This window comes from Oncorhynchus nerka, linkage group LG15 (assembly GCF_034236695.1).
Source record: "Oncorhynchus nerka isolate Pitt River linkage group LG15, Oner_Uvic_2.0, whole genome shotgun sequence".
Lineage (NCBI taxonomy): Eukaryota > Metazoa > Chordata > Actinopteri > Salmoniformes > Salmonidae > Oncorhynchus > Oncorhynchus nerka.
In genome coordinates this window covers 89,588,254-89,641,218 of record NC_088410.1, presented here as the reverse complement: position 1 = coordinate 89,641,218, position 52,965 = coordinate 89,588,254, and the positions used below count along the sequence as shown (strand labels likewise).

At 41.5% G+C, this 52,965-nt stretch overlaps 1 protein-coding gene across 1 annotated transcript; it reads left to right on the top strand.

Annotated features, from left to right (window-relative positions):
- Nucleotides 1-7,184: 7,184 nt before the first annotated feature.
- On the top strand, nucleotides 7,185-49,785 carry LOC115143495 (immunoglobulin-like and fibronectin type III domain-containing protein 1). The gene is made up of 32 exons (XM_029683968.2): nucleotides 7,185-7,331; nucleotides 9,497-9,580; nucleotides 12,424-12,518; nucleotides 13,939-15,818; nucleotides 16,625-16,747; nucleotides 16,907-17,046; nucleotides 17,253-17,352; nucleotides 17,468-17,494; nucleotides 17,601-17,649; nucleotides 17,867-18,056; nucleotides 18,167-18,280; nucleotides 18,379-18,541; nucleotides 18,674-18,946; nucleotides 19,049-19,513; nucleotides 26,895-27,013; nucleotides 27,275-27,416; nucleotides 29,503-29,630; nucleotides 29,913-30,054; nucleotides 33,376-33,494; nucleotides 35,949-36,090; nucleotides 36,594-36,712; nucleotides 36,995-37,136; nucleotides 37,244-37,537; nucleotides 37,712-38,014; nucleotides 44,845-45,021; nucleotides 45,190-45,318; nucleotides 45,518-45,826; nucleotides 45,972-46,054; nucleotides 46,193-46,385; nucleotides 46,560-46,856; nucleotides 47,015-47,341; nucleotides 47,655-49,785. The coding sequence occupies exons 4-32, from the start codon at nucleotides 15,776-15,778 to the stop codon at nucleotides 47,657-47,659; spliced, it is 4,857 nt and encodes a 1,618-aa protein (XP_029539828.2). The 5' UTR covers nucleotides 7,185-7,331; nucleotides 9,497-9,580; nucleotides 12,424-12,518; nucleotides 13,939-15,775; the 3' UTR covers nucleotides 47,660-49,785.
- Nucleotides 49,786-52,965: the final 3,180 nt, after the last annotated feature.

The following is a 52,965-nucleotide window of genomic DNA, read 5'->3' as shown; positions in this document are numbered from 1 at the left end:
GACTCACTCATAACCAATATCATGAATCACACATGGCTACAGTTACAGGTCACAACATATTTGTCATAACAAATTAGCCATTGTTTCGCACTAAAGTTATATGATCAGATTCCATCAAGTTCAGGACTTGCCCACTATGTTTTTGAGACTTCAATTTAATCTGTGTTTACGTTCAATGCAAGAGTTGTGTTTGCAATCACAAATTGTGCTTTGATGCTATGCACTTTGACGAATCCACCTCACCAGGTATGTGAACCTTCCATATAGTCAGTAGGGTCTAATGTCCAATGGCATTATTGAAAATGTTGTCAAGTTGGCAATGTTGTCAAGAACAATAAAAAAATGTATTCCACCCCATTTCCCTCTCCTAATATATTCTATTTGTATAGACAACCCCCTGAAGTTCAACCTCATTTTTCAAATTATATTTAATGATGTAGCTACAGTATATGAATCACATCTGGTGACCTTGACTTCCCGGATACACCTGCAACTAGTTCTCCACCTCATAAGATCAACTCAATACATCCTACAGTAATAACATATTCATTTAGGAAGGGTCATACTATTTGTATAATGATGTATGAACAAACAGCTGTTTTTGTTTCGTCCCTAGGCAAGGTGCTATGGTGGTAGACCGTTGCTGTGTTCACTGTGTCATGACATTGGCCTGGGGGGTAGGTTTACGACAGTCATAAATACCTATTTTTCCTCTCTCTACCCTACTGAGATTACATTTGCAAAACCCTTGGATAACATAGAGATTCTGGTAATCCGAACAATTGAACATATGAATGAATGAATATGATGTCAGTTCGGTTGTCATTCGAGACATTCTCATCAATGATAAGATGACATAAACTCTACAGTGGAAAGTCTACACATCAGAGTTATCGGATTCACATGGAATTCTTGTTCACTATTTGTGATGGGATGAAATGTGATTTTAGCTTCTAAAATGTGAGATGTGGGTTTTCATAAGATAGGGCTGCTCACTTAGTGGCCCGCCCACGTGAAGAGACAGAGGTTGTAAACTATGAAACACACCCCTTTTCTCCCTTCCTATATAAAGCCTTGAAGACAACATAACTTCCTGTTCCGGGAATGTAGGATGACAGTCCTATGTCAGAATGGTTCAGATAATAACTACAGAACGAAGCCAACATCAGCGTGAGCTTTGGTTGCGAATGGTATGAACTTTGAACTCTAATTCACTACAGAAGTGATATCTCCTAGCCGTTGAGTTAGCAACCGCAGCTGCAAACGCAGGTTAGGAAGGAACAGATAGAGTATCCCGTCTCTCACACAACGACGTTACCACAACTTATCCAATTGACCACCAGAGACATTCTTCAAAGGACAGAGGACTCGGTTTGTCAACACGTTCTTCCATCTACCACCAACCTACTGAAGCGCAGCTCAGAGTAAATATTTTTAGCATTTTGCTTTTCCAAATGGGCGGTAATTTAGAATGCATAAGATACTGTATTTACGATAGCACAGCTTCTCCCTGTGTCCCTCAGTCTTCCCGCTCTTTCACACAAACCCAGCCCTTTTCCTTTGTGTAACAAGCTGTCATATCTGTTCCGCCCGCTAGGGACGTTTTCCTTTATGACGGAATTTGTAATCAAGTTATGATTAATTGTGTGTATGTTTAATTCTGTGTGATTAGTTAGGTATTTAGTAAATACATAATTAAACCCAATTTTGTATTGCTGATTCAAATTGTTAGCCAAGAGTATACTCTGTAATCTAAGAATCTACCATAGTTCGATGATCCAGAAAGGATTTGAACATTTATGGAACTAGGTCGCACGTCTGGGTTAAGTCAACATAATTGGAGCCCCCTGAGAGGAATCTAAAATAGAATGAGGCTTTCATTTGGATTCAGCCTGTATAAAATTGAAAAACAGATTACATAATATACCAAGTATTGAACACATTTAAATATTCCCCGCCTCCGTGTTGTTCTCTGACATTGTCAGTGGGTAACGTAAGCGAATACATTTCTGTGTGAGGGCCGAGAAAGCTAATTATAGAAATCTGAGAAATAGAGCGTTTGGCCAAACGCAGGGCTATTTCTGCCTGGCGCGTTTCAGACCCGGGTAGGCTCGGTCATTATTAATTTCTCGAGCGAGGACAAAGAGCCAGCCGATTAAAATTCAGGAGATATCAGCTTGACCAGCGATATATATCTCTGTCTCTCTCACGAGTAGACCAAGGCGCATTTCGTTGTTGCCGCGTGTTCAGGTTAAAACATTGTAAAAAAATGCCACAAAGGGTTTGAACATAATACATTATAAGTAAAACCTTTCCCTTGCCAAGGGAATCCTATGTGCTGCATTTTCAGGCACAAAGGAGGGTTTAGCTTGCATGCTAAAGCTAACAAGGGAAGTATGTCCCGGCCCATGTAGTTCCGTTTGATTTCAGCGTGTGAAACCACTGACATGTGCCCAGGATATTCGTTCATGAAGAACTATTCAGGTCACACTCAAGTCATTACTTATGATATCCAGACAGATATCAATGTCTTATCCAATTGAACTAATAAGTGTAAATCTGGCAATTTACATTCTAAAATAGATATTTTAAATAATATCCGAATTGATGAGTTTTGTAAATAAAAAAAAATTAAAAATAAACTAGATGAAGGAACTTCTCAGGTTAATTAAAGTTTAATTCCCAAATAGCCTATACAGGTCTGATTTATCATTAAATTGATCAATCAGTAACATTTGGTTTTTGCAAAACCATTCAGTAATCCAGTACTGACAGAAGCCCCACCCCAGCGGGAATCCCACGTGGTTTCGGCCTTAGGGAGAAGTGCACCAGTGTTGAATGTTTCCAACATTTGATTTACTGTTTACACTTATGATATCCAATCAATGGAGATTGTATGGATTATCGTCTCATTCAATTTAATAAGTTAAATTGTTGAACATACCTAAATGTTCTTCCAATCAAATGAGACACTTTTAAACTTCTCATATTAACCTAGACGAAGCAAATTCTCAGGTTAATTCAAGTTTAATACCTAGATAGCCTACCCAGGTAGGATTAATCATTGGCATTGATTAATTAATTCAATTTGCTTTTGCAAATTCATTCACGTCCAACATCCACATTACTGGTACGGTACTGATGGTTCGTCAACATCTATAAATATATTAAACTTGTCTTTGCAGCTTCCAATGAATTCCAAACCCAAACTTTGAAAAAAAATAGGAACATTTTTCTAATAATGTGCAAGCTATCACAGGAGGTGGTCACCACTCCTCCTCTAATTAGTGAACCTCCACCCATAAAATGATTGGTCTCTGACCTCAGCAGCGATACCAACCCTAATTATGCCATTAGCGAAAAAACAGCCGAAATTGCGAACGCTCTCCAAAATCAACCATCAAACACAGGCTTTGTGACGGTTCTCCCCACTTTTGCACTGATGTATCGCCATAAAAATGTGGCATCAGTCCAATACCACAGTGCACAGCTGAAGCACGTGCCAGACATGGCTAACATGAGGAGACAGGTGGAGAGAACTGAGCAACTATTGACAAAAGCAGGAAATGAAAACATTATGCTAGTCGAGGAACTGCGTTTGAAATCTGAACAATTAAAAGTAATTGCAAATCCTTATGACAATGAACGAGCACAAACTCTTCAACAAAATCATTATCTCCAGGAACAACTTGATTTTGCCAAAACTAAATATGAGGTAGTCCACTCCAAACTAGATACATCTGTTCAGTTATCTACAAACAGGAGCGTGCAATTCAAAATTCTGCAGACCAAAGAAAATCAATTGATGAACACAATGACTAAGTTGGATGACAAATCAGCAGTACTCATTGAAGTCGCTGACCAAATGAATGATGAGAGAACTCGGGTGATGAAGAAGGAAATCTTGATTTCTAAGCAAACGGAAGAAATCTCCTCACTGAATCTCTCCCTCCGTACTCAAGACCTCTATCTGCAAACCATAACAGATAGGTTTTTAGACCGAAAGGAGCAAGTGCGACACTCACGTGTCCAGAATCAGTACTCTAAGTGCTCGCGTGGACTATGCAATGCAGCAGAATACCATCCTTAGGTACCATCTGGAGGAAATCCAGCGTGACAGCGTGACTACCCATCCAAGCAACCGGGGGCCTGCACTCAAATGGAGTGAAGACGATAGGTTTCAGACATTGCCTCCATTAAGTGTCCCGTAGTCTTCTCCTCTTGGCCATTCAGCACTGAGTAATATGGCGGCTTTTGGCCAACAAAGCCAAAGCTTGGCTTCTCCTCTTGGCCTTTCGGCCCCACTTTACCCACAGGAAGAAGCCAACCCTCTCCACCCACTTGACGCGGAATACCTTGACAAACTCGACAAGATTTTCCCCACCTTTGACCCCGTTCCAGGTCAGCCAAACGATACTGAGACGTTCCTAGCTGACATAGAGGACGCGTTGGATGGCTACCCGAACGCTACGGGTTCTGACAGGGTTTGCCTGTTGAAGCGAACGTCGAATAGACACGTGACAAGGTTCATTCATCTACAACAGCAACATGTGCTAAATGACTACACTAAACTTGCCACAGCTTTGAAATTAGAATTCAGTGGTTCTGCGACTCGCAAACACAATAGCTCACTGGCTAACACGGTCAAACAAGCTCGGAATGAACACCCACAAGCTTACTACCATAGGCTTCGTTCAGCTTACTTTGGCCTACTATCGCTCGTCCACCCTGTGTATGTTACCAGCCTCGAAACTGTAACCCTGCTACTTGGAGCAGACTTGATGGATCGGTTACTCCCATTCATGGATTGGAAAACCACCAGGTATGGTCACAGGCCACAGTGCCTTCTCCACCGACCACACTGTCCTCCCCTAACGCTAGCTGCAACGCAGTCATTCACGAGGGGCATCTGTCAAATGCACCCCTTGGGAAAAAGACGTTTAGAAACCTCTTGGTGCAGAATCCGATCCAAGGAAATATTACGATATCTCGACACGTTCCATCAGCCAATCTGATTGACCATTCTGTTATGATTTCGAGCCAGCTGTCTCTGTGAATGAGCAACTTCCCTCCTCCTTGCAGTCGTGCAATACGGTAGTTGAGATGAACTTCTCTTGCCCTTCGGACACTTCCGTAAACACGGCGGCAGTCTCAGCAAGAAAAACATTGATGCGCAGAGTATACTCTGCTTCCGTTGACACACATTCTGCTTTGTGGGGGACTGTCAACCCTTACAATGACACTAATGGCGTCAGTCCAGCAACTGACCCGATGACTTCCACTGGTGAAATACTTTGCAATATCACAGACCGATATCCTCGTCTCAGTTCGCAGATACTGAAGAGGTTGCCACATGCAGACGCGGTGGTGACTGACATGCCTCGACAGCCACTGAGGGTGTTGAAGCACAAACACCAGGAGATTTGGTTGAAAGGTTACAGCCACTCTCATAATAAAGCGGCCACTGACAACTCGTACATAGGGTCCGAACCTTTCGTTTGCGCCTCAGATACCAATACCACATGCTGGTGGGGGGATCCTGAGACACAAAGGGGGGGAATAGTAGCCCAGACCCATGATGAGCCTTATTGGGGCCGGTGGGGGGGTTGAGACTACGGACAACATCGTACGAGGCCACCAGATCATAAATCAAATCTAGTTGTAAACTCCCCTTTGAGAACAGTGAGGAGCAGACAGGGCCCTAGACGTGGAATATCTTAGAACACATCTAAGATAGTACTGAGGTGTACCACACTGGTCGTAAAGGAAGTCCAGTGGACTTATCCACCTCCAAAACAAATGGCAACAATAATCATTCCTTGCCATGTGTAGTAGTCACTACAAGACAACTAGTAAAATGCTCTAATCATGTATTCCTGTAGGATATTTCAGAATAAATCAGTAGGACAACTGGACCCCTTGAGTACCAGTACCAAGACAACTGTCAGTCCAGCAACACTCAGTAAGAGGATTTAGTAACCTCACGAGTTAAATTGCTATTGATAATAGCAACATATGAGTCACTCAGAGTGCAGCACAGGGGAAGGGAATCTCCATTGCACTCTTCCAATGGTTAGCACACATGCCACTAATAAATAGAACCCTCTGTTCAGGAGAAAAGTAATTAGAAGTCCTGAACCACGATCATACCACGTACAACTGATCTAATACTTAGAGTACTTCCGTCATGATGTTAGCTCCTCCATAGATAACATGGCTATGAAGTATACTTCTTCATACCTACCTCCACTACAATAGTGGAAGACAGTGACTGGCAGGAAAAGCACTACAGACTCCCTCAACACCAATTCTGACTGACCTTGAAAATTACCTGACTACGTCAGACTCATTCTGAACAAGTTGTAATCTGCCAGGATACTTGGTTTCCTTCCCTTTACATGTGCGCTTGTGTAAGCATAAACGCACGTGCACAAGAACATCCAATTAGGATTTATGCTAGGATCACTTAAGGGTGATCATAATACCAGCCTTAGTAAAGTCGAACATTTATTTTGAGGCCTTTAACTCTACATCTACAGCACTCACCAGTTTTCTTCTCAGAGAAGTCCATAGGTCATCCCTGTAGACTGCCCAAAACTAGTGCCTTACAGCTGTAGACTTATCATATAGTTATCAACTTAGGATAGTACCCTAAGCAACACCCCGCAAATTAGGAAAGCCCTAGATATGACATTAGACAATGCCATGATAGGGTCATTTTGCCAAGACCATGGACATAGATAGAATACAGTCCAATTAGACGATTAAGGGGGCATAACTATATTCTGGTGTTCCGAACAATTGAACATATGCGGGGGTACTTAATGAATATGATGTCAGTTCGGTTGTCATCTGAGACATTCTCATCAATGATAAGATGACATAAACTCTACAGTGGAAAGTCTACACATCAGAGTTATCGGATTCACATGGAATTGTTGTTCAACTTAAATGTTTGAATATGAAATCATTTGTGATGGGATGAAACGTGATTTTAGCTTCTAAAATGTGAGATGTGGGTTTTCATAAGATGTCAGAATGGTTCAGATAATAACTACAGAACGAACCAACATCAGCGTGAGCTTTGGTTGCGAATGGTATGAACTTTGAACTCCTATTCACTACAGAAGTGATATTTCCTTGCCGTTCAGTTAGCAACCACAGCTGCAAACGCAGGTTAGGAAGGAACAGACAGAGTATCCCATCTATCACACAACGACGTTACTACAACTTTTCCAATTGACCATCAGAGACATTCTCCAAAGGACAGATGACTCGGCTTGGCAACACGGTCTTCCATCTACCACCAACCTACTGAAGCGCAGCTCAGAGTAAATATTTATTGCATTTTCCTTATCCAAATGGGCGGTAATTTAGAATGCATAAGATAATATATTTACGATAGCACAGCTTCTCCCTGTGTCCCTCAGTCTTCCCACACACAAACCCAGCCGTTTTCCTTTGTGTAACAAGCTGTCATATCTGCTTCAGATGAGACTGAATTGAGGTGACGATTGATATTGACTGCTATTGATGTAAAATATTAAATGTAAATATGTAAATGTAAATATATTAGTTTATTCTGAAGATAACAGCTCTATAAATATTATTTTGTGGTGCCCGACTCTCTAGTTAATTACATTTACATGATTAGCTCAATCAGGTAATAGTAATTACGGAGAAATTATTTTATAGAATAGCATGTCATATCACTTAATCCGGCATAGCCAAAGACACGACAACTGCCAGGTCACAGGTGTTTTATATTGTCTATGGGTGTGTGGCGGTTGACTGTCGCCCTGTTGACTCTCATCGGTTGACAGTCTCCTGTCATGCCTCTTTTCCCTGCTGTTAGGTCACAGCATGTCCTTTCATGAGGCCAGTCTGGCCATTGACGCTATTAAGCTGTCTGAGCATGTCAAGCCTGGTGAAACCTGTCAATTTGAAACCAATCCCCTCAGAGCCATGAACACATGCCACCTTGCCAAGACACGGTTGTCTTTTTATTAGGTCAAGATCAGGATCAGTATGAGACATTGAACTTGATCTAAACCCACTCACTGGATATTGACATTGGTATTTTTGTTGTTGCTAAGTGGGAGAACCATATGCTACTTCATATTTAGACTAACTAGAATCACATGCTTTTTCCCTTCCAAATAAAAAGTCTCACATTCACATTTACAAGCCAATAAACTACATAGTTGAGCGATCGTGTTTCTTGAGACCTTGTGAAACAGAAAGTCCAAAGCCTTTAGGTAAATTATTAGCCCGTCACCTATAGCAGATCATTACATAACCATTGTGGAGCGATAAATCCTCAGTGGTGGAAAAAGCACAACATTTTCATACTTGACTAAAAGTAAAGATACCTTAATAGAAAATGACTCAAGTAGAGGTGAAAGTCACAATAAAATACTACTTGAGTAAGAGTCTAAAAGTATTTGCTTTTAAATATACTTAAGTATCAAAAGTAAATGTAATTGCTAAAATATACTTAAATACCAAAAGTAAAAGTACACATTATTTCAAATTCCTTATTTAAAGCAAATCAGACGGCACCATTTTCTTGTTATAATTTAATTATGGATAGCCAGTGGCAGACTCCAACATTCAGACATCACTTACAAACGAATGTGTTTAGTGAGTCTGCCAGATCAGAGACAGTAGGGATGAGCATGGGATGTTATCTTCATAAGTGAGTGAAGCATTCAAAATGTAACAAGTGCTTTTGGGTGTCAGGGAAACTATATGGAGTAAAAAGTGCATTATTTTCTTTAGGAATGTAGTAAAGTAAATGTTTTCAAAAATATAAAAAGTGAAGAACAGACCCCCAAAAATACCTACGTTTTTACCTTTATTTAACTAGGCAAGTCAGTTAAGAACAAATGTTCAATGACAGCCTTGGAACAGTGGGTTGACTGCCTTGTTCAGGGGCAGAACAACATATTTTTACCTGGTCAGCTCAGGGATTCAATCTAGAAACCTTTCGATTACTAGTCCAACACTAGGCTACCTGCTGCTATTACAAAACAGTACTTTAAAGTATTTTTAGTTAAGTACTTTACAGACTTAGCAGTGAGGTGATGTGTATTACCTGTCATGAACTGACATGGAATATCCAGATGGAATTTGGCATGCTGTTATTGTTCTGTTGGAATGTCTAAGCTATTACAATGATGTCCGCATCCTGTATACCTGGTATTTGTCGAGTACCATTGTACAGCTTTCAACTTGATCCCACAGTGATTGGGGGATATTTGAAGATGTTCACCCACTTGCAGCATTCTCCAAGTTCTTCTCACATTGCCAATTTGATCCATGATCAAATTCAAGGAGCAGTAGTGGTTACAACTGCAGGGGTTACAACCCTCCACCCGATCCCATCTCGTCAATATAATTATATTTACTAAATGACTAGCCATGTGACTCCAGATGGGTCTACTGTAAGTACATGGAGCGTATCTAAGGGTTCCATTTTATCACCTAACAAAAGGGGGGAGGCTGTGCCGAAATATCGGAGACAGCCAAGACAGAGCTAAAGGAGAGGAGCAGTGCTTAGAGGACTTACCACTGGGAGGTAAGTAATTTCTAGACTGCCGCTCAGACTATTTGATCAGGGATGAACCTGGGAGGGCTTCCCACACACTCACCAGGGAAGAGTTTGTGCCATTCACTTAATCCTGTGGCTTGATATTTATTCAGTGGCTTAACTCTTAACACTAGATTTCAACTGAGAGTTTTACATGAAAGATTGAGTAAACTTAGATCTGGTGCATTTGAAATGGTATAAATGTAAATACCCACTGGGCACAAACTAGTTGAATCACCGTTGTTTCCATGTCATTTCAACCAAAATAAGTATATGTGATGACGTTGAATCAACGTGGAAAACTGATTGGATTTGAAAAAAGTCATCAACATCAGGGAATTTCATATTTTTTTCACCCAACTTTGAACTTAAATCCAACAACATTCTTTGTTGACTCAACCAAATGTAAATCAAAACTAGACGTTGAAGTGACAACGTACCCAGTGTGTATGGTCTCATATTGTGCTTCCCTCTAGATCACAGCTCTCCAAACCTGTTCCTAAAGGGCTACCATCCCTATTCCTAATCTAGCACACCTGATTCTAATAATAACTGGTTGACAAACGGAATCAGGTTAGATACTACTGAGGCTGGAGGAAAAACCTCTCCAGGAACAGTGTTGGAGAGCCCAGCTCTAGATGTTCTACGGGTGTTGTTGACAGATATGATTGAATGAGAATCTTAGCTAACTGGTGTAGCCTCAGGTTTCAGCAATACTGTTCTGGCATGGTCTGCACCATTTGAATATCAATTCATTTAAAATGTAGAATTTAATAATTGAATAATTGGGTGTGAGTGAAGACTATCTTGCTAGACAAAACTTTTAAAATTTCAAGACGAATGTTTATTAATATTTGTTTGTAAATCTCTGAAAGTGTGAAGAATATGTTTTATTTTACCTTTATTTAACTAGGCAAGTCAGTTAAGAACAAATTATTATTTATAATGGTGGCCTACCCAGGGCAAACCCTAACCCAGACGACGCTGTGCAAATTGTGCGCCACCCTATGGGACTCCCAATCAGGACCGGTTGTGATACAGCCTGGAAAGAAAGTGACGTCTCTAGCACTGAGATGCAGTGCCTTAGACCGCTGCGCCAATCGGGAGCCCCAATCAATATTACAACCAATAGAAAACAATGACTTTTTTTTCAGGAATATCAGTATTTCTGATTTTAGATTACCTTTCTTTTTTTGTTTAACTTTAAGATTAAATCATTCCCTGGGCTGAAAAGATTGCTAACAGGTTTAATATCATAACATTGGATATAATTGTAATCACAGTTGACATGATTGTATATTGCATGGATAGGACGTACCAATAATACCGCAACTAGGGAATCAGTGGATTTTTATATCCTTGGAGATTTAAAAATGATGTCCTAGCAGTATGTATGTCTATATAGGTATGTGTATGTATATATGTGTATATGTATGCATATGTGTATGGATATATAGATTTACCCAAAAAATATGGGGGATTGGAAATGATGCAGACAATTATAATGAAAGCAACATTCTTTCCTCAATATTAAGCTGATCCACCCCTTAAAATTATTATTTTTTAAATTATGTCTTAGGATGATTTGGAGTTCCTAGGTGCTGTTAGTACTCATCATTTTGAAAAAATCCAGTTCTACGGAACAACAATGGGAATACAATACATGGAAATAAGTCAATGAAGAGCACTACACTCTTAGAAATAAAGGTGCTATCTAGAACCTAAAAAGGTTATTCGGGTGTCCCCATAGGAGAACTCTTTGAATAACCCTTTTTGGTTGCTGGTTGAACCCTTTTGAGTGCCATGTAGAACTCTTTCCACAGAAGGTTCTACCTGGAATCAAAAATGGTGTTCCTATGGGGATAGCCGAAGAACCCTTTTGGAACCTTTTTTTCTAAGAGTGTATAATGGAAAGCATTACCCACATTTTTTATTGTCTTCAATGAAACATTATTTCTTCATTATTCAAGATTCTATTGCTATGATTGACATTATTACATTCTGATAGACAGTGTGCCTATCGTTTAATGTGGTATGTGACCTATGAGCTTGCTACCCAAGGGACACAAATGGATTGAGTAGGATCCCTTGAAATAGAGAATCCCATAAATGTGTTTACCATTGGTTTAGCATTACTCCTGACGCAATACATATCAACATATCAAATCAATCTTAATATAACTTTATTGGTCATAGTGATCATTTTTGAAGGTCAAATATAATGGGGAACTGGGAGAGCAAAACCACACATTTCCCTAGGCCTTCGGTCCATTCTTCAGATAATGTGTATCCTATTTTGTAAGACTGCTGGACAAGGACTTCACAACCTTAAAATGAAAGACGTAGTAATAGACATTATTTTATCAATTCCCAAAATATTTGAGCCCCAAATATTGCCTCATTACCAAATTTGGTATTAGGGTGATTAAACTATTGGCACAGCCATTAGTCTCTCGCGGTAGTTACACTGAGTCATTCAGTCGTCCGTCGTCATGTGAAGTTTCATATTCCCCATTTATAGTGCCAACATCTCTTGGATGACTGTCAAGGCTGTCTCGAGGCATGGTGATACCTCATGACAACCAGGACAGAACACGATAAGAGGGATTCAGGTCTGGATGTATATGTGAAACTGAATAACCTCGGAGCAAATAGCATTGAGGGACTGTCTAATGTCTTCCTAATATCCTGAGTATGTTCCTGCACTAATCAAATCTCTAATTCATTTATAAATCAGTTTACAAAACATACCACAGTAGTAAGGTGTTATGAAAAATGTATGAATCATTTTCTGAATTACAAAAGTATATCTTTATACAATGTTCTTTCAGACATAAGCAGCTTTCTAACTCTCTGAATTGGCCTTCAACAAGTCCAGATATCAGTATGAAGATACCAGGGGCAACTGCGCCCCCACCAGGGCAGGGTAAGTATCATACATAACACTTGACCTTCTCTAACCTTTCGGCCAAAACATTGGTTACATTTGGTTGATCCAAATCACCCAATATCAAATATGACTTTTAGTTTAAAGGAGTACAGCAACATGGAAATGAAGGTCCTACTGCAGATAGAAATAACTAGAAACACATAAGTAAAAACACATTTCTATATAAGACCATCCTCTATTCATCTTCAAGTTCCCCCTGACTTTGTTCAATCTTTCAAGCTAATATGAGTGGGTTATTGCAGGCTAAGCGCTTTATATGATTGGTTAATGAAAGTGCCACAACCACTGGGAAAGGAATTTAATGTGAATAAAATTATAAATAAATATATTGTACACTCTGGCCAAGCATATGAAACAGACTTCCACCGCTCGTTCCTCTGAAGCATCTTGGTCACATCCATCTCTGCATCTGTCACTCTCAAATCTTTTGAACATTATTTGAAGAACCAAACACATCCTTATATATTTCTGAACCATCTGGTTCCCTGCAAACAAAACTTGTGGACATGTTGGTAGACATGAAACCGAGCACTTTTTCATCTTGTCCAATGGTCCCAAGAACTTCCCTTCAAACAAGCAATATAAAGGTGCAGGAAAAAACATTATAATTTGGAGAAGCACTGTCATCCTTACTTCATTACGTTTCATTTTAGTAGATGCTCTCATCCAGAGCAACTTAGTGAGTGCATACCTTTTTGTGCTGGCCACAGTGGGAATTGATCCCACAACAATATTGCCATGCTCTACCAACTGAGCCACACAGGACAAGGTACTTGAAGGAAAAGATGGTAAGACTATCTCCTAACAATGCAACCCTGATTAGGATGACACAAGAGATCGAATGAAATCTAAATTAAATCAATCATCTCCGTCTCTCCCCTCTGGCAATCAATTTTTTATCTATTGGGACCACTGACTCCAGGCAGAAACATTTTATATGGTAGCACTGAAAGTTACCTCAAGATGCAACGTGATTTGCAGGAACAGTCATTAGTATTGTGCTGTAAAATAAAACATTTTTCTAGGCTTGAACTGGGAAATTGTTTAGGAGATTTTCAGTAATGAATAACTTTTACCCAACCAGCACCCTCTAACACATGTCCTGTATCTGTCTTTTAGCATTTAAAAAAAATGTCTGCTTCAATTAATGCTACAATTAAATTACAATTAGAATTAATTCAAGTAGTGCTACCTGTCCCTATTTTTACATTGTTTGTTATATGTTGTAGCTCTTCTTGTATGTTATACACATTGCGTATCCCACTGTGATATATTTTAGCATATGTCTGTCAGTGGGCCTTCTCTGTCATTGTTAAGCCAAAGCTGTGCCAGTTTGTCAGTATCTTAGTTCTATTGTATGTCTCCATTCATGTGCGTCATGTGCTTTAACTAGCAGAAGATGACTGGGCGCCCCAGGGTCAAGGTAGGAAGATTCACTTTTGGAAACGCACTGCAACCTAAAGATTCATGCCATGTTTACAGTGATCATATTTTAAAGAATCACTCTGATTTTAAAAAATCACTTCAGGATGGGGCAGAAAAAAATCAAGTGTGCTGAAGGAAGTCGGTGCTCCCATTATTGATGATACCCCATCCTCCTGTAAAGATTCATGTGATTTTATGATTATCAATGTAATTGATAATGTAATTGATAATCCTGATTGTTACCGTAAATCCTGTCCTGGGTGGGCTGAACTTTCTGATGTTGCTGTTTTTCAATTGATGATGACACTAATCAGTAAGGCCATTCAAACTTGATTACCGGTTTAGCTGATTTCATGTTCATATTAAGTGATGTGTGGGTGCAAATAAAATAGAAAATAAAAAGTGCACCACCTTGTAAAATTCAACATCGGGCAACTTTGTCAAAGATTCTAGCTTCTTGTTGTCACGGCTAAGGTTTTTAATGGCAGTCACAGTGATTCGGGTGTGAGTCCTAGTGTGGGATACCCCCGTTCACCATTGGTGTCAAAGTGGGATAACATCATTGAAAGCCTGTGCCGGCCGGGTCTGAGGCAAACGTAGCTTTTCATAATCTGATAGGAAGTTGTGTATCTCTTTACTAGAAGCTTGAGAATGTAATTTTTGCTATAATCTTGCAATTTTTCAGTACAACATCTCAACTTTATATTTTAAGAAATGTGAAACGGGACAGCCGTTAAACTGATAATTAAATGTGTATGGCCTAAGACTAAGTGACAAGAAAATATTCATTTCCAGGGCCAAGGTTAATTTGAAAGATTTGAAAAAAAGTATATGATTTGAATTACTAATGATACAAATATTTACTCCACTCGTTTGAACAAAATATTCTTCCTCTATTATTCACTGGGGTTAAGTATTCAATTTGTTCCCATGTGAAGCAAATAAGCAATACATTTCATTCGAATTACATAAATGTTTCTATTTCCTTTTTGCTGTGGAAATGAAATGTTGACCTCTTGTGGACGGTTGACTAAAATGCACCTTGAAAAGCAGCCAACCAATGTAATACAAAGTGTAAGAGTGTACACTTAAAACTGGTGTGAAAGTATACTGACGACACCAAAAATTATAATTGCAATGTCATCCAGAAGCATTCATTGATGGAACAGATGATAAATTATAAATGGACACTAAAGATAATCTTAAAGAAATTAATCAACTCTTATGAAATTTGATTTCAACCATCTCTCCTCTCTGGCAAATCCATGTTTTATCTATTGGGACCAACATTGACTCGAAATAAAAATATGGTAGCAATGTGCTGGGCAGGCAGAGTCATTTGTATTGTGCTGTAAAATAACATATTTTTAGAGGCTTGAACTGGGAAATTGTTTTGGAGATTTTGGTACTATAAAACGGGTGTATTGAAGACTTTTTACCCAACGAGCCTCTACCACATGTCCTGTGTCTGTCTTTTAGCAAATGTCTTTTAGAAATGCCTGCTTCTACAATGTCCCTATTTTTACCTTGTTTGTCATCATTTGTAGGTCTTCTTGTATTTTGTATGTACTGTGTAGCCCACTGAGACATATTTTAGCATATGTCTGCCTTTTCTGTCAGTGTTAACAAACTGGGCACACACTGGTCGAACCAACGTTGTTTCCACGTTATTTCAATAGAATGGAATAGACGTGGAATAGACATAAAGGAATAGACGTTGAATTGACATCTGTGCCCAGAGAGACGACTAAGCAGTGCCAGTTTGTCAGCATTTTGTTCTGTTGTCTGCCTCCATTCATGTGCGGCATATGCTTTTACTAGCAGAAGATGACTGGGCGCCCCAGGGTCAAGGTAGGAAGGTTGACATTGGGAAACTGCTGAAATGCACTTCAACTCAATGCATGCCATGTTTACAGTGATCATATTTCAAAAGAATCACTCTGGTTAAAAAATCACTTCAAGATGGTGGAGAACAAAACTGGTGCACACATAATTAATGCTCCATACATGATCCCACAATCCGCCAAAGATATAAGTTATTTGAAGATTATCCTGATTGTTACTGAAAACCCTGTCCTGGAGGGCTGAACTTTGTTGTGGTTTTTCAAACGATTAAACAAATTAAGGTTAAAGACATCCGAATGTTAATTAGTAAGTGACGATACAATGTTCGTTTCCAGGACCAAGTTTCAAGTAAAATATTTAAAATAAAGGATATTATTTGAATGAGCTACTAATTATCTAAAGATTTACTGACATTTTTTTAAACAAAATATTTTTCCAATATTATTCACTGGGGTTATGTATTATATTTGTTTCCATGTAAAGCAATACATTTATTTAGAATAACTTCAATCTTTCCATTTCACCTTTATTTTTGCTTCGGAAATCAAATATTGACCACTTGTGGAGGAATGACTAAAATGCACCTTCAAATGCAGCCAACCAAAGTAATACAGCCCCATGTATAATATTGATGTGTAAGAGTGTACTTTATTTAAAACTGGTGTGAAAAAATACTGACCTACACAAAACATTCATGATGTTTTGTAATATTTCTCTAATTCAGGAAATGTTTCTTATATGTTGGTTGCTGTTTTGTCTGGTTTCTTCACAACAACTTCGAGCTGAGAGTATTTGTTTTCGGACTTCAACAGTGGCTATTAAAAGAAGATCCAGAGTCCCTGGAGTTATGATAACACAGTTTGTGGAGGAAGTACCAGAGGGCATGTCCACCCCCGACTTCACCCGCAAGCCCATCGCTTTGACGATCCAAGAGGGTAGGGTCTCTTGTTACTGTATAAACTGACGTGCACAAACTTGATTTCTGGGCTGTAAGAAGACTTTGTTTCTAGCACATTAACATTTGGTGACTTTCAGGTATAGAGTTAAGTAGAGCATTAATGTTCATAGTGCAATACACATATCTATGCTTTCAGGTAAATTAGCCTTTTTCAAAAGTATGGTAAGCGGAGTGCCTAAACCAAACATCACCTGGGCCAGGAACAAAGGCCCGCTGGAGGATCCAGTGAAGTATATCAGTAGATATGATGAGACTATGGAAGAATATTTTCTTGAGGTAAGTAGGAGCAGCAAGCTAAAGGCACGCACAACAATTTCAACCCTTTAAATTGTCGTTATCTAATAATTAGTGATTGTGCAAGGATGCCAATGCATTAGAAAGCCTTGCTATTACATTTCTCTCTAAAAGCACTAGACCTATATCTGGTGTGGTATCGACCGAGTGTAGGGTTAAATCTCACTACAATGTTGTCATTTCATCAGATACCTAATGTAAGAGCAGAACAAGCTGACACCTACAAATGTTTTGCCGCCAATGAATATGGAAGAGCAGTTTGCACTGCCACCTTGAATGTTATTGAGGGTGAGAAATGAATTGATTTATGTCATTAGGATGATTCATTGAAATGGCACTGTGTTCACTTGCTAAAACACATTTTCTATTAGCAATACAAAAATATATTGTTTTCTATTTTCAGTTGGATTCAAGAAGAAAGCGACAACAGGTGTGAAAATTATTGCATATCCTAATATTACACAATTCCTTAGCGTATGAAGATTTGAGATCACCTATTTTATCCGGCTAGTTATTTTAACTCTTAATCTTTCTAGGTCCAAAAAGAGCAGCACCAGAGGATTTCAGAAAAATGCTTAAGAGGAAGTAAATTACTGTTCCAAGTACACATATCCGAAACAATTACTTTATGTCCCGTTTTGGGAGTATACATGTACATTTTTGGAAACCATTCATTCATTTCCAGAACATTTTTTGGACTATACTTCAGACAGACATATCAAGGATAGTGTTGTGACAAATAGATAAGGATGGCCAACCACTAGTTTCTCCAGAGTTTTAACTCTTCCTATTCCCATTTAAGGGTTGTACGAACTAAACCACAACTAAAGAAGAAGGATGGAGAGATTGATCCAAAGTTCTGGGAGGTGTTGCTGAGCTCACCTAAGAAGGACTACGAGAAGGTCTGTATGGAGTATGGAGTCAGTGACTTCCGCTGGATGCTGAAGCAGCTGAACTTAAAGAAGAAAGAGAGAGAGGAGGAACAGGCAAAGGTATCAGCGATGATGCAACAAGGCAATCAATTTACAGATTACTATACCTTGTGGGTAATAATTTACCCTCCTGCTTTAGACTATCCTGATCCTCTCTTTCAATTTTATAGGTTGTTGAAAAACTTGAAAATCTTAAACATATTGAGGTGAAAACAGATGGCTCAGCAGAGTTTGAACTAGACATGGAACTGAAGAATCCCAACAGTCAGGTTTTCCTATTCAAGGTACGTCCTCCCTCCCACCATGGTAGTCAGTGATAAGCTAAATGATTCACAAAATATGTTATGAAGTGCATAATGTGTTTGACTTTTCTGCCCAAAAGGATGGGGTAATGGTTCCCTATTCTGACGACGGCAGCGGAAAGCACAACCTAAACAAAATTGGCAAAAAGTATATCTTTAGCATCAATGACCTGATGCCAGACGACGCTGGGTTGTACCAGGTGGACGTTGAGGATGCCAATTGTTTCTCAACTGACTTTAAGAGTAAGAGTGTCTTCTCCTACCTTTCTGTATGACCAACTTAGCAACTGTAACACAGTATATCATTTGATTATTCTTTAGGAATGTTTGAGAGAAATGTTTCCCACCAATATCGTACTGACTTTCCCTCTACAGTTATACCAGTGGAGTTTGTGGTCAAGATTCAGGAGGTGAAGGCTAAGGAGAGAGAGGATGCCATGTTTGAGTGTGTCTTGTCCCACCCCTTCCAAAAGATTGTGTGGACTGGAAAGAAGATCCCTCTCGAACAAGGGGACAAGTTTGACATCACTGTGTCAGAAGACCACCTCATTCACAGCTTAAAAGTGAAAGATTGTGCCCAAGTCGACAAAGGAGTCTACACTGCCATGGCTGGCATTACCTCCTGCAACGCTTGGCTTATTGTGGAAGGTAGGACAACTGTGATACAATATTTTATAAGCAAAAACTAACATAAACATGAAGCCTTATACTTGAACTTAAACCCCTCTTTCCATGTCCCTGTTTACTCAGCCGATAATGACCCAAACATGCGTGGGGGAAAAGCGTCCCGTAAAACCACCACGGCTGGTGGTGGAGGAGAGAACCTGGCTAAGATAGCCGCAGAGCAGTCCGCTAAGCTGCAGAAGGAAAAGGATGACCTGGATGCAGCCAGACGGGCCCAAGCAGAGAAGGATGCTGCGGATGCAGCCAGACGGGCCCAAGCAGAGAAGGATGCTGCGGATGCAGCCAGACGGGCCCAAGAAGAGATGGACCCTGCGGATGCAGCCAGACGGGCCCAAGCAGAGAAGGATGCTGCGGATGCAGCCAGACGGGCCCAAGCAGAGAAGGATGCTGCGGATGCAGCCAGACGGGCCCAAGCAGAGAAGGATGCTGCGGATGCAGCCAGACGGGCCCAAGCAGAGAAGGATGCTGCGGATGCAGCAGGAGCCGGAGCAGGTGCCGGAGAGGGGGATGGAGAAGGACATGGAGGTAAAGGTAAATGGTTCAACAACTTTTTCTATCCCAGTACATTAGGAAACTCAATGTTGCTTACATTTAAGGACATTGTGTAGGCAGCAGTGTTTTGTTGCTCTTGTTGTGTTGCTGCTAATGTAAATGTTGTAAGCTGACTGTCTTGATGACGCTTGTAAAACTTTGTAGTTGCTGCCAAAGATAAATAAGGAGATTAGATGAATGATATGTGCATTGGTTACGATAATCAACTTGGAGAAAGAGTCAAGGCGAATACAGTATACCACGGCTAAGGGCTGTTCTTACGCATGACGCAACGCGGAGTGCCTGGACACAGCTCTTAGCTGTGGTATATTGGCCAAATATCACAAAATCCTGAGGTGCCTTGTTGCTACTATAAACTGGTTACCAACCTAAATACAGCAGTAAAAATAAATGTTTTGTTATACCAATGGTATACCGTCTGATAACATGGATTTTAGCCAATCAGCATTCCGGGCTCGAACCACCTAGTTTATAATCATTTACAGTGGGGAGAACAAGTATTTGATACACTGCCGATTTTGCAGGTTTTCCTACTTACAAAGCATGTAGAGGTCTGTAATTTTTTTATCATAGTTACACTTCAACTGTGAGAGACGGAATCTAAAACAAAAATCCAGAAAATCACATTTGAATGATTTTTAAGTAATTAATTTGCATTTTATTGCAGGGTTCTTTGCAGGCCAGTCTTTCACACAGATCTCAACAAACCATTTTTGTATGGACCTCGCTTTAGGCGCGCGGGCATTGTAATGCTGAAACAGGAAAGGGCCTTCCCCAAGCTGTTGCCACAAAGTTGGAAGCACAAAATTGTCTACCAAACATTACAGTTGGCACTATGCATTGAGGCAGGTAGCATTCTCCTGGCATCTGTCAAACCCAGATTCACCCAGATGGTGACGCGTGATTCATCACTCCAAAGAGTGCGTTTCCACTGAGTCCAGTGGAAGCTTTACACCTTTCCAGCTGACACTTGAAATAGCACATGGTGATTGTAGGCTTGTGTGTGGCTGCTCGGCCATGGAAACCCATTTCATGAAGCTCCTGACGAACAGTTATTGTGCTGACGTTGCTTCCAGAGGCAGTTTGGAACTCGGTAGTAAGTGTTGCAACCAATGACAGACGATTTTTATGCAGTACGCACTTCAGCAGTCAGCGGTCCCGATCTGTGAGCTTGTGTGGCTTACCACTTCGTGGCTGAGCTGTTGTTGCTCCTAGACGTTTCCACTTCACAATAAGAGCACTTACAGTTGACCAGTGCTGCTCTAGCAGGGCAGAAATTTGATGAACTGACTTGTTGGAAATGTGGCATCCTATGACGGTGCCATGGTGAAAGTCACTGAGCTCTTCAGTAAGGCCATTCTACTGCCAATGTTTGTCTACAGAGATTGCATGGTTGTGTGCTCTATTTTATACACCTGTCGGCAAAGGTGTGGCTGAAATAGCCGAATCCACTCATTTGAACGGGTGTCCACATCATTTTGTGTGTATTTATAGTGTATTTATAAAAATGCCAATATACAGATGAGATCATGAGGAAATATGTGATGCATTACCTGTCTAGATTATCCTGACTACGGTAGGATGTAAACTCAACAAAAAAAAGAATCGTACACTCACTGTCAACTGCGTTTATTTTCAGCAAACTTAACATGCAAATATTTGTAAGAACATAACAAGATTCAACAATGGATACATAAACTGAACAAGTTCCACAGACCTGACTATCAGAAATGGAAGAATGTGTCCCTGAACAAAGGGAGGGGGGGGTCAAATCAAAAGTAAAAGTCAGTATCTGGTATGGCCACCAGCTGCATTAGGGGGCAGTATTTGGAGGTTCGGATGACTGACTTTCCCAAAGTAAACCGCCTCTTACTCAAGCCCAGAAGCTAGGATATGCATATAATTGGTAGCATTGGATAGCAAACACTCTGAAGATTCTAAAACTGTTAAAATAAGGTCTGTGAGTATAACAGAAATGATATGGCAGGATAGAACCAGAGGCGAATCCATCCCAAAAATATTTTTTTTTAGGTCACAGGTCATTTCAATGCTAGTGTATGGGATATTCAAAATATTTCCTCCCAGATTGCAGGTCCTATGGCTTCCACTAGATGTCAACAGTCTTTAGAAAGAGTTTCATTCTTGTTGTTTTTAAAAAATGAGCAAGTAGTTGGAGTTTTCAAGGTGTCCCTTATTAGGACTCTTGTGGAGCGCGTGAATGAGGGCATTATTTATCTCCGGTATTGAACATACTACATTCCGTCTTAAATTGTATTGTTTATTTACATATTAGGGTACCTGAGGATTGAGTAGAAATGTTGTTTGATTTGTTTACCGGTAGCTTTTGGGATTCCTTTGAACGAGTGGAACGGTGGATTACGCAATCAAACGCGCCAACTGAACAGATTTTTCTGGAATATAAAGAAGGACTTTATTGCTGGTGGCATTGTCATGCTGGAGGGTCATGTCAGGATGAGCCTGCATGAGGGAGGAGGATGTCGTCCATGTAACGCACAGCATTGAGATTGCCTGCAATGACAACAAGCTCAGTCCGACGATGCTGTGACACACCGCCCCAGACCATGATGGACCCTCCACCTCCAAATTGATCCCGCTCCAGAGTACAGGCCTCGGTGTAACGCTCATTCCTTTAACGATAAACGTGAATCCAGCCATCACCCCTGGTGAGACAAAACCGCGACTCGTCAGTGAAGAGCACTTTTTACCAGTCCTGTCTGGTCCAGCAACGGTGGGTTTGTGCCCACAGGCGACGTTGTTGCCGGTGATGTCTGGTGAGGACCTGTTTTACAACAGGCCTACAAGCCCTCAGTCCAGCCTCTCTCAGCCTATTGCGGACAGTCTGAGCATTGATGGAGGGATTGAGCATTCCTGGTGTAACTCGGGTATTTGTTGTTGCCATCCTGTATCTGTCCCACAGGTGTGATGTTCGGATGTACCGATCTTGTGCAGATGTTGTTACACGTGGTCTGCCACTGTGAGGACGATCAGCTGTCCGTCCTGTCTCCCTGTAGCTCTGTCTTAAGCGTCTCACAGTACGGACATTGCAATTTATTTCCCTGGCCACATCTGCAGTCTTCATGACTCCTTGCAGCATGCCTAAGGCACGTTCACTTAGATGAGCAGGGGCATCTGGGCATCTTTCTTTTGGTGTTTTTCAGAGTCAGTAGAAAGGCCTATTTTAGTGTCCTAAGTTTTCATAACTGTGACCTTAATTGACTACCGTCTGTGAGCTGTTAGTGTCTTAACGACCGTTTCAACAGGTGCATGTTCATAAATTGTTTATGGTTCATTGAACAAGCATGGGAAACAGTGTTTAAACCCTTTACAAAGAAGATCTGTGAAGTTATTTTGATTTTTACAAATTTTCTTTGAAAGACAGGGTCCTGAAATAGGGACGTTTCTTTTTTTTGCTTAGTTTACTTACCTAATGTTACATCCTAAGCTAAGGACCTGGGGACTAAACACCTCCCTCTGCAACTGGATCCTCAACTTCCTGACGGGCCGCCCTCAGGTGGTAAGGTTAGGTAACAACACATCCGCCACACTGATCCTCAACACTACAAATACCTGGGTGTCTGGTTAGACTGTAAACTCTCCTTCCAGACTCACATTAAGCATCTCCAATCCAAAATTAAATCTAGAATCGGCTTCTATATCGCAACAAAGCATCCGTCACTCATGCTGCCAAACATACCCTCGTAAAACTGACCATCCTACCGATCCTCGACTTCAGTGATGTCATCTTTAAAATAGCCTCCAACACTCTACTCAACAAACTGGATGCAGTCTATCACAGTTCCATCCGTTTTGTCACCAAAGCCCCATATACTACCCACCATTGCGACCTGTACGCTCTCGTTGGTTGGCCCTCGCTTCATACTCATCGCCAAACCCACTGGCTACAGATTATCTCACTGGCCACCCCCAAAGCCAATTCCTACTTTGGTCATCTTTCCTTCCAGTTCTCTACTGCCCATGACTGGAATGAATTGCAAAAATCTCTGAAGCTGGAGAATCACGTCTCCCTCACTAGCTTTAAACACCAGCTGTCAGAGAAGTTTACAGATCACTGCACCTGTACATAGCCTATCTGTAAACAGCCAATCTATCTACCTACCTCATCCCCATACTGGTATTTATTTTATTTATTTATTTCGCTCCTTTGCACCCCAGTATCTCTACCTGCACATTCATCTTCTGCCGATCTACCATTCCAGTGTTTAATTGCTATATTGTAATTACCTCGCCACCATGGTCTATTTATTTCCTTAACTTACCTCATTTGCACTCACTGTATATAGACTTTATGTTTTCTTTTTGTCACGGTCTTCCTCCTCTTCATCTGAAGAGGAGAGGCGAGAAGGATCGGAGGACCAAAATGCGGCGTGGTATGTGTTCATCATGAATTTTAATAAAGAAAACACTGAACACTGAAACAAACTATACAAAAACAATCAACGAAATAACGACCGTGAAGCTAATGAGAACTGTGCTGACACAAGCAATCAACATAGACAATCACCCACAAACAAACAGTGAAACCCAGGCTACCTAAGTATGATTCTCAATCAGAGACAACTAATGACACCTGCCTCTGATTGAGAACCATACTAGGCCGAAACATACAAATCCCCAAATCATGGAAAAACAAACATAGACTGCCCACCCCAACCTACGCCCTGACCATACTAAATAAATACAAAACAAAGGAAATAAAGGTCAGAACGTGAAACTTTTGTTCTACTGCATTATTGGCTGTATGTTTTGTTTATTCCATGTGTTGTTGTATGTGTCGAATTGCTACGCTTTATCTTGGCCAGGTGCCAGTTGCAAAAGAGAACTTGTTCTCAACTAGCCTACCTGGTTAAATAAAGGTTAAATAAAAAAACAAAAAAAATAAACACAGGGGCCACTCAGGGGTGGGTGCTCAGCCCCCTCCTCTACTCCCTGTTCACTCATGATTGCATGGCCAGGTACGACTCCAACAGCATCATTACATTTGCCGATGACACAACAGTGGTAGGCCTGATCACCGACAACAACGAGACAGCCTAAAGGGAGGAGGTCAGAGACCTGGTCGTGTGGTGCCAGGACAACAACCTCTCCCTCAACGTGACCAAGACAATGGAGATGATTGTGGACAACAAGAAAAAGAAGACAGAGGACGCCCCTATTCTCATCGACGGGGCTGCAGTGGAGTAGGTTGAGAGCTTCAAGTTCCTTGGTATCCACATTACCAACAAACTAACATTGTCCAAGCACACCATGACAGTCGTGAAGCGGGCACGACAAAACCTATTCCCCATCAGGTGAAAAAAATTAGACATGGGTCCTCAGATCTTCAAAAGGTTCCACAGCTGCACTATTGAGAGCATCCTGACTGGTTTCATCATTGCCTGGTATGGCAAGTGCTCGGCCTCCGACCACAAGCACTACAGAGGGTACCTCGAACGGCCCAGTACATCACTGGGGGAAGTTTCCTGCCATCCAGGACCTCTACACCAGGCGGTTTCAGAGGAAGGCCCAAAGTTGTCAAAGACTCCAGCCACCCTTAGTCATAGACTGTTCTCTCTGCTCCCACACGGCAAGCGGTACCAGAGCGCCAAGTCTAGGTCCAGGAGGCTTCTAAACAGCTTCTACCCCCAAGCCATAAGACTCCTGAACATCTAATCAAATGGCTACCCAGACTACTCGCATTGCACACCCCCCCCACACTGTCCACACCACTGCTCCTCTCTGTTGTCATTTATGCTTGGTCACTTTAATTAACTCTACCTACATGTACATCCTACTTCAACTAACTGGTGCCCCCGCACATTGACTCTGTACCGGCACCCCCCTGTATATAGCCTCCACATTGACTCTGTACCGGCACCCCCTGTATATAGCCTCCACATTGACTCTGTACCGGCACCCCCTGTATATAGCCTCCACATTGACTCTGTACCGGCACCCCCTGTATATAGCCTCCACATTGACTCTGTACCGGCACCCCTGTATATAGCCTCCACATTGACTCTGTACCGGCACCCCCTGTATATAGCCTCCACATTGACTCTGTACCGGCACCCCCTGTATATAGCCTCCACATTGACTCTGTACCGGCACCCCCTGTATATAGCCTCCCATTGACTCTGTACCGGCACCCCTGTATATAGCCTCCACATTGACTCTGTACCTGTATATAGGCACCCCCTGTATATAGCCTCCACATTGACTCTGTACCGGCACCCCCTGTATATAGCCTCCACATTGACTCTGTACCGGCACCCCTGTATATAGCCTCCACATTGACTCTGTACCGGCACCCCCTGTATATAGCCTCCACATTGACTCTGTACCGGCACCCCCTGTATATAGCCTCCACATTGACTCTGTACCGGCACCCCCTGTATATAGCCTCCACATTGACTCTGTACCGGCACCCCCTGTATATAGCCTCCACATTGACTCTGTACCGGCACCCCCTGTATATAGCCTCCACATTGACTCTGTACCGGCACCCCCTGTATATAGCCTCCACATTGACTCTGTACCGGCACCCCCTGTATATAGCCTCCACATTGACTCTGTACCGGCACCCCCCTGCCTCCACATTGACTCTAGCACCCCCTGTATATAGCCTCCACATTGACTCTGTACCGGCACCCCCTGTATATAGCCTCCACATTGACTCTGTACCGGCACCCCCTGTATATAGCCTCCACATTGACTCTGTACCGGCACATTGACTCTGTACCGGCACCCCCTGTATATAGCCTCCACATTGACTCTGTACCGGCACCCCCCTGTATATAGCCTCCACATTGACTCTGTGCACCCCCCTGTATATAGCCTCCACATTGACTCTGTACCGGCACCCCCTGTATATAGCCTCCACATTTGACTCTGTACCGGCACCCCCCTGTATATAGCCTCCACATTGACTCTGTACCGGCACCCCCTGTATATAGCCTCCACATTGACTCTGTACCGGCACCCCCTGTATATAGCCTCCACATTGACTCTGTACCGGCACCCCCTGTATATAGCCTCCACATTGACTCTGTACCGGCACCCCCTGTATATAGCCTCCACATTGACTCTGTACCGGCACCCCCTGTATATAGCCTCCACATTGACTCTGTACCGGCACCCCCTGTATATAGCCTCCACATTGACTCTGTACCGGCACCCCCCCTGTATATATTGTTATTTCACTGCTGCTCTTTAATTATCTCTTATTCTTATCTGTATTTTTTGAAACTGCACTGTCGGTTAGGGGCTCATAAGTAAGTATTTCACTGTAAGGTCTACCTGTTGTATTTGGCGCTTGTGACATTGATTTGATTTTATCCAGGTGTTCAATTCCTTAATGGACTGGCTGATATTACTGGCAGCCTCGGGGAAACAGCAGAACTGTCCTGCAAACTGAGCCATGAGAACTGTAAGGGAGTCTGGCTTAAAGACGGGCAACTAGTGAGTAGTATTCTTAAATCACACAAATAGAGTGTTCTTCAACCTTGTTTCAGGAGACACACATGTTGTGCAGGCTTTTGCTCCAGACCAATACTAACACATTTGATTAAACTAAACAGCTTGAAGATGTGTATTTATTGTCAAAGTTAAATAACGGGAAATAATACCCATTTGCAAATAAGCTATGACAGTTGAATGAACAACAAGAAGCTATTTTCAGTCCCCTCCTGGATTGAATCCATTCTCTATTTCTGTCATCAGCTAACCAATGAGGATGGGCTGAAAATCATCCAAGATGGAGCCAGTCACAAGCTGGTAATTGAAAACTGTAAAAAAGATGATGCAGGAGTCTATTCATTTGAGGTGGATGGTCATAGATCTGAGGCAAAGTTCACTGTTTCAGGTAAGGATGGACGGTTACTGTGGCTATTGTTCCCTTGATTAGAGCACTTTAAGATAGATGGAATAGATGGAATGTGTCCCACATAAAACAATGATACATCATTATATAAATGTATTTATTCACCTGTTATACATGTATACAATTATACAATTTTTTAGCAAATGTATAAAAAATTAAACACTGAAGTATCACGTTTACTTAACTATTCAGACCCATTACTCAGTACTTTGTTGAAACACCTTTGGCACACCTATATTTGGAGAGATTCACCCATTCTTCTCTATACATTCTCTCAAGCTGTGTCAGGTTGGATGGGGACCGTCGCTGCACAGCTACTTTCAGGTCTCTCCAGAGATGTTCGATCACGTTCAATCTGGGCTCTGGCTGGGTTTCTCAAGGACATTCAGAGACTTGTCCTTGCGTTGTCTTGACTGTGTGCTTAGGGGTGTTGTCCTGTTTTAAGGTGAACCTTCCCCCAGTCTGATGTCCTAAGCGCTCTGGAGCAGGTTTTCATCAAGAATCGTTGCTCTGTTCATCTTTCCCACGATCCTGAAAAGTCCCCCAGTCCCTGAAAAAAATCCCCACCACATGGTGCTGCGACCACCATGCTTCACTGCAGGGATGCCAGGTTACCTCCAGACTTGACGCTTGGCATTCAGGCCATCAGACCAGAGAATCAAGTTTCTAATGGTGTGAGTCCTTAATTAAGGTGCCTTTTGGCAAACTCCAAGTGGGCTGTAATGTACCTTTTACTGAGGAGTGGCTTCTGTCTTGCCGCTCTACCATAAAGGCATTGGTGGAATGCTGCAGAGATGAATGTCCTTCTGGATAGTTCTCCCATCTCCACAGAGGAACTCTGGAGGTCTGTCAGAGTGACCATCGGGTTCTTGGTCACCTCCATTGCCGAGGCCCTTCTCCCCCAATTGCTCAGTTTGGCCGGGCGGCCAGCTCTGGGAAGAGTCTTGGTGGTTCCAAACTTCTTCCATTTAAGAATGATGGAGGCCACTGTATTCTTGGAGACCTTCAATGCTGCATAATTTTTTGGTACCCTTTCCTTGATCTGTGCCTCGACACAATCCTGTCTCGGAGCTCTAAGGACAATTCCTTCGACCTCAAGGCTTGGTTTTTGCTCTGACATGCACTGTCAACAATGGGACCTTATATAGACAGGTGTGTGCCTTTTATAAATCACGTCCAGTCAATTTAATTTACCACAGATGGACTCCAATCAAGTTGTAGAGACATCTCAAGGATGATCAATGGAAATAGGATGCAACTGAGCTCAATTTGGAGTCTCATAGCAAAGGATCTAACCACATATGTAAATGAGGTATTTCTGTTTTGATTTTATAAATTTGAAAACCATTCTAAAAAACAGTTTTTGCTTGATCATTGTCAGGTATTGTGTGTAGATTGCTGATGATTTTTGTATATATTTCATCCATTTTAGAATAAGGTTGTAACGTAAAACAGAATGAGGAAAAGGTCAATGGGTCTGAATACTTTCCGAAGGAACTGTATATCCAAAAACAAAAGCATGTCAATATCTTTGATGTTAGAATGTTTTGCATGTCATTTCCAAATCACCTTAAAATTGATTGTCTAGCTCAATAAAGTTACTTTGAGATGATTTGGACATGGAATACAAAACATTGGATATACTGTATTGACTTGCATTGGATTTTGGACAAAATTGTTTTAAAGTTTGGAGACAGTGGCCATGTAAACAAAACCAAAGCATGGTTGCTGTCTTACCTTGTCCATAGACTGCTTACAGAGTAAGTCAACCAATGTGTAATTTTGTAATTTGAGTGAACTATCCCTTTTACTTTGTGTATCTAGTTCCATTGAGTAAGAGCATATACAATATATGCTACAGCAGAGATTTTATGGTGCATTACAAACTTTTACATTATACTAAACTATCCTGCTGCTGCAGGAATATTTTCCTGCTGTAAATCAAAATGGTTCAAATTAAGATCCTACATCTGTATGACAATTTACGGCTAAGATAAGGAAGGTTCTGGTGCATTACACACTTAGAGACTATATTATTACGATTTCTGCTGTCTTTATTTATTTATAGATCCAGGTGCTCAATTTGTTGGATGCGGACTTTCTGATATCGAAGTTAAATTTGATGAAACAGCAGAGCTGTCCTTGACACTAAGCAGTCCGAATGTTGAGGGGTTCTGGTTTAAAGACGGGAAAGAGGTGAGTGCAGTGTTCTTCAATCCCCAAAATACAGTCAGTGTTTACTTCAACCTTGGTCCAGGAGCCCACAAGGTGTGCAGGCTTTTGCTGCAGCCCAATACTAACATATGTGATTCAACTAAACAATAGCTTGATGAAGATAAATCATGATGGGAAAAACACAACTATTGAAGTCATTCAAGTGAAAAGTAACTATTTGGAAAGATTATATGACAGCTACATGAAAAACTAGATGATATTTTCTCCTGTTGGATTTAATGTGTTCTCTATTTCTGTAATCAGGTAGCTCGTGGTGACAGGGTGAAAATCATCAAAGAAGGAGCTAATCACAAGCTGGTCATTGATAACTGTAAAAAAGACGATGCAGGAATCTACCACTTTGAGGTGGATGGTCGTAAATCCAAGGCAACGCTCACTGTGCAGGGTAAGAATGGACGGTTACAGCATGCGGGTTACATCCAGGATCCGGAAATGCATCTCTAAGGCTGATGTTCCCTTGATTAGAGCACTTTAAGATACTGTAGATGAAATTGAATGATACATCATTGTTGAAGTATGTTGATTAACCTGATATACTGTACATCTCCGTTCATTCCAATATACTTTCTCCCCTGCCAACTCTGACAATTGCTGTTATGAATGAACATGGATAACAATTCATCACCTCACTTGGTATGTAACATTACATTGCTGCTGTTCTCTGTAATTTCTAAGACACAGTAATTATATAACTTGCTGGTCTATATTCATTATGACAAATGACAATGTGGTATAACATTTGAAACCACCATTCTGTGAACTTCCTAAACAATCTATAGTCACCATCATTATCTTGTCAATAGTCATTTGTTTATTTTCGGTTCATTGCTAATGCATATGTCTTGAGCATACAGTTGTAGGATCTTAATTTGTTTGCGTTTGTAGCTGATAATAGTTGTATTCTGAGGTTTAAAAAAGGCTTATAAAGTTTGTAATTTCCACTTAAAAATGTCAGACTTGATTTGCCCTAGCGAAAAATGTATTGAACACTACACAAAATGTCCAGTAATTATAATCCACATACAGTTGAAGCCGGAAGTTTACATGCATATTCGCCAAATACATTTAAACTCATTTTTTACAATTCCTGACATTCAATCCCTGTCTTAGGTCATTAAGAAAACAACTTTATTTTAAGAATGTGAAATGTCAGAATAATAGTAGAGAGAATGATTTATTTCAGCTTTTATTTCTTTCATCACATTCCCAGTGGGTCAGAAGTTTACATACTCTCAATTCGTATTTGTTAGTATTGTCTTTAAATTGGTTAACTTGGGTTAAGAGCTTCGGGTAGCCTTCCACAAGCTTCCTACAATAAATTGTGTGAATTTTGGCCCATTCCTCCTGACAGAGCTGGTGTAACTGAGTTAGGTTTGTAGGCCTCCTTGTTCGCACATGCTTTTTCAGTTCTGCCCAAACATTTTCTATAGGTTTGAGGTCAGGGCTTTGTGATGGCCACTCCAATACCTTGACTTTGTTGTCCCCTCTTAGGGCTAGGGGGGCAGTATTCGGGAAGTTCGGATAAATTACGTATACAAAGTAAACGGCCTGTTACTCAGGCCCAGAGGCTAGGATATGCATTTAATTGGAAGCATTGGATATAAATAATGTCTGTGAGTATAACAGAACTGATATGGCAGGCGAAAACCTGAGGAAAATCCATCTGGAAATCTTTTTTTTTTTGAGGTCACAGGCCATTTCAATATTTGTCCATGGAATACACAAATAAATAGCTCCCAGATTGCAGTTCCTATGGCTTCCACTAGATGTCAATAGTCTTTATAAAGGGTTTCAGGCTTGTTTTTTTTATTAGCAAGTATTTGTAGTCTTTTAAGGTGTCCCTCATTAGTACTCTATTCTTGTGGCACTCGTGAATTTGGCATTCCTTTGTCTGCATGTTGAACGAGTGGAACGGGTGGATTACTGAATCAAACGCACCAACTAAACTGCCTTTTGGGGATATAAAGAAGGACTTTATCGAACAAAATGCCCATTTGTTGTGTAGCTGGGACCCTTGGGATTGCAAACAGAGGAAGATCTTCAAATGTAGGTGATTTATTTTATCGCTATTTCTGTTTTTTTGTGACACCTCTGCTGGTTTGGAAAATGTTTTTAATGCTGGTTTATGCGGGGCGCTGTCCTCAGTTAATCGCATGGTATGCTTTTGCCGTAAATCCTTTTTGAAAGCTGACAACGAGGTTGGATTAACAAGAAGTTAAGCTTTTAAATGATGTAAGACACTTGTATGTTCATGAATGTTTAACATTACAATTTTGCTATTTGAATTTGGTTAGCGGGATCCGTGCGCTAAGAGGTTTAAGCCATTTTGCCACAACTTTGGAAGTATACTTGGGGTCATTGTCCATTTGGAAGTCCGATTTTTGACCCAGCTTTAACTTCCTGACTCATGTCTTGAGATGTTGCTTCAATATATCCACAAAATTTCCCCGCCTCATGATGCTATCTATTTTGTGAAGTGCACCATTCCCTCCTTCAGCAAAGCACCCCCAAAACATGAAGCTGACACCCCCGTGCTTCCCTGTTGGAATGGTGTACTTTGGCTTGCAAGCCGAACTTGGTACCTTTAGGCATTTGGAAATTGCTCCCAAATTGCTCCCAAGGATGAACCAGACTTGTGGAGGTCTCCAATTTTTATCTGAGGTCTTGGCTGAGTTTGGCGGTAGTGTGGAGGTAGGCCTTGAAATACATCCACAGGTACACCTCCAATTGACTCCAATGGTGTCAATTAGCCTATCAGAAGCTTCTAAAGCCATGAGAATAATTTTCTGGAATTTTCCAAGCTGTTTAAAGGCACAGTCAACTTAGTGTATGTACACCTCTGACCCACTGGAATTTGTGATACAGTGAATTATGTTTTTTATTTTTTTATCCGTTATTTTACCAAATAAGTTGACTGAGAACACGTTCTCATTTGCAGCAACGTCCTGGGGAATAGTTTCAGTGGAGAATGAGCCAATTGTAAACTGGGGATTATTAGGTGACCATGATGGTTTGAGGGCCAGATTGGGAATTTAGCCAGGACACCAGGGTTAACACCCCTACGATAAGTGTCATGGGATCTTTAATGACCTCAGAGAGGTCAAGACACCCGTTTAACATCCCATCCAAAAGACAGCACCCTACACAGGGCAGTGTCTCCAATCCCTGCCCTGGGGAACTGGGATATGTTTTTTTAGACCAGAGGAAAGAGTGCCTCCTACTGGCCTTCCAACAACACTTCCAGCAGCATCTGATCTCCCATCCAGGAACTGACCAAGACCAACCCTGCTTAACTTCAGAAGCAAGCCAGCAGTGGTATGCAGGGTGGTATGCTGCTGTCAAATATTTGAAATTATCTTTCTGTAAACAATTGTTGGAAATATTACTTGTGTCATGCGCAAAGTACATGTCCTAACCGACTTGCCAAAACTATAGTCTTTTAACAAGAATCTTGTGGAGTGGTTGAAAAAGACGTTTTAATGACTCCAACCTAAGTGTATGTAAACATCTGACTTCAACTGTAGTTATTGATTTCCTTTTGCTGCAGGAATATTTTTCTGCCATAGCAAGATGGTTCAAATTAAGATCCTACATCGGTATGACAATTTACGGCTAAGATTATAAGGACAGTGGTGACGCATTACCCACTTTGAGGTTATACTAAACTATGATGGTTTCTGTTGTCTTTACTTATTTTTAGATCTAGGTGCTCAATTCAGCATTGGACTGTCTGATGTCGACGTTAAGCTTGACGCAACAGCAGAGTTACTCTGTGAAGTGAGCAGTCTAAACATTGAGGGGGTCTGGTATAAACATGGAAAACAGGTCAGTACATTAATCTTCAATCAAACAAATACATTTCTTCATAATTGTTTTATTTAACTTTTTAGGCAAGTCAGTTAAGGCAAGTCAGTTAAGGCAAGTCAGTTAAGAACAAATTCTTATTTATAATGATGGCCTACCCCAGCCAGCGCTGGGCCAATTGTATACTGCCCAATCACCAGGGTCTGTAGTGATGCCTCTAGCATTGAGATGCAGTACCTTAGACCACTGTGCCACTCATCCTTGGTCCAGGAGAACCACAAGGTGTGCAGGCTTTTGCTCCACACCAGGATTGAAGAACTCACAAAAGAGGGACTGTAGTGGCTGATTTTGCCTAAGTTTTCATCCTCATTAACAAATGCTTCTAAGTCTAGATTTGTGTCTTGGAGGCATAGTTTGATGTGGATGTTGCATGTTTATTTTTATATCTTTATTTTACTAGGCAAGTCAGTTAATTAAGAACAACTTCTTATTTTCAATGACAGCCTAGGAACAGTGGGTTAACGGCTTTGTTCAGAGGCAGAATGACAGATTTGTAACTTGTCAGCTCAGGGATCCGACTTGCAACCTTTTAGTTACTAGTCCAACACTCTAACCACTAAGCTATGCTGCCACCCAAGTTTGTAAATTCGCTCTGACAAAAAAAATTGATGATTTTAAAACCAGACTACACCAGGTTGTTATGACAGGTTTCAGTAAACATTGGCAAAAAAACGGTTCTCTCAGTTGTGTGTGGAAGTAGCTAGCTAACTTTAGCCAATTAGCTTTGATGCTTGACTGATATTTTGAGATCTATCGCTACCCTTCAGCTGGAGCGACTTGTGTGCGCTCCGAGAGAGAATTTGTGAACAAACACAATTTTAGTGGGCATTACATGAAATCAAAACCCAACCTTCAAATATAACAAGAAAAGCAGAGACTTCACAGGTACTCCTAATCTCAGACTTTATAATTTTGAAAATACTGACTTTTCTTTTTAAATGATAATTGTTAAAGCTATTAGTGAATTTCGGACTATATTTTACGTATTTGACTAATACCGATGCCACATAGGCCGTTTTCAACCGGGATTTATTTTTTCCCGTGACATCCTCTTTATACGTCCTCTTTAAGCGTACTGTATATAGACAATAGTTATTGTCAGATGGTGGGGCGATCAACATTCAATGAGTTTAAGTGAAATCATGACAGGATCAACACAACTACACAGAACAAGAATATCAAACGCAAGCTGTAAAGTGTTGGTCCCATGGTTCATGAGCTAAAATAAAAGATCCCAGAAATGTTCCATACACACAAAAATGTATTCCTCTCAAATGTTGTGCACAAATTGGTTTACACCCCTGTTAGTGAGCATTTCTCTTTTGCCAAGATAATCAATGCACCTGACAGGTCTAAAATATCAAGAAGCTGATTAAACATCATGATCATTATGCACCTTGTGCTGGGGACAATAAAAGTCCACTCTAAAATGTGTTGTTTTGTCACACAACACAATGCCACAGATGTCTCAAGTTTTGATGGAGCATGCAATTGGCATCCTGACTGCAGGAATGTCCACCAGAACCGTTGCCAGAGAATTGAATGTTAATTTCTCTATCATAAGCCGCCTCCAAGGTCATTTTAGATAATCTGGCAGTACGACCAACCGGCCTCACAATCGCAGACCACGTGTAACCACGCCAGCCCAGGACCTCCTCAACCACAGACCACGTGTAACCACACCAGCCCAGGACCTCCTCAACCACAGACCACGTGTAACCACGCCAGCCCAGGACCTCCACCTCCGGCTTCTTCACCTGCGGGATCATCTGAGACCAGTCACCCGGACAGCAGGTTTGCACGATTGAAGAACTGTCAGAAAATGTTTCAGGGAAGCTCATCTGCATGCTTGTCATCCTAAGCAGGGTCTTGACTGCAGTTCGGCGTCGTACCTGACTTCAGTGCGCAAATGCTTACCTTCGATGGCAACTGTCATGCTGGAGAAGTGTGCTCTTCAAGGATGAATCCCGGTTCAACTGTACCGGGCAGATGGCAGACAGCGTGTATGGCGTTGTGTGGGTAGCGCTTTGCTGATGTCAACATTGTGAACAGAGTGCCCCATAGTGTCAGTGGGGTTATTGTATGGGCAGGCATAAGCTACGGAAAACGAATACAATTGCATTTTATCAGTGGCAATTTAAATGCACAGATATACCGTGACAAGATCTTGAGACCCATTGTCGTGCCATTCATCTGCCACCATCATCTCGTGTTTCAGCATGATAATGCACAAACCCATGTCGCAAGGATCTGTACACAATTCCTGGAAGCTGAAAATGCATGTTGCGTTTATTGTTGTTCAGTGTATTTCAGTCATGGAAATGAAAGTAACCATTAGGAAAGATTGTATGACAGATGAACGACAAACAAGAATCTCTTTCAGTCTGCTATTTCAATCCCTACTTCTGTGACCAGGTAACTCCTGATGACAGGGTGAAAATCATCACAGATGGAGCCTGTCACAAGCTTGTCATTGATTGCTGTCGAAAAGATGATGGAGCAGTCTATCGCTTTGAGGTCGATGGTCGTATATCAGAGGCCACACTCACTGTTCAGCGTAAGTGACAGACTGTTACAGTATATCAACATGTCATTACACCAAATTGTTTCCATTAGGTGGGAAATGACACTGCCTTGTCATCTGACATTCAGTGACACAAGAAGTCATGACCTCTGATGTTATGTCTGTTTTATGACAGTGTTATGTTTTTGTCTGATAACATTGTAAAACTATCATAGACAAATGTTTATTCACCTGTTATACATCTGTGTTCATTCTACTAACCCCCCTCACACACACACACACACACACACACACACACACACACACACCAACCCTGTGACGATTGCTGTTATGGACATGGATAACAATTCATCACCTAACTTGGTATGTAACATTTTAAGTAAAATGTTGTTGTTCTGTCATTCATAAGACACAGTAAATATATATTATATAACTTCATCATTATGATAATGTTGTACAATGACAATAGTGACTTTATATACACACAGTCTTTGTGCATGACCATTTTGGGTGTCTTTACTTATTTATAGAACCAGCTGTTCAATTCATTTTGGGAGTGGCTGATGTCCAAGTTAAAATCTGCACACCAGCAGAGCTGTCCTGCAAACTGAGCAGTGCAAACTGTAAGGGGATCTGGTATAAAGACGGATTTCAGGTGAGTGCAGAATTCTTCAATAACAGAAATAAAGTATTCAGCAACCTTTTGCTCCAGCCCGATAATATTTGATTCAGAACAATAGCTTGATGATTAGTTGGATCAGGTGTATTGATGTTGGACTAGGAAATCCTTCACCTCATAATGGTATAAATAAAACCTTTATTCACCCTGTCAAAACCGTCATCAAAGTGAAAAAGTACCCATTAGCAAAGATTCTGTTATAGCTGATTGAGAAACAAGAGTCTGTTTTCTCCTAATATATTCTCTTTCTGTAATCAGGTACCTCCCGATGACAGGGTGAAAATCATCAAAGAAGGAGCCTGTCACAAGTTGGTCATTGATAACTGTAAAAACGACGATTCAGGAGTCTATCGCTTTGAGGTGGATGGTCGTATATCTGAGGGATCACTCACTGTGCAGAGTAAGAATGGACAGTTACAGTATGTGGGTTACAATCAGGGTTATGAAAAGCTTCAGTAGGGCTGTTGTTCCCTTGATTATAGAACTTTATTTTCTTTCATATTTAAGACCCGCCAACATTCAACATGGATTCTCTGAGAGAATTCTCTAAGCCGGTCATTGTGAGAGCATGTGAAACGGCTGAGTGGAAATTGGCCTTTTCGGGTGGTGACCCAATGAAGATCAAGTGGATCAAGGAGGATGAGGAACTCCTGGAAGGCCTCAATGTCAAGATAGAACAGACTGACATAAAAGCCGTCTTGTGTATTACCGATTGTCAAAGGAGGAACTGTGGAGAGGTCAAAATCAATATAAAAAATGACTATGGTACATTGGAAGCCACATCCAGACTGATTGTTCTTGGTGAGTTCTTGAAGCAGGATATGAAATTAGATTCCTGGCAAATCCGATGCAGAAAAATGTAACAAAATGCCTCAATGATCACATACTTTTCGCTTGAAGACTTTTGTGGAATATCACTAACATCTCATTCTGTTGTTAGGCCACATTTTCATTTTCATAGTTTTCTCCCAACAGACAAACCCACACCGCCACAAAGACCTGTGGAAATTGTGGAAACTTCTCTAACCGCCATTGAATTCAAATGGAAACCCCCAAAGGATGACGGTGGCTGTCCAGTCAAACACTACATTTTGGAGCGCCAGCAGGTGGGGGGAAGCAAGACATGGACAAATGTAGGGGAGCTCCCAAATGACCCCCTTAAATACAGGGATACTAATGTAAAGCCTGGGAAAAGATACTGTTACCACATCAGAGCCAAGAATGAGGAGGGAGTCAGTAATGCGTTGGAGACAGAGGACATCCAGGCTGGCATATTGTGTAAGTATTGTTAAAAATCCATATAGTTTAGGACAGATCTCTCAATCATTCAGTTATCAAGAGGGACAAGACAGGGATGCCTGGTGTCTATTTTCTTTAGCCACATAAACCCTAGAATCATAATTACAACACATGGCTCAATCCGGGGCATAGAGATTGGTGGAGATCAACATGCGATCTCATTGTATGCAGATTACATTTTACTTTATTTAACTGAACCAGAACATTCTCTCTCATTTATTTTACTATTGATGGATACATAATGCTGTATCAGGATTCAAAGTGAATTGTGAATCATAATTTCTCAAGCTTAGAAAGTACATTTAAGTGGAAATGGACAAAGATACATGAAATACCTTGGTGTACTGATTCCATGCAATCTGGAGGAAGCCTATGAAATCAATTACTCTCCTTTGAATTCAAACCTATCTATTAATGTTCAGAGATTGAGATATGTCCCTATGTCTATGGTAAGTAGGGTCAACATAATCTAAATGAATATATTACCAAGGTTGATGTATTTTTTCCAGACCCTGCCCATTTCAATTCCAACCAACTTTTTAAATAAAATAAATGCCGGCTCTCCAACTTTATTTGGAATGGAAAGATCTCAAGAGTCGATCTCAAAATTGACTGTTTTACAATTACCCTATAAAGCTGGTGGTCTTGGACTACCTCATATGAATATGTATTACTGGACTGCACAACTGCCTTCCCTTAAACAATGGACACATGGCTATACTTGTGCAGGGAGGAGTATCAAAGCCATAAATATAATACCTTATGATTTACAATATATTCACTACTTCGGTTCCAAGGCGTTGAAGAAGAAACAGATAATCCAAAATTATATTGAATCTCTTCAACAGAATCTGGATGAACCTAAGGAATCTAGCATAGAAAAAAATACTGAATGAATCTGCTTAGCCAGAGAAGTTGATTGCCAACTTATATCAAGGGTTGATTGAAAATCTACCAATGGTTCTGAACCTAAAAGGAAAAAATGTGAAACAGATCTTTAGGCAGACAATGAGGAGAACCATTGTTCACAGATATGTGAAAATGCTCATACCTGCTCCTACAACCTAAGACATGAACTACCGCAATTTAAGATAATCATAGGACTTACTACACTCCTGCCAGAATGCATGTATTGCTCCCAGAAATGTCATATCTCTGTTGGAGACGCAAAAAGCACAAAGGAACCCTATTACATATGCTGTGGGCCTGTGATAACTAACACCCTTTTGGTATACTGCATGTGCTATCATTTCATTTAGTCTATGAATTTATATCCATCCATGCGCGTTATGTCTGTTGGGAAATGTAAATATAGGTGATCAATATTAGAGAAAGTTGTGCAATCAGGGTATAATTGCTGCAAAACATGTATAGATTGGAAAGCCTCATATTCACCCTCAATAACTATTTGGAGGACTGAACTATCTAGTTACAGATTTGGTTACACACGGGAAACTGTTGAGCATGAAAAAAACAGCAGTCATGCAGTTCTTAACACACTCTAATCGGCGCCCGGCACCTACTACCAAATAAATGTAAATTGTATTTATCACATGTGCCGAACACTACTGGTGTAGACTTTAGTGGAATATTTGCCTATGAACCTTTCCCAATGACGCAGAGTTTAAAAAATAATAATACAAAGTAGTAATTAACGTGAGGAATAAAACTAAATACATTAAAATGAAGCTATATACAGGGAGTACCAGTACCATATCGATGTGCAGAGGTACGAGGTACTTGAAGGAAGGGTAAAGTGACTAGGCATCCAGCTGTGTGTGGACCATGTTAAGTCCTTAGTGATGTGGACACCAAGGTACTTAAAGCTCTCGACCCGCTCCACAACAGCCCCGTTGATGTAGATGGGGGTGTGCTTTACCCTCTTTCTCCTATAGTCCATGATTAGCTCCTTGGTCTTACTGATGGCGAGGGAGAGGTTGTTGTCCTGCCACCACACTACTACATCTCTGACCTCCTCCCCCTGACTCATCGCTGTCGGTGATTAGGCCTACCACTGTTGTGTCGTCAGCAAACTTGATGATTTACATTTACATTACATTTAAGTCATTTAGCAGACGCTCTTATCCAGAGCGACTTACAAATTGGTGCGTTCACCTTAAGACATCCAGTGGAACAGCCACTTTACAATAGTGCATCTAAATCTTTTAAGGGGGGTGAGAAGGATTACTTTATCCTATCCTAGGTATTCCTGAAAGAGGTGGGGTTTCAGGTGTCTCCGGAAGGTGGTGATTGACTCCGCTGTCCTGGCGTCGTGAGGGAGTTTGTTCCACCATTGGGGGGCCAGAGCAGCGAACAGTTTTGACTGGGCTGCGCGGGAACTGTACTTCCTCAGTGGTAGGGAGGCGAGCAGGCCAGAGGTGGATGAACGCAGTGCCCTTGTTTGGGTGTAGGGCCTGATCAGAGCCTGGAGGTACTGAGGTGCCGTTCCCCTCACAGCTCCGTAGGCAAGCACCATGGTCTTGTAGCGGATGCGAGCTTCAACTGGAAGCCAGTGGAGAGAGCGGAGGAGCGGGGTGACGTGAGAGAACTTGGGAAGGTTGAACACCAGACGGGCTGCGGCGTTCTGGATGAGTTGTAGGGGTTTAATGGCACAGGCAGGGAGCCCAGCCAACAGCGAGTTGCAGTAATCCAGACGGGAGATGACAAGTGCCTGGATTAGGACCTGCGCTGCTTCCTGTGTGAGGCAGGGTCGTACTCTGCGGATGTTGTAGAGCATGAACCTACAAGAACGGGCCACCGCCTTGATGTTAGTTGAGAACGACAGGGTGTTGTCCAGGATCACGCCAAGGTTCTTAGCGCTCTGGGAGGAGGACACAATGGAGTTGTCAACCGTGATGGCGAGATCATGGATGATCCGTCATCCACACTGATATGTCTGCCAGACATGCAGAGATGCGATTCGCCACCTGGTCATCAGAAGGGGGAAAGGAGAAGATTAATTGTGTGTCGTCTGCATAGCAATGATAGGAGAGACCATGTGAGGTTATGACAGAGCCAAGTGACTTGGTGTATAGCGAGAATAGGAGAGGGCCTAGAACAGAGCCCTGGGGGACGCCAGTGGTGAGAGCGCGTGGTGAGGAGACAGATTCTCGCCACGCCACCTGGTAGGAGCGACCTGTCAGGTAGGACGCAATCCAAGCGTGGGCCGCGCCGGAGATGCCCAACTCGGAGAGGGTGGAGAGGAGGATCTGATGGTTCACAGTATCGAAGGCAGCCGATAGGTCTAGAAGGATGAGAGCAGAGGAGAGAGAGTTAGCCTTAGCAGTGCGGAGGGCCTCCGTGATACAGAGAAGAGCAGTCTCAGTTGAATGACTAGTCTTGAAACCTGACTGATTTGGATCAAGAAGGTCATTCTGAGAGAGATAGCGGGAGAGCTGGCCAAGGACGGCACGTTCAAGAGTTTTGGAGAGAAAATAAAGAAGGGATACTGGTCTGTAGTTGTTGACATCGGAGGGATCAAGTGTAGGTTTTTTCAGAAGGGGTGCAACTCTCGCTCTCTTGAAGACAGAAGGGACGTAGCCAGCGGTCAGGGATGAGTTGATGAGCGAGGTGAGGTAAGGGAGAAGGTCTCCGGAAATGGTCTGGAGAAGAGAGGAGGGAATAGGGTCAAGCGGGCAGGTTGTTGGGCGGCCGGCCGTCACAAGACGCGAGATTTCATCTGGAGAGAGAGGGGAGAAAGAGGTCAGAGCACAGGGTAGGGCAATGTGAGCAGAACCAGCGGTGTCGTTTGACTTAGCAAACGAGGATCGGATGTCGTCGACCTTCTTTTCAAAATGGTTGACGAAGTCATCTGCAGAGAGGGAGGAGGGGGAGGGGGAGGAGGATTCAGGAGGGAGGAGAATGTGGCAAAGAGCTTCCTAGGGTTAGAGGCAGATGCTTGGACTTTAGAGTGGTAGAAAGTGGCTTTAGCAGCAGAGACAGAAGAGGAAAATGTAGAGAGGAGGGAGTGAAAGGATGCCAGGTCCGCAGGGAGGCGAGTTTTCCTCCATTTCCGCTCGGCTGCCCGGAGCCCTGTTCTGTGAGCTCGCAATGAGTCGTCGAGCCACGGAGCAGGAGGGGAGGACCGAGCCGGCCTGGAGGATAGGGGACATAGAGAATCAAGGGATGCAGAAAGGGAGGAGAGGAGGGTTGAGGAGGCAGAATCAGGAGATAGGTTGGAGAAGGTTTGAGCAGAGGGAAGAGATGATAGGATGGAAGAGGAGAGAGTAGCGGGGGAGAGATGATGATGTTAGATGTTAGATGTTATGATGATGGTGTTAGAGTCGTAGATGGCCTTGCAATCGTGGGTGAACTGGGAGTACAGGACTAACCACACACCCCTGAGGGGCTTCCATGTTGAGGATCAGCATGGCGGAGGTGATGGTCCCTACCCTCACTACCTGGGGCCGATCCGTCAGGAAGTCCATGATCCAGTTGTAGAGGGAGGGGTTCAGTCCCAGGGTCCCTAGCTTGGTGATGAGCTTGGAGGGGACAATGGTGTTGAGTGCTGTAGTCAATGAAGAGCATTTTCACATAGTTATTTCCCGTCTTCTCCAGGTGAAAGAGGGCAGTGTGAAGTGCATTTGAGATTGCATCATCTGTGGATCTGTCGGAGCGGTATGCGGATTGGAGTGGGTCTAGGGTGTCTGGGATGATGGTGGTGATGTGTGTCATGACCAGCCCTTCAAAGCATTTCATATTTACAGTTGTGAGTGCTACAGGGCGATAGTAATTTAGACATGTTACCTTGGAGTTCTTGGGAACAGGGACAATGGTGGTTATCTTGAAATATTTTGGGATTACAGATTGTGGACAAGGAGAGATTGAAAATGTCTGTGAAGACACCTGCCAGCTGGTCTGCGCATGCTTTGAGAACGCGCCCTGGTATTCCGTCTGGCGGCCTTGTGATTGTTAACCTTAAAAACGTTTTGCTCACATCAACCACGGAGAGCGAGATCACACAGTTATTCGGAAAGGGCTTTCCCACAAGGCACAATGTTCTATTCCTCGAAGCGAGCATAAAAGTTATTTAGCTCATTTGTTCTGCATCGCTGGGCAGCTCGCTGGGTTTCCCTTTGTAATCCGTTATCGTCTGCAAGCCCTGCCACATACGACAAGCATTGTAGCCGGTGTAATAGGATTCCACCTTACTCCTATATTGTCCTTTTGCATGTTTGATGTCTCATCGGAGGTCGTAGAGGGATTTCTTGTATTAGTCCTTGTCCCGTTCATTGTAAGCGGTAGATCTAGCCTTTAGCCCAGCATGGATTGTTACCTGTAATCTGTGGTTTTTGATCGAGGTATGTTCTTATAGTCACTGTGGGGACTGTTGTGTTAAACGCCTTAATGTTATCGGATGAATCCCAGAATATATCACAGTCTGTACTTGCAAAACAGTCTTGTAACCTTGCGTCTGCTTCGTCCGACCACTTCCGTATTGAGCGCATCACTGGTACTTCCTGCTTCAGCTTTTGTTTGTAAACAGGAAGCAGAACAATAGAGTCATGGTCAGATTTGCCGAAGGAAGGACGAGGGAGGGCTTATATAAGTTTCTGTGGTTAGAATAAAGGTGGTCTAGAGTTGTATCACCCCTAGTGGCGCAGGCCAGGTCGCAGTTGCAAATGAGAATAAAGGTGAAATATGTTTTTTTTAAAGGAGACTTGTTGGTAGAAGAGAGGTATGGCGGTTTTAAATCTCCCCGCGTTAAAGTCTCTACCCACCAGATATTGTGCCTCTGGGTGAGCATTCTCTTGTTTGTCTATTGTCCCATACAGTTTGTTGAGTGTCAGAGTTGTGTTGACTTGTGAAGGAATTTAGACAGCCTTGATAATTACGGATGAGAACTCTCTTGGTAGATAAAAGGGTCTGCAGCTTACCATGAGGTATTCTATATCAGTTGAGCAAAAGCTTGACATTTTCTTCACACTTGAAGAAGCATACCAGTTGTTATTTATGAAAAAAGTACTACGTGCATAGCGTCATCATCCTCCACATTTCAGTAAGACATATAATGTTGCAGGTTTTCAAGTCTGTATGTTAGGAAAATCTCGAACAAATCTTATTCTCGAGTGAATGGACATTTGCCAATAAAATGGAGGGGAGTAACATTTGGTTTACTCTTTGCCTCAATTACACCAGGGCTCCACCTCGTCTCCTGCATTGAATTCGTATTTGAAGTCCAAATCAAGGGTAGTAACTGTCGAGCTCATGTCCAGAAGTGCTTGGCGTTCACATGATAATAGTATGAACTTTCTGTAAAAAAATGTTTTAAGATAAACACGATACAAGTCACTAAATAGCAAAGTTGGATTGGAAAGCATGAGATATTGCCCTTCTCCGTCGGCGCCATCTTAATACATACACAATCCATGTCTCAATTGTGTCTTAAAAAGGCTTAAAAATCTTTCTTTAACCTGTCTCCACCCCTTCATCTACACTGACTGAAGTTGATTTAACAGGTGACATTAATAAGGTATCATTGTTTTCACCTGGATTCACCTGGTCAGTCTATGTCATGGAAAGAGCAGGTGTTCCTAATGTTTATACATTCAGTGTGCGTTTTCTTTTTGTTTTTTGTGAAGTCCTATTATTTTTAGCTAAACTAAGCAAATCAGTATTTTTACATGAAGAAAGTGTTCTGCCTGACATTACATCCTGATAGATTGTTCTCTTATTCTACACAGCACATATTTTTGCTATATCGACTTTACATACAGCTTCTGTCATTCCTAGGAAGTATTCTCCACTGTGATTTGATTTGGCACTATATGCATGGTAATGGAAAGCAGAATAACAAGTTTTCCTCTCAGGTTACCCAGGACCCCCTTCGGCACCCAAAGTGGTCAGTGCCTTCAAGGACTGCATCAACCTGGTTTGGTCTCCCCCTATCAACACTGGAGGAACTGAAACTTGGGGTTACAACCTTGAGAGACGCAAGAAGGGAAGCAACTTTTGGAGCCCTGCAAACCTAGATGGGCCTATCAAAGGTGCGGCCTCATCATAGGCAATGGCTCAAGGAAATATATCTACAAATGTGTTAATTTACCTGGAAGTGTACAACAAGAACCTTTCATAAAAATATATAACTTGCAACTGAGACTTTGTAAGTATTTTCTGGCATAATGATACTCTGAACTTTTTTTATTTTCTCTCAGACACAACGTTTGCATTGAAAGATGTTATTGAGGGAGCAGCTTATGAATTTCGAGTGTCAGCTATTAACATCTCTGGTGTCGGCGAGCCCAGTCCTCCCTCTGTTATAGTCTTTGCCAGAGATCCCAAGAGTAAGTCATGGTCATCAAAACCATTTATGTTTTTGAAATATTAGAACTTTCAATTACACCAATAGCCTGGCAGAACCAGCCTGATCGTTGTCTTCACCCTGAAATAGAATAGTGAACGCAATGATCAGGCTGGTTCCAACGTAATATTGCACATGTCAACTAAAATAATAACTACTGTATCACATTGCTGTAATTCCAGAACCCCCTGGTAAAGTCATAGACCTTAAGCTAACAGATTCCAGTTACACCACGTTTTCTCTGGCTTGGACTAAACCAAAGGAGGTGGAAGGGGTGGAGGATGAGGCCAAAGGCTACTTTGTGGAGATCAGACCAAATGAGAGCCCAGAGTGGACTCGCTGTAACATCAACCCCATCATCTCCACCTCCTTCAATGTGATTGGCCTGAAGGCAATGGGAATGTACTGGGTGAGAGTGATCGCCACAAACGATGGAGGCGAGGGCGAGCCCCAAGGCTTTGATAATTACATCATCGCCATGCCTCCTCCTGGTAAGGAATAGCATCTCATTTAAATCACTATTGTGATGTTCAATAATGAATATCGTATATACAGTAAGTCGACTGTATCCCTGAAAATTAATTTGATAATCAATAAAAAATGTAATCTGACCTATACTTTTCTTTACCCTGCAAGTGAGGCCACAATTTACAGGAAAAATGAAGAGCTTCATGGTTGTGAGAAAGGGGAATACTGTACGGTTCAACATCAACTTTGAGGTAAAGGGAAGAAAACGCAGCTTTCAGCCCACAAAATAGACTGTAAAAAGATAAAAGCTTGCATTTTAATGACTACTGCAGTAATCGTGCTTGTGTCACCAAGTTCTCTGTGTTTACATGGTTTCACATGGTCCACAGGCCTCTCCTTTGCCAGATATCTATTGGTTGAAGGACTGCGTGCCTCTATCCAAACGTGTCACCATCACGAACTCTGACCGAGGTTCACAGCTTCTGATCCCCACGTCAGAGCGTTCTGATACGGGCATCTTTACCATCATTGTCAAGAACATGGTCGGTCAGGAGACATTCAGTGTCGAGATCCGAGTCACAGGTGAATGTTAATCATTTTGCCTATATGTTTTTTATAATTTCAACTATAATATTATGGCATCGGTAGATGAGAAACAGAAACGTAAGTGCAGTTTTTAATGCCAATATTAATGCAGTTACTGGATGTAAGTTTGGCTCTCAATCAGATGACCATGTCTTTCTGACCTGGTTCCAGATGATCCCAAGCCTCCTGGCCCGGTGGAGTTGGAACAGAATGTTCCTGGAACAGTGACTGTGACCTGGACTCCCTCCCCAGATGAGAAGAAGGATGACAGGCTGCACTACGTTGTGTACAAACGTGACTCTGTCAAGCGCACCTGGAGGATGGTCGCTGACAGCCTCTTCAACCATAAGTTCACAGTTATCAACATTCTACCCGGTAGAGAGTATAACTTCAGAGTGTTTGCTAAGAATGACATGGGCCTCTCAGAACCTGCTGTGTCCCCTACATGGAGAACCACAAGGGGAAAAGGTTTGTGGCGACAGCAACTAGCCTCCTTGAATTTGTTGAATGAAAGATCATTGAACCGTCATTTTTTTTGCATAGGCCACATCACAGAGAAATGTTGCCTGTACACAAAACAGTATTAGTTGCGAGGTAATCTTTCTCTCTTTTCTCCTGTAACTCAGATAAGTTCATACTGGACATGCCAGACGTAAAGGGCTTGGATCTTCAGTGTCCACCATCGTTTTTACTCCGATTGAAAATCCGCACCGCTCCACCAGGCTACGAGTGCTACATGAGCTGTGCTGTACGAGGGGATCCAAAACCCCATGTCACATGGTACCATAACAACGTCAGCCTCAACACCAACACCAACTACCTTATCACCAACGTGTGTGGGGTCTGCACAATGCTCATATTGAAGATCGGACCCAAGGACAGCGGTGACTACAGTGTCATCGCAGACAGTCCCTTGGGCAGGGCAGAGTGCTCCACCAAGCTCACAGTCAGAGGTAGTATCTCACAGTCCCATCATAATAAAATGCTTTTTTTGTGACAGGAACAATCTGCAATTATTTTTAAACACCAGGTCTGAGGCGGAGGGTCTTCGTGACTATACTGTGCATTAATTGGCTCATAGACACCAATTATTTATTTTCTGTTTAGTGAATATCATCCTTTGGCTAAAGGATATAATGAAGTAGCATATCTTGACCTTTGAGGGGGTCTTTGATCTATGTACGTCAGTTCTACATCATGGAAGTCCTAGTGTGTGATACTATGTGTAGTAGAATACTAATTATGTACCATTGGTTTGTTTTCCAGAGTGAAGAGGTCACCCAGATGATTGATTGGCAGCAGCTGGCAACACAAACTTATGTATTGATCATAGTCTTCAAATAGACTCAGTGTTGTGTGTGTGTGGAGGCTCAGATGCCCTTTTTCTTTTTTCAAAATGGTGCACTCTTAGTTTTCTATGTGCTCACATGTAATGTGTTCTTCTGTTTATTCTAGTTGTTAAAACATTGCAAAGCATGAAATGAACATGACAAGACAAACACATATCACTAACTTTTGCGAAAGTGTCTTTATATATATATATATATATAAGTAAGGTGAAGAGACAAATGTACATAGGCTACATATCTTGCATATGGAAATTAGTTTAGCCTATTCATTTAATTAATATGGGGATTCCGTATAATATTGGTAATTAAGAGTGATATTATGTGTAATTGTCTTTCAATTCGTTATACAGATGTATCAATCTGTTCATATTTGAATCAAATTATATTTAAGTAAGTTACATTTGTCATTTAGCAGATCCTCTTACTCAGTGACTTACAGGTTAAATAAAGGTCAAGTGCTTTGCTCAAGGGCACCTCAACAGATTTTTCACCTAGTCAGCTCGGGGATTCAAACCAGCGAACTCTCACTTACTGGCCCAACGGTCCTAACCGCTAGGCTATCTGCCACCTTTCAGGCCCTTTTTCACAACACACTTGATGTCATGCACAGATTGTGAGCGACTCTTGGCAGCAGTAAGAAAACCATCACCATCTGCACCCATTCAACATAACCTAGAGTTACGTTTCTATTACTTCTTAACAAAACACAATTTTGGGTTCTCATACACTTACAATTATGTTTTGATTATTGCTTGAACAGTCAATAAGATTATATTTGGTTGTGATCTTTGCAAAATAACTATTTTGGATTCAGCAGTTGTTAGCAGTTGTTAGCTATAATACTAACGGTCATTGAGAAAGGCTGTAGCAAAAGCTAGCCAAAGAGATATTTTACTGGTCAAAGTTTAAGTGTTTTTTAAAGTATAATGCATTTGATTTGCGATGATGACACAAACATTATATTAAGCAGGACATGCATACTGTATGAGCCTTAAAATCCAATTATAATCCAAAAGTAGTGTGAAATGGACTCATGAGAAACATGTAAATGGAGGCTGGTGTTCTGGTGTTCTGACAACTCCCCCGTGTTCTGCCACCAACTTGCGAGCATCGTGTGGCAATGTTTGCAAACACAGAAAGAGGTCTATAAGTTTAAGTTTTATTGTCACGTGCACATACACCACCATTCATCCACAAGTGTTGGTTAACTACCAGACAGATTTGGTGTCTATGCGCCAGAATCTTGCAATCTTGCAAGGCTGTGTATTTACATAATTATTCTGAAAGAAAACAGTGCTGCCACAAAAGTATACATTATGGGGACAGCTAAACAGTGTTGCCTCATCAACAGCTCAATTAAAACGGTGCCCCCTTGGGGAAGCCCCTCCCATCAGCACAAACTCATTAATTAATTAAGCAATCATAAACAAGCGTACACTTTCTACTCAGCTAAACATATCATGAATTATCTTCATTGAACCGTTGCAATCGGTTTATCATAATACAATATAGCACAATATATAATACATATACACAACCCCATCACTTCTGACATGGTGTCTTCCAATACGCCCATTCACATGAACACGCAATTCAGAACAGGTACTACAAATCCAGTTGATTGCTGTAGCTCGGGTCCTTATTCCAGCATACCCGGAAGCTACTGTCACGGATCCCAGGTACTGCTGCTCATTCTGTTCACCAGTTCCGGAGGTCAACATCACCATCCTTCTAGGCTTCACTGAACTGGATCATTACCACCAGAGACAAGACCGTCTGTCTTGTCTGATTACGCACACCTGGTTCCCATTTCCCCTGATTAGTATGTTATAATTGTGCCCTCTGTTCCCCTTTGTCCTTGTCGGTTATTGTTCCCATGTCTGTTGGTCCTGTGAGTTGTTTCAGCTTTTGTGCTGCGTGTCTTATGCATGACGGGGTCTCGGCCTGTGTCGTTCTACGAGGTTTACCCTCGCTCTTTAGTATGGGTACATCTCAGTGTTTTGTAAAAGTGCTTGTTTTGGGTATATAAAAAAAAACATGTATTCCTGCACCTGTCTCCCACTCCTTTATATCAGCGTGACAGCTACCGTATAAATGCCAAAATAACATGCAAAACAGGTTGCCACTGCATTACACACATTATTCTAAACTCCCTTCAGTCAAAGTTTGGTATGGTATAAGGAATTTGCAGACAAGCTGTCATGTTTAATTTAAGTGACGTTTATTGTACTTATCAAATGTTTTGGATGAGCATTCTGTTTGTTTGTTTCTGTTCCTCTGTCTCATGTCACATATCAGTTTGCAAAGAATATAAAAAAAAAAATATTGAGTTAATGAAACTCCATACAAACATAATGCATTTTTTGCTTTCTCAAGTAAGGCAGCTCCAAAATGCAGGTTTCAGCCTAGCTCAGTGCTTTCTGTGGTGGTGGGACAGCCAGCGGAAAATACAGAGCTTAGGGGTTGGTAGTGTTCTCTAGTTGCGCCGTGATTGGCTCAGTGTTCTGTCACTCATGGGGACAATACGTCACCTCAACATCTACCGGGGGAACGCGAAAATTCAAGCCCCTTGGGTGCTGCCATTGAGTTACATTAGAAGTGCCCGTTCAAGAAGGCTCAAGGTCATTGGCCACAGATACAGTAAAATGATGTAAAATCACCTTATATCTCCCGTAGCTTTGTTTTGACTGATCATGTCAACATCATACTTTCAAAATATTAGCTAGCAAGCTAACAGTCATCATGAATCAAGTCGACAATCAACTGGCAAATCCCTTTCAATCTATATTATGAAGAGAAATTACAGATAAAAACGTATCGGCCGTTGGACATAAACATTACACAAAAAGTTGGAAATCGCAAATTCAACAATGAGTGGTTTGGAAGGAATCAGTGGCTAACTGTAAGCATTGCAAAGCAATCACCTGCCTGCTAGTCAATGGAGTGGGTGTGTGGTCCAAGCCAACGGTCATCCAAGTCGGGAACTCAGGCCTCTTTCTAGAGCTCCGACCTGAAGTCAAATCAAATGTTATTTTTCACCAAATACAACAGGTGTAGACCTTACAGTGAAATACTTACTTACAAGCCCTTAACCAACAATGCTTCAACACATTTTTCTTCTTAACCTCTTAAGTGAAAAATAGATAATAAAAAATAATAAAAAATAAAAGTTACAAATAATTAAACAGGAGCAGTAAAATAACAATAGCAATAGCGAGGCTAAATACTGGGGGTACCGGTACAGATTCAATGTAAGACAAGGTAATTGTGGTAATATGTACATGTAGCTCATGATTCAACCTTGTTTTTTTCGAGTTCCCAGTTGTCTTGAAAGTACCATAAATCCAGAGAATGGCAGACTTTGTTAACTTCTTGGTGACTGGGGGGCAGTATTGAGTAGCTTGGATGAATAAGGTGCCAGAGTAAACTGCCTGCTACTCAGCCGTAAAAGCTAGAATATGCATATAATTAGTACATTTGGATAGTAAAGACTCTGAAGTTTCTAAAACTGTTTGAATGATGTCTGTGAGTATAACAGAACTCATATGGCAGGCGAAATCCTGAGAAAAATCCAACCAGGAAGTGGGAAATCTGAGGTGTGTAGGTTTTCAACTCATAGCCTATCGAAGATACAGTGGGATATTGGTCATGTTGCATAAGACTTCCACTAGATGTCAACAGTCTTTAGAACAGTGTTTGATGCTTCTACTGTGAAGTGGGGCCAAATGAGAGGGGAATGAGTCAGAGGTCTGGCAGAGAGCCACGAGCTCGTGACGCGCGGTCATGTGGAAGTTAAGCTTACGTTCCATTGCTTTTCTACAGAAAAATGAATTCTCCGGATGGAACATTATTGAAGATTTATCATAAAAACATCCTAATGATTGATTCTATACTTAGTTTGACATGTTTATACGACCCGTAATATAACTTTTTGGACTTTTTGTCCTACCTTTCGGCTGGACTTGGACGCGTGTTTGGATTTGTTTACCAAACGCCCTAACAAAAGGAGCTATTTGAACATATATGATGAACTTTATCGAAACAAATCAAACATTTATTGTGGAACTGGGATTCCTGGGAGTACATTCTGATGAAGATCATCATAGGTAAGTGAATATTTATAATGTTATTTCTGACTTCTGTTGACTGCTCAATATGGAGGATATCTTTTTGGCTTGTTTGGTCTCTGAGCACCGTACTCAGATTATTGCATGGTTTGCTTTTTCCGTCATGTTTAAAAAAAAATCTGACACAGCGGTTGCAATAAGTGGAAGGTTATCTAAAGTACCATGTATAATAGTTGTATCTTTTATCAATGTTTATTATGAGTATTTCTGTAAATTGATGTGGCTTTGGAACTACTGACATAACATTTTTTGATATAAATATACAATTTATCGAACAAAACATACATGTATTGTGTAACACGAAGTCCTATGAGTGTCATCTGATAAAGATCATCAAAGGTTAGTGATTCATTTTATCAATATTTCTGCTTTTTGTGACTCCTCTCTTTGGCTGGAAAAATGGCTGTGTTTTTCTGTGACTTGGTGGTGACCTAACATAATCATTTGTGGTGCTTTCGCTGTATAACCTGCTTGAAATCAGACACGGTGGCTGGATTAACGAGAATTTTATCTTTAAAATGGTGTAAAATACTTGTATGCTTGAGGATTCTTAATTATGAGATTTTTGTTGTTTTGAATTTTGCGCCCTGCACTTTCACTGGCTGTTGGCATGGTGGGACGCTACCGTCCCGAATATCCCAGAGAGGTTTGATGACAAAATGTGCCCACAAAGTACCACCTAACTGTTCAAGTGAGCACAGCACAACAAGGTGAGTCCAAATATGTCTTGTATGCTGCTGCATAAATGATGTAATATGCCAGGTAGTGTATACTGTAGCTAAGAAAGTAATACTAAGTGTATGTTGTGTAGTAAGCTGTTAGTAGCCCTTGTGCCTCACCCTAATAATTTGGTCCTTTTTCCCCTAATAATTGAGTGCACAATTTAGTGCACAGACTTGGTGCACATGTAGCCTATAGCCTGTTTTAGAGAAATGTCATCATTGAATATTGTAAGAGCTTTCATTGTCTGCTAATATACCCCCATATATTTATCATACGGTTCTGACTTGGTGTACATGGGGATTACTGTAAGAATGGCCCATGTTCTGAATTCTGTCGCTGTACATTTCAAAGGTGCTGAAGAAATAGTTATATTGCCTA

What these genes read in the sequence shown, in the direction of transcription:
- LOC115143495 (XM_029683968.2), top strand. Translation starts at nt 15,776, where the DNA reads ATGCTTTTACTAGCAGAAGATGACTGGGCGCCCCAGGGTCAAG. An exon ending in GGTTTAAAGACGGGAAAGAG is followed by an intron (nt 29,631 to 29,912) that starts GTGAGTGCAGTG and finishes TTCTGTAATCAG; the next exon opens with GTAGCTCGTGGTGACAGGGT. An exon ending in CATCGCCATGCCTCCTCCTG is followed by an intron (nt 45,827 to 45,971) that starts GTAAGGAATAGC and finishes TTACCCTGCAAG; the next exon opens with TGAGGCCACAATTTACAGGA.